This window comes from Anguilla rostrata, chromosome 2 (assembly GCF_018555375.3).
Source record: "Anguilla rostrata isolate EN2019 chromosome 2, ASM1855537v3, whole genome shotgun sequence".
NCBI classification, from domain to species: Eukaryota; Metazoa; Chordata; class Actinopteri; order Anguilliformes; family Anguillidae; genus Anguilla; species Anguilla rostrata.
In genome coordinates this window covers 11,673,633-11,734,580 of record NC_057934.1, presented here as the reverse complement: position 1 = coordinate 11,734,580, position 60,948 = coordinate 11,673,633, and the positions used below count along the sequence as shown (strand labels likewise).

The 60,948-nt window shown below is 37.1% G+C and overlaps 1 protein-coding gene and 1 long non-coding RNA gene across 7 annotated transcripts in view; both read left to right on the top strand.

Moving 5' to 3' along the window:
• The first annotated feature begins 436 nt into the window (after nucleotides 1-436).
• Nucleotides 437-44,316, top strand: LOC135246549 (uncharacterized). 5 transcript variants are annotated; one of them, XR_010327778.1, is made up of 3 exons: nucleotides 437-704; nucleotides 8,829-8,948; nucleotides 44,069-44,316. It is a non-coding gene; the product is annotated as an uncharacterized LOC135246549 (long non-coding RNA). The 5 variants fall into 5 exon arrangements; XR_010327775.1 differs by lacking the exon at nucleotides 44,069-44,316 and adding an exon at nucleotides 37,166-37,786; XR_010327764.1 differs by lacking the exon at nucleotides 44,069-44,316 and adding an exon at nucleotides 34,424-36,532.
• Nucleotides 44,317-60,580: 16,264 nt separating this feature from the next.
• Nucleotides 60,581-60,948, top strand: part of pcdh15b (protocadherin-related 15b) — a 202,743-nt gene continuing 202,375 nt past the window's right edge. For both annotated transcript variants that reach the window (XM_064319951.1, XM_064319943.1), the window contains exon 1: nucleotides 60,581-60,948. This exon is cut by the window's right edge and continues 71 nt beyond it. The gene's annotated coding sequence lies outside the window, so the exon portion shown is untranslated.

The following is a 60,948-nucleotide window of genomic DNA, read 5'->3' as shown; positions in this document are numbered from 1 at the left end:
TACTCATGAATGTCGGCAGTGACACTGAGTTTGGAAATCAATTTTCCTTCATTACTTGGTGGGAACGCTGCTGGGGGAACTGTAGTTCACTTAAGCTTAAGAGCTCCTTCGTGATCATTTTGGGGGCTTCGAAGCTGAGATCTCGCTGACGGTAAGATTTGGTGCATTAACCTTTACTTTAAAGATAAATGAACCTATCAAATGTTGCTTTTAACAAAGAAATCCTCGCAGAGCACTTCACAGAGTGCATTTCATAGAAAAAACTTTGAGTTGAGTTGAGTGTGTGCATGGATTCGGGTGGTTTGCAAACCTGGTCCTGGTCCTGGCGAGCTGCATAGTCAGCTGATACTCGTAGCCTAATTGAATCAATTAAAGCAATTGATTTCAAAGGTAACTCGACTCATCTGGTTTACTGAATTTGAACTGGTTTGCCGATTTTAATTTGAAAACAAAAACCAGCCGGGCCTGTGGCTCTCCAGGACCAGGACTGCAGACCCATGATATATAGAATGAAAAGCCGAGCCGTGAGGCTTTTATGGATTACTGGAATGATGGCAGAAGCAATGAGCTGTGTTTGAAGGAGGGGGTCCTCAATTCATTTCAACTGCAATCCCATTTCACAGAAGATGTGCAGCTGGGGGCCATATGAGAATTGTCAATTCAACCCTTTCCCCGGACACAGATGGGAATATCTAAGTATAATCGTAAGTATTTTACAAGTATCCTATTGTACTTTCGCATAGTATGGGACATTTCTGGCTTGTATGCATACAAATTTTTACCTCAGGTGAAATAAATGGGCATGGGAATCTATTAAAGAAAAAAAAGAAGATTTAGAACCTATTTACCCTTTACCGATAAATGAACGGACTAACTCAATATCTGAGTGGATAAAGCACTGTGTAAGAAGTCTTTGACTAATAAATCTTTCTCCAATCGTAATACATTTACTTCTCCCAGGGCTCTTGTGAAAGAGATTTCAATCTCTGCAATGATGCTTCCTGGTTAAACAAAATTAGAAGTTCATCACAGCTCAGCAAGATGTTCACACAAGCCTTTTTTCATTCCTGTGTAAAGCCTTGTGACCCCACTAATTCCACTGCACAAAATGTACTAAAAACATATATTTTACTACAGAAGAACAGAGAGAGAATAAAGAGCCTGGGAGGCTGTGCAGTTATTTTATATTCATTCAGAAGTGTTGATTTTTAAGGCTTTGTATTTCATCTCCTGTCTGAGAGATGATTTGCCTCTGTGCCATTCCCCACGTACTTCCAAACTGCTCTTGACAGAGGAACGGGTTTGCATGAAGGATGATGCAGTTGAATGAATATGTAATACCAAATCTAAACTTCAGATTCATTTTCATTCCTGAAAACACTCAAAAATATTGGATGATAACTCCATTTTATATTGGGGGATGAAAATGTAAAATTACTTCTCAACTTGCAAACCAACAACAGATGATTCAGTTTCACAATTAGCCAGGTTGTTAAAATAACTGAACAATTGTCAGCTTGCAAGAAAAGCAAGCGGGTATTCAAGGATGATTGCATATCCCGCTTTTAGAGAAATGCACTAGCTAAGTGTTTGTATGTAACAAAATGATAGAACAGACAGTCTGCAAATATAATGTAGCTAGGTTTTCAAATATAGTTCAGAGATGTCCTGATGGTGCACCATTATGCCTCGTTACAGTTTATCATAAGAAATGCTCTGAAGAATAAACAAAAAATGTATAAAGAAATTTGCATGTTAATGAACAAATAGAATATTTACCATTATGAAGGCCAAAGAAAGAAATAAAATAACCTGAAAGTAAATTATTCTGCAGAACACAAATTGCCAAAACTGTACAAATGGCATAACTGTCAGATAGTGAGGCATTGCAAAAACCCAGTCTGGAGGGGAAAGATTCATGCATGGTTGAGTAGTACAGTGTTTCTAATATGAAAATTGAATATTTTTTTTCTTTGCTAATATTGCACTGAGACCTTTGCCCTCTCTTTATATCCATGTAGGCTGTCTACACATAGTGTTTAAAGGATGGAGAAGTGGAGTAGATCTGTTTTATAAATTAGTTGAAGCTGACAATCAATATATAGAAAGTCCTACAAAGCACCAGGGAGTTTACGTGTTTGAGTCCATCAAGAAAGCCCAGGTACTGAAAAGTACGGTCCTCTCCACAGTACAGGGCTGAGACCAGGAGAACATCTTGAGAGACAGTGAGTTTGAGTGTTTATGAAACAAATGACATGAGAGAGATAAGAGAAATGTCGAAGCGGCGAGTTGAAAAGATGTTGCAGAGTTTAATTTGTTTTAGCTTGTTGTTTTCGTCCAGAGAATGTGAGGGGGAAGGGTGAAAATATTCGCTTATTTATTTTCATGTCTGTGTGTGTGCTTTCTTGCTCCTGTGGTAAATTACAGTGAAAACCCATAACTGCTGCATCTCCTTCCCAGGGGTGTCACATGATGTGTGACATGTACCTTGTCTGCTTTTTTCCACCTCCTCCTATAATTACTGCTACGCTTTTCAATATATGGCTCTACAGTATTCCAAATAATTAACCCAACCACCAGTAGGAACACACCCTCCAATCGTCACTATATTTCCGCTGTTGTTATCTTTCCAGTTCAATCAAGCCACCACTTTTCCCCTCTGATAGTTTCACCTTTACAGTCTGTCTCTGGAAATGCCAAACAAGCACTATGAAGGGCAGTTTAAACTGTGCCCATGCATTCTTGCTCTTCATTTCTTTCCAGTCTTTCTCAAATATGGATTACCCCAGGCAGTGTTGCTATTCTTGCTGCACTTTCAACTCTCCAGCTAGTTGCTTTCTCACTGCCCTCAACCCATTGATTGCGGTGGTGGGTGGTTGCACTGGCTTAATCATCTCTGAGCCATTTTCTTCGCCCTTTCTCATTTATTTTCCCCTTTTTTTAGTGTTATACTGTTATTTTCACTAAACAGACTAAAGGTAATATTCCTGTTCTCTAACATTCATTAAGCCTGTTGGCAAACTTCCATGATGAACTGAACTATCTTGAAATGAGATCTTTCCCAGAAGATAGCCACCCACTGATCACGCAGCTTCACTGCTCCACACGGCTCGGAGGCAATTTGATCCATCATGGGTTCACAAGAAAGTGCAGAACTTCAGATCTTTCTTCTTTCTGATACCTACATCTCTAAACTCTATAGCATTGCATCCAGGCTATCCTATCTGAAAATAATAATTAACAGAAAATAATTTGTGCTTTGAAGATGAAATAGACATGGCTAATCGTGTGAACAGACCATCTGCTCAAGAATAACCAAGAATGATCCCATTTTTAGAAAAGAACTCATTCACTTCATGCAGTTATTTTTTGGAAACTATGCCCTAAAACTGTAATCAAATTAACAGTTCAATTAATTGCAATTTCGGTGTGTTCTTTGGGAGCAGGAATGACTCCTATGGGAGCAACTGGCCTTTAGATCAGGAGGATGAGCCTGTTCTTTAGAGAATGAGGCTACTTTTTTCTAAGAAGAAGCACATAAGCTGTGGTGCGTGAAACCTGCTTTTCCTGGAACTGCACTAACTGCACTAACTAACATAGAGAAAATATGGCATTTGTAAATTCACTATGAGAGCGGCCTGCTTCACCATAACCCTCTCATTAACTGCATATCAGTATCGATGAGGACTGTTTCCTTTTCCTTATCCCTGGATCGATTCCCATTGTGATTTTTTTTCTGGACTTATCAATGACACTATACAGCACCTTTCCCTTCTCAGAGCATTATTTTAGTGACCCACAACAGGGTCCCAGAATGTTTTTCCTAAAATGTCATTGTCTCTGTTTCTTCACTGGCTTTTGGCCTGATAAACCAAAAAACATAACCATACATCCTCCTGAACTTAAGAGCATAATTACTGATCATTGTCTTACGCTGACTAAAAGCTCATCTGTTCAGACATCTGCTTGATTTCCAGAACTTAAGCATCCCCTTCACCTAGAATGCCCCACAGTCCATGTGGGTGGGGCTTTTTCTTATCAGATGGGGCAGACATGTATAAGAGAGATGTGTGATGGCTGTACAATTCTTGGCACCAGGAAAGATAATGATGAAAATCAGGCAGCCAGCTAGCTGCCTGTGTGAGCTATTGATTAATGCCAAACAAATGCATTAGAACCTTACTGGGTAGCAGGCCATTAAAAGAAAGATGGTTCTTTGCTTTAAACAAGAATGCACACGGACTGTGACTAGGTGGCTGGCTATGTGTGACCTCATGTGACATACAATATACATCTTGATAAATAATGTGCATAAAAATGTGCCCCATACTGGCTAGTAACAGAAGTCAATGCTGCAGGTATGCAACGTTTCCATCGTCTGAATGAGTCGACAGTGATATGCCAGTTACTCGTTTTTGAACACTGGGCATGTTAGGCCATCAGCAGGTTGCTACTGTGCTGTTATAATGTACTGTAAGTTTCTTTGATGGATTATCATGATTATAATTTGGCACACAGTGTTACAGCAAACATTGCTGTGTGCTTCAGCATTCCTGTTTTTTTTCTTCTTCAGCCTAACACTTATTTTCTGTTATTTGCTTCTCTATTTGCGTGTCCCTATAATTATTGAAGCTCGTGAGAATTGCGTTTCCGTGGTCTTTGAAGACACTTTGAATAACAGCCTCACCGTTAAAACAGCATAGCTCTTTCCCCTTCAGTTTAAAGCATATTATTCAGGGCACCTCTTACATAGACTGCATTTTAAATCAAAAGCCCATAAAATGCAATCATTTGAGAGATTTGTTGGAACAACAGTCAGCAAGCACATCACCATATGAGGAGCACCATGGTCAATACTGCTATAGAGTCATTTTTTCAGGGCTGTCCTGTTTCCGTGGTGTGTGTGTGTGTGTGTGTGTGTGTGCATGCAAGCTTGTGTATATGTCCCTTATGAAATATGGAAGCAGTTGGGAATGGGGGGTTGGGGCGGCGCAATATATAGATGAGTACTGCTGTATGCTGTATAATTTGGAATTAGAACAGCATATTAAGGTTTGTGCAATTTCATAGTGCATGAGTTCATAGTTTCATTGCTATGTAAAAGGTTTTCTTTTTTTTTCTTCATTTGTACTTATGTGAATTTAAAGTGGTAAGAAAATCGATTTTTTGTCATTGAGTGGATGCCTTTTAGCTGGGTAATTGTGTTAACTACAAAGCTATATTTATTATTTTCTTGCTGGATGATCACATTTAACGCCTATCAACAGTGTCCTAGTTTAGATTTTCACTTGTTTGGCCTTGCTTAATGGGCTAGTTCTAGGTCAGATACTGTACCTGTACAAGGGATGATTGTAAGGACACCCTGTGTAAGGTTTCAGTTGCATGTTCTACTGTTGCTGTGAACTGATTTTGATGCTTCCTTTTAAAGAGACTCTTAAGGACTCTGGTCCCTGACTTTACACACATATTCCCAGAGCTGCTAACTTTTAATGACCCCAAAAGGCTTTCGTAGGCATCACAGGATTTGAAAAAGATTTATCTTACATCAGTGAGCATTAATGTGTTTGAGTAACAAGTTTGTGCTGCGTTTGCAAAAGCATGGTGCCATATCAAAATGCAACATCTACTTTCCCTGGTTAATCACTATAGCGTAATTGCACAGGGAAACGGAAACTCTGATCAGTCGTTTGAGTATACTTCTTTGTAAGTATGGGAGCTTTTATGAACTGATATCATTATGAATTAGTGCAAATTATGAATGGGTACATTTAATTATTATTTTGATGTTTTCTCAAATGGTCAAAATCAACAGTATGCAGTTTAATGAAATATATACACCTGGTAAATTTCTGCTGGGAAACATGTAGTCTATCTTTTAAATGATCCCAAATTTGCTATGTTTTTTTATGTGGAAATGTATTTCCAAGATCATAGAGCAGTTTGCACACTGCAATTAATGATGTATTAGTTATTCATGAACACAAATATGAATGCAATATTGGCAAATACCCTCAACAAATATTGGAACTGCTAATTCTATTGGCACAGAGCAGAAAAGAATTAACACCTTAAGGCTATGAGATGTGAATCATGTTTTCATGTTTTCCTTCTATATTTTGAGCACAGGGCCTATTGAACTTGTTTCAGGCAGAAAGATGTGGAATGGTTTTAAATGCGATCTTTCAGTCACAGTAGGGTGCTAAAAGACTCTAAGCCTCAGATATCCACTATCTTCTGAACTTACAGATATGAGGACATGTCTCCTCTTAAAAATCATTGATATTATGTGCTGGAAATCAGGATTTCTAGAAACTCACCCTGGATGTATCTGTCACTTTGAATGGAACCCGATTTATTTGTAAAACAGAAGCATACATTTAGTACATGACTGCGATCATTTATACTTACAGTAATATACTGAAAATTCCTGAATCTGTATTATTTGAATATCATTGTGTGGTATTATTCTGAAAATGAAAGTCATATATATATTTATTTATTGTAATAAGATACAAATATATTCTGTTGCACCAGAGAAAAATGAAACGAATAACTGAGTCGCAGATATTTAATATTAGCTTTTGTACTTTTAACATCTTACAGTTTTAACTAAAAATAAAAAGCACCGCTGTACCCTAAAATCAAAGCTTTTTAGGCAATGCAATGGTGCAAGAACCTTTACCATGCCCATAATCTACAGTGGGTTCATATGGAAAAAAGTTGAGAACTAAATTCTAGCACCATTTAAAAATACAGAATTCAGTTTTATTTCATTCAGGAGATTTTTCACCAGCAGACTGCAAGGGAAAAGTTCAGGTCAGGGTTTTTAATGCAGTTTTGAAATCTAAATTTACTGATTCAGATACATTGTGACAATTCTGTCAGAACAAAGAAGTGTTCCTCTGGATGAAGCCCACAGGAATTAATGAGTTGAAAGCTTTCTGTGCTTTAGAGGCACGCCTGAGTTAAATGGAGAGGTACTGCTGTGCTTGGTGATTTAACATAATGATTAATAATCAAGGTTCTCGGTGCATAAATAGATGGATGTGCATTGTGGACATGAAGAATAATGCATTTAGGTTATTTTCTATAAAAAATGTTAAAAATTAAAATAACTTTTACCATTGCTGGAGAGAATGACATGGTCCAGTTTTCCATTTTTACACAGATGGTATCTGCCAAATAGATTCATTTTTGGTCACAGATTTTGTGAGTTGATACTCAGATATAATTAAAATGGCCCATATGTCATTTTGTCAGGTACCCTGAAGTAACCTTGATATACGTTCTGTATTACAGTTAGGTTAATGGAGGATTGTACCCAGACTACAAGAAGAAAAAAAAAAGAAGCTTTGTCAAACCAGAAGTAAGGTTCTGTAGCTTTACTCATTTTTACAGATAAAGAAGCTATTCGCTACCAGGCGGCACCACGGAAAGCTTAAAGAACCAAGCAAGCAACCTGCAGCGATTCCAAGCAAGCCAAAAAAAGAAAAAAAACTGCTAGTGGGGAAAACCTGAGAACGCCCTTTAAACCCCTCTAACGAGCTACCACCTGCAGGTGCTCTTGAAGCTCTGCTACTCGCAGGCGGGTTTTCTTCTCCCGTAGACTGTGGCTCTCCAAAGCGCCACATTACTGCGCATTGTTTGCAGATCCTCCAGCTACCAGACGTCTTTGAGCGAGGCACTTAACCTGAACGGCAAAGATACCTCGCTCCTTCAATGCCTTCCATTCTACGTAAGTCGGTCTGGATAGGAATGCCTGTGATTTGATGAAAAGACAGAAATTGATACCACTGATTGATCAATTGATATGGCTGCCCTGTGGTGCATCACAGTTGTACAGCAGACAGGATGTTCCCAGTCAGCAGCCTTGCATTTAATGAATAAATGATATTACCTTAAGACATACCATGATAACAATACTAATAATAATACTAAACCTATGAATGCCAATTGTATTTATAGGCTTATAAGCTTGTGTCTGTGCATCCAATTCTGCTGCACCTAAACAGCTCAAGTTCAAGTTTATTATTATCCACATGGCAGAGGTACACTGAATTGCACAGGCATCACAATAATAAAAAGAAAACAAGCAACAAGAAAATGAATATGTATGGCAATGTAGAATATCAACCTTTTATACCTCAAATACAAGTAGAAGCATATTATTTTTTTAATTGCTACTATACCTATGTATTTAAGCATACCTTTGTCAACATGCTCACTTGTACTGCATGTTACTTTTTAATAAAATTGAGTGAGTGATTTTATGTCAGAGAGGTGGAGCTGGCTTATGTGTTGAGTGATGTTTCTCCTTAAAGAATGCAGCTCTAGGAGGTATAAATAGAACTGCCAGGTAAGATAACCTGAACACATTTATTTTTTTATGTAGATCTCAGCTGTAGGACCTTTAAATTTTGCTGGGTAGCTACCTAAAATTTACATTTCTGTGAAATTTATTAGCTGTCTGCCATAAGACAGTCCGAAATAAAACATTTCCAAACAGTTTTGAATCAATGTGGAATTCTAAACAGGAAATAGGTTCTACACCTTAGAAATGTAAGAGGAAGTGGAATACAATAACTGTTATGCTTATTTTACAAAAATAAAATATGTTGACGATAAAACGTTTTGATATTGCACTGCAATATTATTTCATGGAACTTTATCCTCGTAATGACTCCACAGACAAAATAGAATCTGGTCAATTGTCAGAAATAATAAAATGTTCATTTTCTCCATTAAGTGTTTGCTTAAAATTGATACATTTTCCCCAGCAAATTTCTGTCAGATTTTATGGGTGATCAAAATTCTACTTCGTTTTCTAGGTTATCAAGACTCTACAATGGAGGCATGAATCCCAGACAGTGTACTGGTGTTTTGATTCCCCTGCATTCCAACCTCAACAGCACCTCAAGGAAGTTGAGGTCATTTCATTAGTAATTGAGGTATGGATCATCATTCATTTTCAATGGACAATTAAATGCACTGGTTAGAGAATAGTGTAAATGCAATTGATTCCTGATAGGGGTGTATTTCTCATACAATGTCATATCTAATTATGCTTTCTGAGTCCTACTTTCATAAGGCTGACAATGCAATACATTTTTGCAAGTAAGTGCATGCTCCAACAAATCATATTATTGGGAATTTATAATAATTTATAATCTCAATTTTATAATATACTGTATGTATTTGAAACTTTAAACAAATATTTTCATACTATGTCACACAATGTCACATTTCTGGTCTGTAAGGCTAATCAAACATCTGAAAAAGGTCATCTGTACAGTACAATAGGTAATTGGTGAATTTTCAGTGAAAGGGCTTTGCAGATTCCTGATGCACCCTTGTCGCTTGACCCAAAAAACTAGGCACTTCTCTGTGAAATATCTATCTGTAAAACAAAATGTTATTTGAGTGTGCAAACGAAAAAAGTGAAATTAATGAATTGATTAATTAATTGATTAACTGTAGGCCCCAACTGACCAGATGAGTCACTGTTGAGTAGCAAATGAAGTATCCCATTTATGTTATGTGTTCGCTTACAAGAAGCTTTTATTCAAAATAGCTTACATAATTTTTTTAAACATATAATCCATTTATACAGCTAAACTGAGGCAATTCTGGTTAATAATATTGCCAATGATGCACCAAAAGGAATTTGATCCTTCAACTTTTGTACTACAAGGCTAGTTCTCCAACCATTATGTTATGAGTACCATGATTCACTACCAGCTATGTGTTGCCTTCTGGGATTCCTTGTCACAGTTAACAATAGCATCGTCAAGAGACTCCAGATTCAATTTCAAACGTTGTGGAGTGGCACCACGAGGTCATGTATTTTGCTTGATGTGTGCTTTAGCTTGATGTGTTAACTGGAAACGTTATGCTGTTTATAGTAATCACAGTGGATTTAAAAGATCTTAATCATACAGGTCTGGAAAGTGTAAAGATCTCACATGATTAGAATGCCACTTCATCGGCTGCTGACTGCTTTCAGGGGCTTCCCGTTCTGAGAATTCTTTGACTGCAAAAATGTGAATTTGAGGAACGCACAAAATGTGAGATAATGGGACGGTGCCGTTTCGTGTCGGAAAAGGGCCAAGATTCTATAAGCGTACCTCTGATTGACAACAGACACCCGTGAGTATGCCCCTCAGAGGGGGTCTGTCAGGCAGTCTTCCCCGTTGCCCCCTCAAATAGCAGTCCCGTGGTTTTGTGCCTCAGGCTTGCCCTTGATGTTCAGAGTGTGGCTAAGAATGTAAATTTATTTTTATGGACGGCGAGATTTGCAAAGAGACACAGGCTGTGTTTCCCCCCCTGTTCCAATACTGTTGCCTTAGGCATTCATTTACACAGTTGTCAAACAAGCAACTCACCCAGCTGTCTAACTCGGGCAAAATATTTATTTCACGCTTCAGCCAGGAAGGGCAGCGCACCTGTTGACTACATTTTGAATATGTGGGCTTGGACCCTCATTGTATCATGGCGGACAGTATTAAGTGTTTAGAAGCTGGCGCATCCATTGTTATTTTTTCTCTATGTTGGCAAGCTACAGCTTATTTATTCAGATCTAGACTACTGTGTCCTAATCTGCCCTCTCCTCCTCTTTTTATCTCCTTGATGCAAAGCCCTCTTAATGCAATACATCACAACCCTGAGTGGGCCATTTGAATAGCTTAGGTGAATGGTAAGGAGAGAGTGGAAGGTGGGATATTTACAACTGTGTCTGGCATTATCATTGCACAGCTCAAATAGAGTTTTTTTTAGAGTGAGGGAAAAAGGAGGGGGGAGAGAAGGAGAGACAGAGAGAGAGAGACAGAAAGAGAGAGAGAGAGTGCCATCAATGACTGAATATCTTGTGCCTACTAGGTGTTAGCCGACATATCATGTTATTTGCCTATGTCTATCATCAGCCTATTCTTCTCCAAACTTAAGGTAGACAAAGTAAATATAAAATATTTTTATCACCAGTTACAGGGGAAGCAAAAAAGGCTTTGACAGTTAGAAATATTTATTCTGTGCTTTTGAAGACACAAAATGCTTTACAATAAAGCTCTCACTTTCAGCAACATTAAACGTTTGAAGAGTAATAAAAAACTGACAAGATAAAACCATTGAAAATAATGGTTACTTAAAATATAGAACCCATAATCTACTAAAAGACTTCTATTTTGCCTTTATTCTGTGTTCAAGCAATTATACAAGGGCCACGCATTTAAGATGAGGATTGAAGTCAGATGATGTCTGCATTAGGCCATTCTCAATCATTTCATTGAGCTGAAGTTATTGAGCATGAAATTTAAAATTATTCCTTAAATAAAAATGATCCTCCTTTGAGAAATTGTGTACTTCTCAATGACTCTCGTAGGATGGAAGAGTATTGGATTAAACATTTCCACAATCCTAGAAGTTTAAGGAATAACTCCAACAGGGCACAATATTCTCAATCTGGCACGCAAAATCCTTTTCTGCTGTTCAAGTTTAGAGCTGCAGACGGCATGTTTTCACTGTGAGCTATAGGGCAGACGGGGTGAGGTGACCTGCTGTGTCCACTAGGCTGGAAAGGATGTGGTGTGAAGTGTCACCGTCCTGCTCAGGGGTGGCATTAAATAAAGCAGTGTGGGCTTCCGCGGGTCGCAACCAGCATGGGGCACCGATACCTGTCAGCTTCACTAACAGAGCCACCAGTTTAATGACCTCCGAAAACAAAAACCTCTGGAGTTTTCAAGGTGTCGGTAAAATATTAATTTGTCTCACTTGTTAGGGAGTAGTGCTTCTTCAATGTATAGTATATTGTATAGGATCATCTGGTAAAGTTCTTTACTTTAGCTTCAGTACAGACTGATGAGCTATGTACTGGATATCCCATTTCAATGATTTTTAATTTAACAATTCTTCAAGGTGGAGTACTCCTCTTCATTCTGTTCAAGAGAACACCCATAAGACAGCTTTTCCAAAATACATTAATGGTATTTATTTCTGATTTCACAATTAATAAAAAATAGAAATTGGCGTCTCTAATTCGAGCTGAATTTTGGAATGTCCATTTTGCAAACTCTGCTCGAGCATGCTCATATATGCCCCCTGCTGCCGGCTCGGGAGAGTGAGTAGAACTCTCGCTTCTCCTAATCATGCAATGCCAGCCAGCTGTTTCTTTTCACACCCAAGGAGGAGACCCAATCATACACGTGCGCAGAGAGCACAGGCAACCGGATGGCCATCAGCATTTGAGCAATGAACACTACTATCCCCACCAACTGAATCCCTCCCATTTGTCCCTTTGGCGATGCAAAGCCTTTTGTGTTTTGCCAGCCACAGTGGGCACTGGCAGGATCCGAGACCGTGGTGCTCACTCATGCTACGCAAGCGGCGCTTTTACCGAGTGAACTACCCAGCAGCCCCGAGTAGACACATTTTTAATACAAATTTTTATTACATTTTCCGTAACAACTAACAGAACTTTCCAAAAACAGAATACCGAGTGACTCCACCCTTACACATTGTTACGTCCCGGTTCTAGTTCATCCCGACAGTCCTTGAAGTCATACTTATTAATATTTTTCCCCATTGCATTCATTGCCTGCGTTGGCCTTGACCTAATATTATCACCGGGTTACTGGGCTTATCTGCTTTTGAAAGGTCCCCGTCTAGCGTTGTGACATTAACTGGAGCGCGGTCGAGCCACTCAGCGACGGGAAGGCATTGATCAGTCTGGGTCTTTCCGTCAGAATAAGCCTTACGACGGGATCATGCCGAGCCCCAGGAGAGGTCACAGAGATGAGAAGGGTATTTTATTATGGACAAGGTCTGCCTTCTCTCGCCACTGCCATTCATCATCCTTATATGGATTATATGACTTGCTGCTCATCTCTGATTTTACTGTCACGGGGTAATTCAGAGTGAGAGCAGCGCTGTTTATTTCTCCCTGTTTGCTTGTGCGGGAGAGCGTGGTCCCCTGACATAGGCAGGCAGCTCTTGCTTCAGCGATGCAGGCAGTGCACCACCATAGCTTGCAAATTTGTGGGCAACTGTTTAATATTCTGTAATCCCAGAGGTTTGATCATTCATCGTTTTGCATCTGTGCATGCATTCTCATAAAGATAATTAAATTCTACTTGGGAGAATGCTTGGGAGTATTTTGAGTATTTTATAGCTTTTTTTTATTTTATACAATCCCATTTTTTGTATAGATTTTGGTAACTTGTGAAAGGGAGGTCAGTTTAGTGCTGGCAAGCGACTGAACCAAAAATACAGGGTTGAGGGCAATATGCAAAAAATATCCATTAACAAGAAATATATTTTTTTAACAGTGCTGGTGCATCTGAGGTATAGAGTACAGCAGCACTGTCTTATCTGTTTTTCATACAATTCCTTAAATCTAGAAAGAATGGAAATTCAGATATCCTCATACTTTATAAATTTATAAATGCTTCCTTTTGGTTCCAAACATTTTCTTTAAGAGTAGATTTTCCTCATTTGTTGTTTATTCAAATAGGAAGCTTGTGCAAAAAGAAACCATGCTTTAACAAATTCACTCAAGTAACAGGATTTACAGTCATAAACAGTATTGATATGGGAGAAAAAGCAACTGGTTGTGGATGAAAATCATGAGTTGCCTTGTGTTATTTGAGGAGAGCTTTAAGTGGATGTGGAATCTCAATGACATTTTGCAACAGTTGACATCCTGTCTGGATGAAGAATGTTAAGAAACTGTCTGTTAGTAGATATGATTGTTTCACAGTTATATTTCAGCCTGTACCAAAAGTGCATGTGTATGCACTTCAATAATGCCAGTGATCACAATGGAATTTCCTATGCCTCAATGGAAAATAATTCAAGATGTAACCCGGCAGCTGGTTTTCTATGAATGATACAGCACAAACAATGTCTTCTTGGCCATTAAACTTCTGATTGCACTTATTATTAATCTCACCACTTATATTTGGATCCAAATGGACTCACAGAGGTGTCCAAAAGCTGCAGTCATGAACTTAATTGCACTCAACATAATTTGAATGTAGCTCTATTTTTCATAATACTGACCTCCAAAAGTTTTATTTTTGAAACTATAATTGGGGCATTATTCACTATAGACACACAACATACTTCAATTATTAATATTTTAAATGGAATAAAAGTGTAGGTATTTATCCATGAATTGATATATTGCACAGTATTATAGACATAATTATATTTGCACGTATAAAAATAAATAAATATTTCTATTTTTTGTATGAAAAACAAGAAATTATACAATGTGATTATCTTTCGGCTTAGGACATCAATGTTTAAACATGAAGCATTTCATCCATTGTAATCAGATACAAGCATAAATAAATAATTTTCAGTTTAATTTTCCCTGGAGTGATGAAGTGTTTTGTAGAAATCAAGGGAAATTAAACAAATGGTACAAAGAAAACAACAAAAAAAACCTACTTGGGATTTGATTCTCAACCTGCTTTTATTATCATGCCCTGGAGTCATCACCCTTAGCCTGCTGTTCCGTGCTTGAAAGCTTGAAAGTTACCTTTGCCCACTTGGATTTTTCAGATCAGCTTCTAATTTATTTTTCAACTCTTCTATTGACTTAAAGCGCAGAGGCTATTAAAGTAGATCGGGGTGATTACTGCGATTGACTCTTCCAACTTATTTTGTGGTTAAACCTCAATTGTCTAAATCAGTAAAGCAGTCCAACTTCTAATTAGGTGAAAAGGTACTGGTTAATGAGAATGTTTTACTGACACCTACAAATGCTGTAAAGCAACCAAAAAATCCTGGAAGTATCTACATGTAAAATTCCCAGTCTGACTGAGAAAAAATACCACGAGAACATACACTTAGAACGCATTTGTCAACAGTCAGGAAGATATTGTGATTGCATTATGACCAGAATTCACTGGCCATTCCAAGTGTGATTGATATGTGCACAATCTGACTTTCTTGATGTTCTGGAAAATCTACATCACCTTTTGTGAGCTAACTTGTTCTGATCGGTCCAGATGGGTGAGACCTCTATGCCTGGTCATAGAAGGTTCAGGTGTGGGTTATACTGTAAGCCAATGAAGGAGAGGATTGCACTGAGAAAACAGGATTGACTTTTTACGGGCAGACGTATGATTGATTTATGTCAGCCAGCACACCTCCAGTTAGCACTACATTAGTGCTTCACAATAACACGCTAGGTGCCCATACGCTCTCGACTGTCAGCAATGATATATATGCCTCTTCTCTAACTCCTGCCCTCCTGTAGTGCTTTGTGCTCTGTTTTTAAAATGGTTACTGATTTGCACGTGAACACACTAAAGGTATGTGTATGCTTCGGGGACCATGCTCCTTAAATAGATATAGCTAGCACTGTGGTGACTCCACAGGCACAGTTAAAAATACCACATTAGGAAAGAAATAATAATTTTTAAAAGTAATAATAAATCAGTTGCACTCAAATGGCATGTTATTAATGGCTGCATACAAATTCAGCCTGAACTACATTACATATTTAACATTTACAATGAACTTTTAACATTAACATAAGCAGTCATGCAACAGGGGAGGGAATTAAATGTGCACCATTATGTGACCTAAACTGCTCTCATTCTGTTAAAAACTGGAAAAAAACTGTATGCTAATGTGTGTATATATGTGTATATATATACAGATTTTAACAATACTTCATGCTGAGTTCTACAAACTTTATACATGCCGAATTTGAGCAGAATATATTCAAACATTAAATGTATTGCGTACGGAGATGAATCGGCTTTATAGGCATAGGTTGTGGTGAGATCAGAAATTATGAAAACAAAATCCTCAAAAAAACTACTGTAGACAGGATGTGTAGCTTGAAATTAACTACGAATTGACAAAAGTACTGAAATTGAGCTTCTTTGCTGTTGTAACACAGAAGCTTTCAAAATGTTTAAGTGCTAAAGTAAAAATAAGAAATGACATTTTGTATCATATTTTCACAAAACCTATTCTGTAAGATCACCAACTGAACAGTGGCAAACATGTTGATCTACGCAGAAGTGTTTGAGTATCCAAATTTTAAAATGTATCAACCTCAAACATGCTCTTGCTGTAGTGTAATCAGATCAAGGGAAGTTCTCTAAGACTGCCAGAAAAATACCCATTTCAAATGTTCAGGCAACACGATTAATCTGAATTTTGTGGCAGATATTGATATAATGATAAAGCCTCTCAATTAACGCCTTCAGACAAAAATCTGTAGGCTGTTGATCAGATTTGCTGCGATGCTGAGATTATCTGTGGAGGAATCAGCCCTTTAGTCTGTCCTTATCTGGTTTCATTTTATGTTGTCATCCAAGGTGGTCTTATTCTGTTTCATGATAAGATTGCTGTTTAAGATTAATATGATCTAGTTAGCTCAAGCTTGTTCAATCAAGCTAAACAAGCATGTAAGTCGGACCTTTAAAAGAGTAAAGAGAGTAACAATGACTTCTTTCTGATAATGAGGTTAAAGAAATGGGTAAGCAGTGAATATATTTAAATGTTTTTACAATTAATTATAGGCCTGAGTACTTTCAGTTTGGAAGCACTGCCATCTGCCTTGCAGAATACAGAAGATAGCAAAAAAAGGGAAATATATAAATAACTAGTGAGACCGTTTGGTGAAATATGAACTTGCATTTGAATGTGCACTTGCCAAAAATGTATTATTTAAATGTCTACTTTATCACAAAATATGTGGTGATCTTGCATCATTAATACTGTACATAATAGAACCACTCTAAAACAACCCTGAAACATCTGGCAACACTTCCGGAACCTCTGGTAACATTCCTGAAAGTACTAGTCATGGAAATTGGAAGTTTCCTAGAAGTTCATTAGCTTCTCGTGGAATCTCACCTCACATTTGTTATGAAGAAAATAAATATTTTTATCTATTTTCTTCATAACAAATGTGTAAATGTGAAATTGCCCCTATTGTGTTAAGGACAGGGTTCTCTGTGCTTTTATTGCAACAGTTATATAGGTTATTATTCTGGAAAATCTTTTTTAAATTCTCTAAAAATTTAGCTCATCAATTAACATTGTAGAAAGAGTCCATTTGAATCCTTATCAAAATGATAGCTTCCAATGACAAATGCTTGGGTATATTGGGTAGCTACACACACACACACACGTTACAGGAATGGTCTGGTATCATGCAAGTCTCTAGAGGGTCTCCCTGTATGTGCCACCAGGCCCATCCAGCTCATACAGTGTCCTGCTGCTTTTCTTATCAATAACCAGCCCAAGTACCTCCATGTCATGGCCTCCCTCTCTTGTTTACCAGCCAAAATACAATGTAGGGCCCTAAGGGGAGCAAAAGCACTGCACCTCCAGTCTGTTGTGAAACCTTACTGTCTAGCCAGATCACTACACTATGCAACCAACAAACTGAAAATACGACAATATATGAAAGGATAGGTTATCAGGGTCACAAATGATATTGCAATGATATTGATATGGCATTCGCCCTCTACTTTGAAGGAAGAGTCATGACTGATTCAGACACTTTATACTTGCAGAGCACCTTCCGTAGAACTTGTCACTTTAAAAATATACAAATACTTTTTTGTAATGCCAAAACAGTTTGAGTTCAAAATTTCACATTGTCAAATACAATAGATACAAAGAAACCTAGGCAGAAATATTAACCAAAAAAATAAAAATTTCAATGCTTTATTCCCCCAGAGATGTCCAGAGACTCTCCATTGAATGACAAAAAAGTGTTTTATGTGCTTATGTTTATTATTCTCCAGTTTCTAAATCCCCATGTGTTTGAATAAATACAATTGTTGCAAACCTTCTTCTTACTCTAGACACTAATTTATGTTTGTGGATGTGTTCCTGTCACCACACATGTATAATTTCCTGCTTGCCTCAAAGAATTCTGACTGGTCTTTCAACATTCTTCAGACAATTTCTACTCTCAAAGGCACACTAAAGTGTCCAATCATATTTTTACTGAAAAAAAGAAGCATGTTTGTCATTCTACCCTATTTATTCTCACTATGAAGATGGCTGCCACCTAAATTCTATGATTTCAGTAAGATTTTTGTACTGATTTGTTTTCAAGCTGACACAAAATAGTGATTTTTTACCCTCTTCAGACTCCCTTAGGTTTGCTTGCTTCTCCACATTCCACTATTAACCATTCTGGTTTGCTGAAAATACACTCCCCAGCATTTGAACGAAAAAGAGTGCTCACAAAACATGTACTCTTACCCTACATGAAGAAAATATTAACATGGGTGAGCTCAAAGTAAATAGCATTGTGAATGCTATTGATTGACACTGCTACATAGATGATATTTTGACAGGGTTTAGTCATAGTTGCAAGTTGCATCCCTCCAAGGAGGGAATGTAATGACTGTCCATACATCAGTAGGTGTCTCTTTCTTCTTGCCATTACATAGTTCTGTAAAATATGTGTGGTATACATTAGGATGTCTTGAGCATTTTCATCAGAATCCTAAGCTGATAGGTCAACACTAATGATGCGAAACATAACATGGTTAAAGCTGACTGGGTGTTCTGTGTGTTGTCTTAAAAAACTTTTATTAATGTTAACTGATAAAAACATAGCTTTAATTTCACCTGTAGCACATACTTATTTTTCATTATTTACTTTTAATTACGATTTTATTTTCAACCTAGTGTCACATTTTTTTCACTTCTAGTAGTAAGACAACATTGCACAACATATGCACATTTGACAAAGAGAATGTGCACATTTGATAAAGAGAACCATAGTTTAAACTCAAGATTAATAGTGAAACGTTTTGGTGACTATGCAGACACTGTAGTTAAATGGCACAATCAGTCAGAACACCACATCTTAGTCAGCACTTGATGACATGGACACATGCAATATTTTCATTTAAGAAAACTCAAATACAAAATTCATTCATCAGCATGTGACAAATAACTGACTGTTGTGTCCTTGTTGATGAAGAAAACACTCTTGTGTATTTAATCATTCGAAAGGCTCATTGCACAGAGCGAGACACATTCATAAAACTCACTACTTTAAAGTAGTTTTGTGAGAGAGACTACAGGCATTGTTTAGACAATGACAATATGATGACATAGATAGATTGGCGGCCTGTCCAGGATGCATTCCTGCCTCCTGCCCAATGCACACTGGGATTGGCTCCAGCACCCCCCACGACCCTGCCCAGGATAAGCGGGTATAGATAATGGATGGATGAATATGTTGACAATGCCAGAAAACACTCCTCCTTTCTTGCCTCCAGGACACTCCCACCGACGGCATCCCACTTAAAGACAACTGAGGATGAGGCTAGAAATTCTAGTACAGAATTTAAGATTGAAATGGCTTGCCTCACTGTACACTGGAGTCCAGGGATTAATCACAGCTACACCCTTTAACATAAAGGGAGGAAGGTAGAGTTGCATGGAATGGTGTCAGTTTTCACATTTAATATTATAAGAAATGGCTTTGAAGGTGTTCTTTTTGATGGATTCCGGGGGGCCCTAATTAGAACATCAGTGCTGCTCTGTGCAGTTCATCACGTCTTTTCCCATGAGCCCAAGCGTGACAAATGCAGATGCGGCTCAGCCATAATCAATCATATTAATCACAATTAATTGCACTTCATTGTGAAAAGTGGAGTTCAAGGCTCAATAAAATGGTGTTCTAAGCAGCCTTCTAAATACATTTCAAATCAGGCTAATAAAATTGCCATTTGCTTCACATTGGGGTATTAGCACATAATGATATTCTCTCTGTAAGCTTGTTACTTACAGTAGATAGTTGTTTAAAGAAGCTATACTAAACTGTTCTTTATTCTGGAAATTTGATTATTTCTTCTTTATTGAGGTGAGTTGTCTGATTTACATTTTTACCTCATTGAATTCAAATGGCTTTTATCACAACGGAATGACTGGACATTAGCGGTGCAGTATGTATGTTTGGAGAAATGAGCAAGAGAAAGCTAGATTTTGGGGGGAAAAAAAGTTTAATTCTCCTTAGCTCTCCCTACAAAGACCCACCCATGTTTCAGTTATTCCCCCCAGTTGTCCGGTTTCCATTCAGGTGCTCGGGTGACCTTAGACCTTTGTGTTTCCCATTGGTATGTTTCTTGATGTGTCTCTTTGGAATTGTTTAAAGATTTACACATTTTTGGTGCATTTCTGTAGGTGCTTTTAAATGTTAGTGTGTAATAAATTAGGCCAGGCCAAAGACATACTGGGGAAAAAGAATTTATTTGCATAAAGGGTTATACATTAAAACAATCATTGGTCATTGATAGATGTTGATTCAGCATGAAGCTTTAAAACAAAGTGAATGCTACTTTAGAAGCAAAAAAGGTGAGAAAAAGCTAAATTAAATTCCAAAAAGTCTGATGAGTTTCTTTTTCAAGAATTTAAATACAGCTAATACAAGCCCACGTGGTAAAGGTTTGAAACAAAAGGTATGAAAAATGTCTAATTTTAATATTTCATGCTATACAGTGAATACAACTTCAGACACAAAAATACTTTTTTAGAAGAAGAATGAGTGAGATGTAAAATGCCTGCTAGTTTCAAGTTGCTCAGATTCTGCGAAGGCTTTTGTCCAGAGAAAATGGCCGCCGCTGTTGCTCCCTGCAGAAGCTAAAATGTTATGCTAGATGGGGACATCGAGAAAAGGCTAGCAAGGGGGCAGGCCACACCCCTGAATATCTCACAGCCCTTGTCATAGCTCTACTGCAACAAGGCAACAAGAAGCCTGCTATGCTAATAACAGTCATTTCTAGTGAGACCATTCAAGCCACAACAGTTGGGGGCTTTGTCAACCAGAAAACTGCAGAGCACGAGAGTTTCTGTGTTAGCAGCAGATACCCAGTTTTAAAATAAACATGGAAAGACCTTTCGTTAAAAAAAAATCACAAATAAAAAATACCAACCATCATGATAGTATTATGTTTCTTCAAATAAAGAAAAAATCCAAAATCCCTAAACTTGTATTGTGTTCTTTATATTATATTGAGGTGTCTATAGGGAGCTTTATTATTTATTTATTTATTTGGAATGTGCTCAATCTGCTTGCATTTTTTTTCCTGATGATGAGATTTTCAAAAAATGGAGAATTGGCCTGACCACAAGTCAAGCTTGTAAGGCCATATGGTTAATCAGATATTACAAAAACCTCCATAGACTATGGGACACCATTTAGGGAAAAAATAATCCATATTAATCCATTATGTTTTGGTTGCTTGGCATATATACTGGTTTTATTTGCGCATGTAGTGGTTTTTCATTGACTCATTTGTTGGTTTGTCATTTACGTCTATATTGGTTTATCACTGACGCATTTATTGGTTTTTCATTTATGCATATTGGTTTGATATACGATGATTGGTTTGTTAATTACATATATTTTGATTTGACGTAGATACTTGCATATTGGTTTGTTATTTACGCATTTATTGGTTTGTTTTGTGCAAATGTTTTGTCATTGTTGCTTTTATATTGGTTTATTATTTACACATCTGTTGGTTTGATTGTCATATATACTGGTTTGCTTTACATTTATATTGGTTTGCTATACACATGTATTTGTTAGTCATTCACACATAGACATATATTATATTGTTTGTTATGTTTATTGTTTGGCTTCACTTTCATATAGCATTAATATAGGCATGTATTGGTTAGTCATTTGTGCATATATTAGTTTTTTATTTATGCATCTATTGGTTTGATTATGATGTACATTGGTTTGATATAGGAATGTATTAGTTAGTCATTTGCACGATTATTGGTTTATTTATTGGTTTTATTTCCATTTAAATGTATTTGGTTAAGTTTAGGCAAAATGAAAATTTAAGGTTTACATAATGTCTAATGAACCATATGGCCTTATACACATGAAATATGGTCGGATCAATTATCACCCATTATTTGGAGATCTCATTATTAGGGAAAACATTTTGCTATACACATTTTTTCAATCTTTAATTTTAATCAAAGTAGAGGGAGCATTAAAAGATAAAAAGCTCCCAATAGACACCTAACCATCCTTTAAATGCTTAATGTATTTGCTATGACCTTGTAATTACTTTTTTCTAGTATATACAAATATGTATTGTACAGTATAGAAGAATTCAATTAAATTGATGCACTTTTTTTGAATAACAAACCCAAGTACTAGTATTCATTTTAATTTCTACCAACAATTCCACAAAAAGATAACTTACTAATATTACTAAATAATATTAAGTCATGACCTCAATATAGTCTTCTTTGTCTTTGATTACAATGAACAAATTATTTTACAATGTGGGAGGTGGAGGGATGGGAGAGAGATGGAGAGGTTGTTAAATTGACTGAAACCTTAACTAACTCATTATTTTTAAATCACCGGTAGCCTAGAACCTTTAGCCTGTAAAATAGGCTGTTGCAAGAAATATGACACAGTTAGGCTTAGATGTGTGGAACCAAATAAGCAGATTGTTGCAAGTTTGTTCCCATCAAGCAATTGCAAAGAAGCTTAAGATTTCCAGGTTCAGTGTTCAGTACACACTCTGAAGGGTCCAGGTGATGGGCAGTAGTAACAGGAGAAGACCAGGAAGATCAAGAGGCACAAGACATAACTTGTGTTGTCTAGCAAAAGAAAGCAACGTAAAACTGCACCACACCTACAGGAAGAACTCAATACAACTAGAGTTAAACCAGTTTCCCCGATACAGTGAAATGGCGACTATGATCTGCTAGTTTAAAAGGATGTGTATCTGTGAAAGAACCCTTTCTACGCGCTGTTAAGAAGAAGAAGAGACTTCGGTGAGTCAAGCACCATTAGCACTGGACCAAGAAAGATTGTGAAAAGGCAGATTTCACTGTTACACACTGGTTTCTCTCTAGTTGCATTAAGTTTTTAATATAGTGCAGTTTTATAATGGTTTATATTGCTACGTCACAAGATATTTGTTCACTTGGCCTCTACTAATGGTAAACAAACACTGAGCTCCGTTTACCCTGACCGGAATAGGGTTACCAGGACCCATCCCTGGAGCCAGGCCTGGTGGTGCTATCCGCAGGCAAGCACCTAGCGCCCGGGCAGCCCACATAGCTCAGCCAGGCCAAGCCCGAAAAGATTACATGGGGAAAACCGTGTGGGACCACCACCCGCAAAGTTCAGGGTAGGGATCGGGTGCAATACCTTTCCGGAAGGGGGCAGAAACTGGGTAGATCCAGGGTTTGGTTCCAGAGCCAACACTGTGAGTAGAGGTGAGCCCAACTAGTTGGCACCTCTCAGCCTCACACACCAGCTCCGGCTCCTTCTTTCTGTCGTCTGGGCAGATGACACCTGGATCGACCCCGTTCCTTCCACCTGCCTGATGGGCATTGCACTCGATCCCTTCCCTGAACCTTGCGGTTGGTGGGCCTACTCGGTTGTCCCACGTAATCTATTTGGGCTTGGCCCGGCTGAGATACGCGGGCTGCTCAGTCACCAGGCGCTAGCCTGCGGACACCACCCCAAGGCCTGGCTCCAGGGATATGTCCCAATAACTCTATTCTGGGCAGGGAAACTGAACTCTGTGTTTGTTTACCATTAGTAGGTGCCAGTTGCACAAATATCTTGAGGCGTAGCAAAATAAACCGTCATAAAACTGCACCGTAGTAAGAACTCATTGCAACTAGAGAGAAACCAGTTTCTCTGAAATGGCAACTACGATCTGCTAGTCAGAAAGGGTGTGTATCTGCCTTATCACAATCTTTCTTGGTCCAGTGTTGATGGTGCTTGACTCACCGGAGTATTTTCTACTTCTTAACAGCGCGTAGAAAGGGTTCTTTCACAGATACACATCCTTTTAGACTAGCAGATCATAGTCGCCATTTCACTGTATCGGGGAAACTGGTTTAACTCTAGTTGTATTGAGTTCTTCCTGTAGTTGTGGTGCAGTTTTATGATGGTTTCTTTCGTTTGACAACACAAGTTATGTCTTGAGTATTTTCATCTTCCTGGTGTTCTCCTGTTAACATTACTGCCCATCAGCTAACCCTTCTAAGTGTGTGCTGAACAATGCACCTTGAAACCATAGGCTTTCTCAATGCGAATATCCTTCTTGCCACAGTATGTTTACTGTAGATCTAGCCTAACTGCTTCTTCTTTGGCGTATTTATTACAATTTTAATTGCACTGAAGGTTTTGGGTTACCTATGGTTTAAAAAAAGCGTAAGGTAGATAATTTTTCACTCTATTGCATTACCCCTCCACCTCCAACTAAAACAATGCTGTTCAATTGTATTTGATGCCAAAAGTGGCTTTTTCAAGAAAACTCATGTCTTTATTAATTTTTTTAAGTAAAACTCATCTTTTTGTGTTATTGCTGGTAAAATTTGAAAATAAATGTGTATATATACTTTTATGGTTTGTTATTCAATAAATGCACATATATTAACTGAATTCTCAACATGTAGAAATTACAGCACATTTTTATACATTCATTCCCTCCATTTCTACATGTTGAAACCAAAATGTATTAAAATACCCAGTATGGAGCTCACTGTATATAATACGATCATGATTGTGGGTATTTTGAAAAAATGTCTTTCCTTGGCTGGGTATCTGCTGATGAAACACCAAAACTGACACAGCTTTTCAATTTGACGGTTGACAAAGACCTCAACTGTTATGGCCTGAATTGGCTCACCTGAAATGGCTGCTATTGGTCTCGCTGGCTTCCTGTTGACTTGTGGTAGAAGGGACGTAGGCTGTTCAGGAGGCGTGGCCTGCTCCCATGCTAGCATTTTTGAGGAGGACTTAGCATAACATCTCATCTTCTACAGGGACCAAGAGCTGCAACCCTTTCCTACAGACAGAAGCCAAGAAAAATGTATACAACTTTAGGACTAATAAGTAGTGTGCATTTCACTCACTCTCATTCTCAAAAAGTATATATTGTTTAAAAGGAGCCTTCACATTGCATTTCAATTGACTCAAGCGTCAATTCATTTAAGCATGGTCATGTTTTACACCTTTTATTTTAAACTTTGGTCCTTGTTTTGATTTTCATGTACTTTTTCTCAAAAGCATTTTTGTTTGTAAAGTAATATTCACTTTGTTTTAAAACCAATATCTTTAAAAACCAGAAACATTAGCATTTTTTATCTAAACCAGATTATATTTCACTCTTGAACTATATTTTTCCCTTATATTAATGCAGGATAATGATAATCACACTAACAAATATTCACTTTTTTAATCATTTTAATAAGAATATTTCTTATTCCCTCTACGGGCTCTGAAGGCTGGCTGTCTCTCTTGGCGGTGTTGATCCACTGCCTTTCAATTGTAGGAAAAGGAAGGGAAATTCATGTTAGTTTTTCATCAAATAAATCAACTAAAAATTGGAAATCAAACATTTCACAGATATTTAGTGTCAGACAAGGCTAATAACTAACTATTTCAAACATCCAAATCCATTCAAATAAATATGTTGGTTCAAATGATGACTGCACCTCCAGTTCTGATGCACCACCAATTATGATGAATTATATGAATTACTCACAGTTATAATCACAGATACAGTGTTAAAAAAATAAAAAAATTTTTAAAAAAAACTTACCGATCTTTCTGAATTATATTGACCACCTCCCTGAGCAGTGGCATCTGGAAGGGACAGATCATAAAATGACCAGGGAGGAGACAATAAATCTTAAATGACAATTTATTAAAGTATAAGGGAAAGACTTGAGGCCAGTATTAGACTGAAACTGTCTGATGAACTTGCATGCTTGCAATGACACCAGAATTATCTGACTGAAACTCTCCCTGGGTGACATTAAGCCCAGTTTGTTGCTGCTCTGTGGGCATCCCAGTACATGGGACACAACCACACAATGGAATCCTATATCGTAACAGGATGTACTATTCAACAGGGCCCAGAACTCACCTAGTGCCCAATAGGATGTCTGGGAACATCCAGCCAACTTTTCGTTAAGTGAATCCAGCCTGAAAACCAACAAATGCATTTCAGGCAAAACCCAGTATTTACTATGGGTGGGGGGAAAATTGATTCAGTAGTGTATCAAAACCATATTTCGGCTAATGTGATGTAAAGTTTTTTTTTCGCATGTTAACATTAGGCAATTGTTTGTTAGTGAGCTAAATTACATGAAGCAAATCTGCGTGTTTCAGCCTCAGATTCTTTATGTTCCTGTTGATTTCTGTCTCTAGTCTTTACCCTACAAAAACTTTCAGCAATTTGGAACCCAGTCCAGTGAATTCACACTCGCAGCACCTGACTGATTGTATTCAGCCTCTGATTAACAGATTGAATCATTTGTTATTTGTCTCAGTATTGGTCACTATCCAATTTCAGTGGAATTCTCTACTGAACCCACCTTCTCTGCAGATCAGCTGTCTTCCTTCTTTCCCTGGCTAGCTGTTTCTGAGTGTCTCGATAAGCCATCTAGAGGTATAGAGGGAGATGAATTAACATCTGGCTGTGGTCAGATGCATGAAGTAGCTAACGTACTCATAAAAATGTGAACGTGTCCGGATGTCTTACCAAATTATTCTCTGCTCTGTCCTGAAAATGTTTAATCTGAAAAGAGAGAACTCACCGGATTAATTCATTGATTGATTGAATGTAAGTCAGAGCATAAACCATGGAGATGAATATGGAAATACAAACTTCTGCACTTGGTTAATGTACACTATGTTCATGAAAATCCCTAATTATCATTATTATTATTTAATGTGAAAAAGTTAAGTAAACTGCTATTACACTGGAAAATATGAAGCAAATGTTATTACACTATCATACGGCTGTTAGTTCTGGGTAAATTTGGGTTAGTTCAGGGGCGACATAGCTCAGGAGGTAAGACCGATTGTCTGGCAGTCGGAGGGTTGCCGGTTCAAACCCCGCCCTGGGCGTGTTGAAGTGTCCTTGAGCAAGACACCTAACCCCTAACTGCTCTGGCAAATGAGAGGCATCAATTGTAAAGCGCTTTGGATAAAAGCACTATATAAATGCAGTCCATTTAAATTTGCTCACCTCATTCTTCAGAAAATGTTGACGATCTTTTGTCACTTTGATTAAGTCGTCTTTATATTTTATGAATTTCACATCCACTTGGGCTGTTCTGGCCTCTTCTTCAGCCAGTTTCCTGTGACATACAAGAGTCCAAGGGATTCAGCAAAGCACAAATTCCAACTTTCCACTGTACAATTCATTTTAAAGGAATCACATTTCCTTAAAATAGCACAATGCATTATACGTTTCTCCAACCAGACTTTTGTATTTTGACTATACCTCCAAACAGTTGGTGCTGTCTGTTATAGCTAGTGGTGCCAGTTTCTCAAAGAAACATTAGCAGCACTAAAATCTGAGATTTCTTTATACTATGTCAGTGCAGCAAACATTATTAAAACACCAAAATCATTTTTACGTCTTGTCACTTCAAAGTCCTTCTTGCGTATGGTATTTTTGCTTGATACTTACTGCAGTAAAGCGGTCTCCTTTTCCTCCATCTTGATGGTCATCATCTCAAGATTCTTCTGAACCTCATCCTGATGGATGCTACGCTCCTGCACGTTGTTCTCCTTCAGCCCAAGCATCTCCTCGGTCAAATCTTTTATCATTAGCTGGAAGGCCTTGCAAGACTCCTGTTTAAAATATGAAATCGCTTAGCCACTGCATTTTGAGCACTTTTTGATCTTTTCAGGCATCTCACATGATAACCACATTCATACGGCATTTTTGGAATTTTTGGCATGTGGGCCAGCTTCTTACCTTTAGTTCTTCATTTTCAGATTTGGTGGATGTGGCAAAATGTTGTGCGCTTGCCAGTCGCTCTAACAGTTCCTTGATCTAAATTGGACAAATAAAGGGTACATGGGGATTGCAGTTAGTTTCAAAACCAATAAATTAATAAATCAAATCCAAAACAACAAACAAGTGATTTTTGTAGTGGGAGAAGTATTACACTAGCATTCGCTGTCACCTGAGCCTTGTCTAATTCTTGTTTCTCTTCCCACTCCAAATTAGTTTCTCTTAATTCAGCCTTTGTCTCCTGGTAGAGGGCCTTCTCCTGAACAAGTTTGCTAAGAGACACAGACCACAGCAGAGCAGGGAGTGTTAAGTCCTTGAGTGCACAATTATTATCAATATTATATTGCTACTCCTGTACTCTCAAATACTTCTCATTATGTCCCATAGCTAGTTACATCCTCCATAAATTTTTGAACAAATTATCAATTTACAATACGAAGATCTAGTCTTTCCAATTTTGCCTGACAAATCTAGGATTAAGACTGTTTTAGCAGTTACATTTAATAAGGCCAATGTGTGTCGGCTGTTTAAATAATTATCATTACAACTATTATTATTACACCACCATTATCCTGGATTGATTTTTATGTCTGTCGCGTCAAAGCCCATTTTTCATGACAGTTTTACTTGATATTTACTTCTGTAAAGTGGTCTCTCTTTCCTGAGCCTGAATGGTGACCATGTTTAGCTGGGTCTTGAGGGCGTTAATCTCTTTGTGGTGTCCGCTACGCTCCTCGTCAATGATTGTCTTGACCCTGAGGATTTCTTTAGCCGAATTGACGGTCATTGCCTGGTAGGCCTTGCTGGATTCCTGTTTTAAATATTAAATTGTGGAAACAAGAAATTGCTACACTTTCAGACATGAGTCACATGATCACAAAGTTAGCAAAGTGCTATTGACAATGTTGGCTCGTGAATTATAGGCCCATTTCAGCTTCTCACCTTCAGCATCTCCTTTTCAAATTTGGCGGAGTGCAGCAGTGTTTTCATGTTAGTCGAAATTTTTGTGAGTTCCTCAATCTGGAATTGGAGAAGCAAAGGAAAGGAAACATGATGATTTGCATTGTTCCCAAATCGTATGCAGTGTGTATACAAAAACAAAAACTTAATAAACAAGTGATGCATGCAATGGGAAAAGTACTACAGTGATTTTGGATTAGCTGGACTTGTTCACCTGGTTCTTGTATAAACTCTCTCTTTTTTCGTGGCCCACGTTCGTTTTAGTTGTGGTCTGTTCAGAAGCTTTACGTTCCGAGTACAGTTTTGCTTCTGACTCCTGACGAAGCATCTTCTCCTGCACTAGTTTGCTAAGAAACACAGACCACAGCAGATAGAGACCACTGGGTGTTGAAACTATTTTTACAGATTATTCTTTAAATGCCTTTATTATGTCCAATAACTGTACATATATCTCAACACAAATAAAAATGTAAAAATTCAGTACGGACACAGTTTCTGCCATACTGCAGAGCTTAATCCAGAGTTTAAAGGCTTATCTTATCAGTTACATTTACATTTACCAATATCATTGCAACAACAATTATTATAAAACCATTTATTTATTATTTAATTTTATTTGTCACTTCAAAGCCTTTCTCCTCCAAGCTTGAAACTTACTGTTGTAGAAAGCCCTCGCGCCGTTGCAGTCGTTTGGCAGTCATCTTCAGGCTGGTTCTTAAGACTTCTGCCTCCGTTTCCAGGTCTTTCAACTGGTTCTCTAGATTGATCTTCGTCTTCTCTGAAGCCAAAGTTCTCGCTTCGTATGCCTTGCATGACTCCTTTTAGAATAGTAAATGATATAAATAGAAATGGTCATTAGATATTGTAATTTTTTGTTTCTTCAAATTTATATAATTGTATAAAAAATACACTGTATACAATAAATTCAACAAAATGTCTAATCGGTGAACACTATTATTTTTTGTCGTGAAGTACATGAATATGAAGGTATTTCTGATGTAAAAATGTTGCTGTAGCACAATGCTAAAATTTATTGGAAATCACAATGTTCACTCTTTACTTTGAGAAGGCAATAGTCCATCATGAGGGAGGTTATGGTGTTCCTCATCCTCTTGAACTGGTCTTCAAGGTCTTCTTTCTAAAATGCACAAGTGCGAGAAATTATTAGTAAAAGGTATTCCCAACAAATATAGGAAAAATCATAAAAAAGAGAGTCTGAAACTCACCTTTTTGTGCAGATCAAAAATTTCATTTATGGCAGCATTTCTTTCTGCAGAAAGTCTCGCTACCTTCTTTTTAGTCCCTAAACAAAATGAAAACCCAAGGTTAAAATCAAACCTTCTTATTCACTAAAATGCTGACACATGTGTAATCAATCCTGTAAGATGTTAAAAGACATACTAATGTGCTCAATAAACTGTTTTGAACTTACATTGGTATATCCTTTTTTTTACCTGAGGACAACAGAAGGGAGACAGAAGAGAAAAATATAGTCAATACCCTTGACATAAACTTCACTGTATTACAGTAGCTGAACAAGTTTTGATCATGTAATCATGGAGAAGGCCATAGGTAAGGGGCTCTGGGACTACTTGTAGGCAGCAGACACAGTGAAAGAAGAGCTTACAGCTGACCCGGTCCTCCATACTGCCAACACCCATAGCAGGAGTAGGATGGTATCTCCTATGCTAGGGCCTGGTCTCCAGCCCTCCGGTAGATGGGTGATGAGCTGAAAAAGATTCAAAAAAGCATCATCTTTAATGATTTTAGAAAGCCTTAGCTGGGTACATAATAGGCCAATCCCCATCAGTTAAAATGCACATTGGTACCCCTCATCAAGGTTATTCGAGGAAGAAAACCCATGGCAACGTGATATTTGTGATATCAATTTACCACATAATATACATGCTGTAATTAATAATAAATCCTTTAAAAACTAGCATAATGTACCGAGTCGGACAGCTGAAGAAATCCATCAGTAGAGAACGCAGGGATCACAGGGGAAATTTGCACTGTGGAAAAAATGAAAGAAAAACTGATTACAGACAAAATATTACTGAAATCAAAATTCACAGAACAGTACCTTCTCTTTAATACAAGCAAAACAAGGTACTGTACATTTCCTTAGAGGGAATCTTGCTATTCTGATTATTTTTGTAAAGGCAGGTTTCTTAAACCAGTATGGAGAGATGGCTAGTTATTTAACATAAAACCTATTTTTGTGTAATATACTTATGTCATTACATTATCAGTTATGACAGCTATACTGTATTTAAGATGAACAAAAGGTAAATTATATATCACAGAATAATCTTGATAGGAAAATAATTCTCTAAGTGTCTATTATAATAAATATATGCCTTCAATATCATCTAGTAGCATCATACAGATATCATTCAGCATTACTCTCTTGGTCAGTGTCAATATCTGGCAACTCAGGTTCTTCTTTCTGGCTTCATAAGGCATTTATGTTTCAAGAAATATACCCTGCTATATATAAACCCCCATTATTAAACTACGGTACTTTCTAGAAATGTACACCACAGTATTCATACAAACAAACAGGATCACAGGTTTCAAATTCAAATTCGCCCTCCTCAACTTACCGAAGTTGGAAATTCTCACAGGTGTTAGGAAAAGCACAAGGAAAAGGGAAAAGGGAAGGATAAGCAGCCGCCAGTGTGAAAACACATTGGATGGCATGCTCATATACTATGCAAAATATATATTTTTAACAGCAATTCCTGAAAAACAATACAAGTAAATTAATAAATTAAACCAATAATGTAACCAATACAATATTTCAAATAGTGTTAAGAACAGCAATTGTGTGTAATTGAATCAGAGAGTTGCATATATAGTGAAAGACATCCATTGTGATGTCATAATGATCATTTAAAACATAATATTTACTGGAATTCTACAAAGCAGAAATAATTTTTCAAATGGCATCTACTGGCATCTTCGTTGCCAAGGCAACAGTAGGCACTGTATTCCATTAGGCACTTGGAATTCTATACTTGGAATATCAGCAGTGCTCTCCATGGTGCTAAAGTTGAAAGACTGTAACAATACTGATATTTACTTTGATAATAACTTTATGTTTTTTTCCAGATAAATATACAGTGGAAAAAAAAACTTTAGAATGTCTTTTTTCTGCATGTTTGGAGCATATATAGTCCACATATCCCTGAAGATTCTTCCAGTTTGGAAAATACTGATATATCTCTGTCAATCTGACCTTTTCATCCTCTGTTCTTCATCAATGATATATTTGTTTTATTGCACACATACTGATCACATTTATTGTAATGTTGCATTGTTATTGGCTGAAGACTACGGCATAATCCAGCCCAAGACAAATTGGGACCAAAAACAGAAATTAAATATCATTTTGTGGAAAGAAATGTGGATTGTTTTTGAAGTATAGTATCTAAGAATACTGGTTGTACCATTTTTAACTGAACTGAAAGCCCTTGGTTTTAAATGGGTTTGGAAGAGTTAACAAGTGACTTCATACGTTACATTTCAATGGTGGGTTTCAAAAATGCAATGGATCATGTGTTTCACGTAGTCTTTAAAACAATATATGGCCATGATATCAATATAAACTCTGTTTAAAGTAAAAAAAAAAAAAAATGAAATAAACTGCAAATCAGTTTTATTGCTTTGTGAATATATGCAACTGTCATATAATATAATATAATGAATACATTCAGCTGCAATTTTGTACGCGGTCCTCAGCAATGAAAGGCCATTCCTGTGGGAGGGAAGTCCTCACTAGCTTTGCAAGTAGAAAAAAGGTGTTGACAAGTTCAGAAAGACTTCTCCAGAAATGTCTGGTGCCAGCGCATTCGCCTCTCTCATATTATCATCCGCGGATCCCAATTGAATTCAGTGAAGATGATTGTGATATCTTGCCAGGGGCTTTCTCAGCCGTCTCCTGGTCCTCACGGTGATTTACTGTCCACCTGTTGCTTAATAGGGTTTGCATTTCTATTCTGAAATCCATGTAGAGTCTCCATTTCATGAGCATGATCCACAACATTGAACTTTTGTCATAAAGACCATATTAGTAAGCTATGAAAAGTAACATCATGGCTACCAAATATTTGTAAATGTGTGAAGAGTTTTTCCAGAATGATGAGCCCATGATTATTTATTTTTTTAAAGTTCAATGATTTATATTCAGTGGCTAGCCATCATATTCTGATTTTCATTTTAATAAGACCATTGATTCCATTGTATTTTTCCTTAACTGTGAATGGATTATGGGGCTCTGCGTTCTTGCCGTTCTCATGACTAACTCTAATACAACTTTTCAGGAGTTTAATCTGGATGGAAGGTTTTGAACACCTGAAATAATCTTTCCTGCGATAATCTCCATAATCTACCATCTAAAAGTTTTTCCTTTCTATATGGTGTAATAAGAAATTGCAATTTTACAAGGTAGTATTGGTATATTTATACACAGTACACCTCTGAAACTGTGTACACTGTGCAAACTGATTTAGACCTTTTACCCTTTATAGTTTCCCACTTCTAATGTATCAGATATGTGAGCTGCTGATTCTGATTCTTTGCAGTACTGTGTAGTAGACAGGTGCTAAACTTCAGTTGAACAGTGGCTGAAGTCAGTCACCTCCTGCCTTCTGCTGAAAAGTGTGTTGAACTCTTTAGAAGTGATGGAAGGCCCTTCTAAATAAAATGCATGATCATAACCATCATGAACTGACCTACATTAGGTCTGCTGACTATCATTTTATGATGCTCTGCCCCTCCATGTATCTCTAAGAAGCAATGGCTTTGTATGGAAAATATATTTATTTTTGTGAAGTTCAATGTAATTTACAAAATATGATTGCTGTATTCACTAAATTAGTGTGCATATATTGCATTTGCATGTGCCATAATTGTACATAAACTATAATTGGGTTTTAATTTAATATTTCAACACTATATATAAGATTCTTTGTTAGGGTCCCCAACCTTCATGAAAGGCTGTCGGTGCATTTAATCAGTTACATTTCTATGCTTAGGTAAGACAAATAAAAATGAGACTTTTCAACCTTACACAGGATGACAAGTTCCTAGCTCAACTGATTGTCACATACCAGTTTCACATAATAGACATGTGGGAGGAGAACAAAGCACAGTAACAGGACTAAATATATACATATCATATTGCCAGCAATCCTACATAGTTTACGGTTTTTTAATAGATTTAAATGACTTCAGTCCTTGTGAATATAGGTGCATGCTTTAAGTAATCATCATGCAATTATAACGTAACGCAACTTGCCACAAACTAACATTTCTGCATAGACTTTGTTTTCAAAGACAGGACACAAATAAACACAGTGTAAAATATAATTAATCATCTGCTGATACCTTGGATTATGCAAGTAAATTCATAATTTATTTTACGCTTTTTTGAATTTATTATGAGTCAGAAAGTGACATTTTTTATAAAGATAGAAGTAGCAAGCTTTAAGAGTGACATAATTGAAGGTTCCCAAATAGCAAGAACAAAAAAGAAAAACAAACAAAAAAGAAAAGAAAAACCCCATTTCATTTCCTGTATCCCACCTCCATGGAAGTGGTTAGAATCCTAAAATAAACTGAAGGGTTGCTTTTCCATTGCTTATTTTTATTTCCCACAGGATGAGTATTATGTCTTGGAGGGAAAACATTTGCTCTGTTACACAAAGCAGAGTCAGGAATGGCATCAACTGCAAATTGTCCTTTGCTGAACAGGACAGCTTTTCCAGACAGAGATGCTTTTGTCAACATAAAATAAGATAGTTCTCCAAAAGGAAAATGGGCATATGCTGAAAGATTTATCTGTACTGTGTCTAAAGTTTGCATTCAATGTGCTGTGCTTTGTTTTTCATTCTGAGTGAGGAAACTGAGTATTTGATTTGATGACTTGGTTAATTATGTCTTCGAAAATGACCAGCATATTATGACCAATGCCATAATGCTGTTTTAAATTATGCTTGGTTCATTTGAATAAATTATTTTGAATCATTAAAAAAAAAAAATCAAAATTCCCTTTATCTCCCCTGACAATGTTATGATAGGGGATATGATAGGTGTTTTGTGCTGCTGACTGCATTATGTGGGCTCTATGGCATACAATTCAAGTAGAGTGCTCACATTTTCTTCATGCAATTTTGAACAGCTTTCAGAATAGGGAGCTTCAGAATGGACATAACGCAAGAAATGGACATAAGTCATAGTGAACTTTTCACAAAAACAACAAAAACAGTTTGTTTGGTGCTGAAAAACAGATGACAAAATGGTCAGAAAAATGGCCCGAAATAATGGCGGGGCACTTTTCTGTCTGTCAAATTGTCACAGGACTGCACTTAGTAAGGGGATTCAAAAATACTTTTGTGGCCCCAGGAAAGCTATGTCATAAGGCTGTTTCATGTGGATATTGATAACAGAAACTGCATGAAATCAAGAGGATGATCTCGTTGACAAGAAAGCCATCTGTTAACCATCAGTTGATCAGTCACATTTCAAATGTGATTACACAATAAAATATTCAGCGTTAAATAAAGTCTTACAGAGTACATATTGGGCTCATACTAGGTGCCCTGTTAGAGTTTAATTAACACTGGACATTTATCTTTTGTAATACATATATTGTGCCATTTCTGCCTGGTGAATGTGTTTACACAATGAAATTATCAGTGTTAAATAAAGTCTTACAGAGTGCATATTGGGCTCATACTAGGTGCTCTGTTGGAGTTTATTTACAGTGGACATTTTTCTTTTTTAATAAATACACTGTGCCATTTCTGACTGGTCACATGCCTTCTGTGTCACGATGGACAGACGTAAACGTATCAACATGAACGGCTCGGGACCTGGTTGCTTTCTTCACTTTCAGAGGTTTTCTAACCAGTGGCCCCCAAACCCCCATAAAATCATATATCAAACTCCACTTTGAGGGAAAATTGGACTGTAAAGGTCAGCTTTTACACAAAACTGTCACTTGTGAAGTTTAATGGTCAGCCATATTATAAACCCGGTCTCATACCCTTCATATCGATCAGTTCACAGCTCGCCATTGTAGCAGGAAGGGATGAGACCAGGTTGTGCACACAGTTATAATTGTGGAACCATGTGTACGTTGTATAATATTTACAGAAAAAATGCATATGTGAAATGAACAATAAAATAATATAATAATGTAACTGTAAAGGGGAAGAAAAGTATTTTTGTTTTGAACAATTCCTTAGTTTTCTAGCCTGTCCTCCTGTCCATGAAATATACATAATTGATTCAATTTCGGTTCTTTGGTGACTAAAGATTTCCTGCTTATATAAAGAGAGCCATGATTGGTTTCAATCTGTTTCATTAGCTAATTTATGACTATCTTTACTGCATAGTTGCTGAACATAATTAATTCCTAAGGAGAGTAGAGCAGATCAACTCCTCTAGGACTCTCTGCAACACACGGCTATTGGGATTTGGGATGATTATTACAAAAAAAGAGGGTTATAATAAACTGTCAGGAGATCTAGGGGCAATGTTTATTAACAACCTGAGATAAAAATTTATGCTCATGAAATTATGAGACCTCCAGCATATGGTGAACTGGCACCACCCCTCTTGCCCTTGAAACAGGCTTTGAATTCTATTTGGAGTTTTAGGACATGTTGTTGATTTCCACTCAATATATACATGCTGTAGTGCTTAAATGCATACTAAGCATTTTTGTGCAAATGTAAAAAATAAAATGTGTTAGTACTTTATAATGTTCTTATTATTCACATCAACTGTTGAAAAAAAACATTGACTCAGAAGTTACAGAGTATTTCAGTCATTTCTGCTTGCTTCCTTTATTGCCTATGGGTATGGTACTACAACAGAGCTGTTGTTGGTATTATAAAAAGCCAGTGTGTTTCCATCATCATTGTGTGCATGCTTTTCCAATATCTTTGTTGGTTTTGCGGACTTGCCAATAAATCAGCCAGAGAAGCAGCAGCCACTTGTTTCAGGTCAATAAACACGGATAATACTGCACTAGGAAATAAAATGCAGATAACTGACGAAAAATAAAGTCAGAGAACTATGGCTGTAGGAGGGAAAGGGAATATTCAAGCCTCCAAACTGATGAAAGGTTGTCAAGCTTCTTACTTCTCTGCTATGTGCAAATACAGAGTACATACACAAACTAGTGACTATTTTATCACCGCTTGACACAAATCAATGCAAAATAGAATGTTGGATTAACATAAAGATGACGCAGACAGCAAAAAAAGTGGTGTGTGTGTGTGTGTGTGCTTAACAATTAAATAAGCCACATTTTAAATATGGCTGGCAGCTAAGATGAGTACTGTTGAAGGCAAAGTTTATCCACTTGTTTATTATGTCTTGTTATATTTTAGGTAAAGCCATACCACAATTCATTGTTCCAGCCAACTATGAATCCTGCCATCCTCTATGGCCCACAAGATCTGAATGCACATGGAACCTCTGCAGTCAAATCACATCAGTAGCAGACCTTTGAAAAGATACCGCTGTGAGAAAACTACTGATAAGTCCATAACATTGTTTTTTTCCTCTCAGACTCAAGGCTTTGGATTGTCTTAATCATGAGCTTCTGAGGTGGAGTGGATGAAAAATATAAGAGGAGAGGAATCAAGCACTTAATCACAGGGATTTTAGTCTTTATCTTTCAAATTTAAGATGAGGATAAACTGAGCACATTAACAGCTAATACGGAAATGGCCAGGCTATGGCGCTGAGCTCCTACCAAAAGGTGAGATCTTATGTATTGAAAGTAACAATAGTATTTGACTTTACATGATGAAAGATGTGATTCACATCTTCACTGCAGATTCACAGTAAAATTGTGCGTAAAGTTTAAAATGCTTTCCAGGTGAGATCCACAACACAAATCTTTGCATTCCTGTGTGATGCTCTGGCTGTTCCAATAGCCAGTTGTAGCATGCTCTCTATCCTTTTTCATAATTCAGACACACAAAATGTAAAACAACCAAAGCAAAATAAATAAATAAATACCAGAATGTAATATTTTATTTGTGGTGTGAGTATACTAGAACATTAGATATCTGAGGAGTTTGTATTATCAGTATATTTAATGACAACACTAAAGTTCAATATGGTTATACTGTTTATTTGTTACATACGGCAACATACAAACATATTTGATCAAACTGAATGATCCCTTTTCCCTCCCCAATTTAGGGTCGTCCATTGTGCATCTCAAGTCACCTCAGTGTCTTGTGCTAAAGCTTGCTGATTGTAGCTTGACTTCGCTCACAAACACGAAAGATTATATACAGTATAGGCTACACAGATTGATACGTGAGCGCTAACAGGAGAGGTGCGTTTCCTACTTGGTGATAACTGTTGACAGCTGGAAATCCGGGTGCTCGGCATGATGCTCAGAGAGACTGATGTAGCGGGAAACCTGAGTAGCCCAAGCTAGCTTGGGACCACGTTACCCCCGGTGGGACGGGGCCAAACATGTCCCCCTGCTGTCAGCTCACAGTCAGTCGATGATATAGTTGCGTCTCAAGCTCATGATGATCGAGCCTCTTGGCCTATGCCTGTACTAACCGAGTCAATCTGAAAACATGATTTATTTAGTGCATGGCACCTTTTGAATCCCTGTGCAGTAAATACATGTGAGTTGTGTTCATTATAAAACAGTGGGGTGTATGAATATAGCCGTGCAATATTTAAATGGGAGTACTGTAGCACAACATATATTATGCTAAAAGTTTCAGGACTTTAACATCTTGCTTTTAACATAGTAGCATGAAATCCCTCACAGGATTTTACACCTTACGAAAACCCACCAGAAAAAAAAAACATCAGACATGCACTGGTACAACATACGGTTTACTAAATCATTTGTATTGTAACAAAGTAGCAGTTTAAATTTCACTTAAATTTGTTTCACTTAAAGTTAATTCCATCATATTTCGAGGTAATCACCACATGCAAACATCCAGGAAACTATACGCCTGTTAGAAGGCTTTATATTAAATATGACATACTCTTCTCTTTCTGCGAGAGTTTGTTTCTCTTACTGTAGTTTTAACTGACTTTATGTCTGGATTTACTCCTGGAATGACAGAAATAAGAACAAAAGACACTCGACTTTTGTGAGTCATGGAAATCCGACCACTTTCTGGTAATAGGAAGGATTATGGTGACAGCACCTGTGCCAACCCGCCTCTGAAGGAAAGAATAAATGCATGAAAGTAGTGTATAACAACTGCTAAATATAGCTGCCTGTGTATAATAGGCAGAGAAGAATCCCACAGAACACTATTTCAGAGAATCACTCCATTTCCTTCTTTGTGAAGTTGATCCCTCTAATTTGTTTTCCAGCAGGAGACACCAAAACACAGGAGTCCTTAACATTTTCGAAAAAGTAGTCCTATGATCCTAAGGATTTTTATTAAAGTTTTTATGAGAAGTTATCACTAAAGTAAAATCATAATATATTACACATATGTTGCTCATTTTTTCATTCAAGTAATCTGTGGAATTACAAGCCACATGCTTGCACGTTATGACCTACAGTTCAATTCGGAAACAAACAGACCGTGTTTATTATGTGCCAAACCAAGTTTGTTTCCCTTACACGTTTTCTCGCCAGCATGATACATCAGAAAGCAATAGGCTAGATTTCAAATGGAAAGTGTACAAGAGCAGTCAGCCAGAAAGATATGGGATGCTGGCGAGGAGGCAGATCAGCAAAACCTAATGGATACAAGAAATACCGAGACCTTGAAATATATGGAGCTAAGCAGAAAGTGAGAATAGGATGCTAAATTAACAGTTTGGCCTGTCATAGGCATTTGCATCTGCCCTCATATATATGAAAAAATAAACACAAACCTAAATCGGACTAACTTCCCACACAAAATGAAGACAGCATGTAGGAAGTAGATTTTGAAGAAGAGACACCACCCCAAAACCACCTGGTGTAAATATACTTCTCAAAGTTACTGTTACCACATAGAGAAGTGCAGTTGGGCATCACAAACGACAAATGCAAATGAAGGTCTGTTGCTTATTAGCTAATGATGCTCGGGATGTCATCTTACTCCTGAGGGGTTTGGAAAGGGCACTTTGTGGCTGCATAGGAGTTTATTTTTTTCATTTTGTGGAGATATGATTTAACCTGATGAGTGAACAGACTGTGTTCACAGCAGTCAACAATAATGAGGCACCTGATACATGCAGGCAACACTGTGCTGAGTACGTGCTGTGGGTCACGATCCGACAGAAACGCATTTCAGAGTCTTTATCTGTTGAAAAGTTATTTTCATCACCCGGTGAAATGACAGCCAATTCTTTCTTTTCACAGAAAGGGGGGTACGTGAACAACAGTCATTGAATTCATTATCTTTACAGACTCTAAGCAAATGTACTATTTTTAATGCCATTTATTTCTGTGTTGTGTCAAAGTACTGGCAAGCAAATGGAAGACCATACTCTTTCAAATTTTCCACTGATAACTATCTTGGCTATGTATAATTTAGTTTCCTAAAAAAAATGTCTTTGAGCATTGGATTTTATACATGATATCTATTCCATGATATCTAGTTAGTTTGATGCACTTCATTTCAAGGAGGAATTAAAAGCACATAGTGTGCTATCAATATTGTTGTTACTAAGGACAGACACAACCCAAGTACCCACAGTGAACTGTTTGTATGTCCAAAGAACAAGTCCATGATTTTACCACAGTTCACATACTCAGAATCAATTAATTTAATAATGTATTAATTTACCTATTTTGTGCGTATTAGCCAATGACACATCTACCAAAAGCATTCGTTTGCATTCCGCATCATTGTATGTCACTTTTGAATGTTTAAGGGGTAATCAACAATGATCACCCCAGACAGAAGTGCTAGTTTTAGTCTACAACACAGTGAATAGAGAAACAACTGGTGTTATCCCGGGAGATTCCTTAAGACTCCACTGTGCCAGTGCTCATGGGATTTGGAGATGATATTCTTTAGTTTGAGGTACAGCAGCATTACCATACATCCAACAACAAGGGGAGGACTCATACCTACCCATGACTATGATTTAATTTCAGTTTTTCTCTTCAGAGTTATATTGCCAGTCTGTTCTTTTTTTTCTTCTTCTTTTGTTACTGACCTGTTCAACCTGTGCAAAAGAAGGAAAGACACACACAAGCCTCACGTGTAATTCCCTGGTCTTGCACTGCATGTGTTGCTCTTAATCTCCTCTGACATCATATGGGTTCTTCTAGAATACGATTTTGTATTATATCCACTGGAAAAAATGTCTCATTACTGAAGACTGAGCCAGAGTGGATTATCCTGTTACCAGCAGAACAATAGTGCACTGTATTTTAATTTGAACCAATATCTCAATAACCATTCCTGCACCTGTTATTACGCTAAAAATAAACAATAGGATACTGAAAAACACAGCAATGTGAATAGCTGCACATTTGCTCGTTCTGTTTGTGAAGTCAACTGATCTCTCCACCCCAGTCCTTTTCATCTGAAAAGTAATTTTGTGGCAGCAGCAGGTGTTGCAAAGCAATGGGGGGAGTAGTTAAGGCACTCTTCCAACTTGGCATGGCTGAATATTATAGATACTGTAGGTGCATCTCTTTGCTTGAAGCCATCTATGACCAATTGTTTGTTTCTATGGCCAGATAAAACAGCTGGAGCAGGGGCCAGCACAGTTCCATAGCTTTGTCTTTTTTTCTCATGAACAGTGCTGACCTACAGCTAATTTCTCTGTGACAGCTGTATTTCTGCTATTGGTTTCCATACTTGAGGCAATACAGAGGAGAATCTGAAATGTCATTAGCTATAAGGTTATGCTTTTCTGTAAGGAGGATCTAATTCTGTTTGAAATGCTTCAACGCAATATTCTTAATTGTAATAAAACAATCAATGCAGGGTTTTATAAAGTCAGAAATATTTTGAAATCTCCTTGATAATAAAAGAGAACTCAGAAGAAGTTCTTTCCAGGCATTATAAATAAGCAAACACTGCCATTGCCAAACTTTTGAGGCTGACACTTTTTGTTAAGATTTACAGCTTTTCAGCTTGGTGACTGATTGAGCTTTCACTGTGTATTCCTTGCGTTGACACATCCCAGCATACACTGCATTTAAAAAGTGAAGAACTCAGCAACATGGTTATCTGCACGAAATGCAAGGTTGAATTTAAAGGTGCATTTTAAATGTTCTGGAGACGCTGGAACTGAATTTGTCACTACATAAAATGAATTAATGGTCTACTACTATCCCACTATTATTATTTAAATGCTATTATTTCCATTTCAGAATCTCTGCTCCAGTTATTTAAAAAGCATACATTTTCTAAATGATTGGATATTGAAGTGCACCTTTCTCAAGAGTTTGACAGTATCCTACCTGAGTTACAATCCAAGCTCCATAACAGCTACATTACATAGCCTTTAGTTTGGCCTTAGAGGTGACTCATATGTGTCCTAAAATCTCCTTTGGCTTTCTTGTCATTATTATTAAATGTTTTGTGGTATTCCTCTACTCCTTTATGTATTTGTATTCAGTAAGTATAAAATTCTTAAATATACAATAATGCAATGATTTCTTTATATGCCTTGACACAACACAAAGTGCTGTACCTGTGGCACTGTTTTATTGGTCGACATAATGCAGTTGTGTTTTTGTTATTTACTATTTTTTTAAAAAAAACAATAATCCTTGGGATCTGGAATCTGAAAACTCCCAGCCTTACAATCAATTATTTACAGCCTCTCAGAGCAAAATGTAAACTAATACATGTGAAATGTGCTAAATTCCAGAACGTACACCTTTTTATTTCATTTCAAGAGGCTCACACATACCTTTAATTTAATCATCTGTTAATCTGGTTTTAGTTTCACTGGTGTGATTTTTTTAAATAAGTAATCTTATTTTGTAATAAGTAATAAGTAAAACAATGACATTTCTACTGTCTTTCTATGTACTATTAATCTAATGTCTCATTTATTATTATGTTTCCATGGAAACAATAAGGTTGTATTCTTAAATGATGTTGTTATTCTCGTCCACGCTTTCCCGAGTGCTTGTGATGAGGGGATGTGACTGGATTTGATCAGCTGGCCGTGTGGAATGAATTAATGGCAGGCATGGCCCTGTATCAATTTAATGCAGAATCCATTGTGGATTTATCTTCAATGAACAGCCTTCATCCGTAATTAGGAATTCATAAGAAGAAACAATTGTATGGTCATATAATACAGCATTAATACTGCAAGTGTATAATGGACAGATATACATCAGAGTTGGCTGCAGGTCCTTCTCCAGGGTATAAATTCATCTTAAAAGTAATGTGTCAGTGGCCATTTCAGAATTATTATCAGGTATTTCACTGCTTACACCAGTGTAGATGCTGTTAGAATACCTAATACCTAACAAACACTGTTTGATCTTCACAAATCAAGTCATTGTATCTGATGGGCATCATCAAATGGGACCCATTGTTTAGAAATGTTTCAACAGTTCTGTAATGTTTTTGAATGTACCACGGTCAAAAAAACGAATAACACGTTTCCAGTTCTCAGCTTCCCTGTTGTGGTGGGAATTCAAAGAGAAACATCGCTGATTCCAAGATTATCTTGACACAAGTGCACAAGTACACAAAAAAAATCCTCTTTGGGGAAAAAAACTTATATAGAGGTGACCAAACCAAATTACCCTGGTGTACATTTCAGGTCTTAAAACATCAGTACTTACATAGTGAGGCAATAACACAGCCACTGCAGAGGATGTAAGCCCATAAATTGAGGTAACTACTTTGTGAAATATTACAAGGGAAATTATACCTGTTCAACAGTGAATGATTTAATGATTGATAACATTTGTGCAAATAAAAATAGGATGGCGCCTGTTTTGCTGTCATATCTCAGGCTGGAAGTAGGCAGACCTCATATTCACATTAGCTGCAATCTCTGTGTTATTGACACAGCTGTGATAGGGCGAATTCTGATCATGAAGGAAATGCTGGGCTAACCTAATTACGGAAATGGTGAGCTAAATTATAAACCTCAGATATACATGCATTGAATGCAAATTTGTTTCAGAAATCAGAAATATTGAAACTGAAAAATGCATGTGCATGTGCTCTGTTTGCACACACACTCACACATAAACACACACATGCACAAACACACACACACCACCACCACCACCACCACCACCACCACAAATAATGATTATATCTGCTCTTGTTCTGTGGTATATTATATGCGGAATTGTGGAATTCCAGAATTGCTGACGGACAGAGATGTTGTCAGCAAATCAGTCCAAGAGTGTGTACTTCAGATGGCTACCCAGTGGTCAGCAGATGGACAGATGGGCAATCCTCACATGGACATGTGACTCCACAGGACTCAGTGGAGCACAGTGAATGGCTCTTCCATCTGACAATAAACCTAACATAATTTGTTCTTGAAAGATGACAATTTTCATTTCATAGCTTAATTAACAGTGCAGCGTTATACAGAAATAAATTGAAATAAACGCAATCATTTCAGTTAACTTATTTCATTCTGAAATAATTGGCTACAGGAAGTGTTTCCTCGGAGGCATTAAAAATTAGTTCTATTATCTAACCGGTATGCATTTTATGTCATTCTTCCTACTGGCTGATTTCTGTCCAGCACTGTCAAACCTGGTCTGAAAACTCCAGTGGCCTTTATCTCTCAAACTTTGGTTTCCTTCAATTCAATTTTATTGGACACAGTAAATGCATGCTCTGAAGAGGGTGGTGCCATAAATATATTGAACAAACATGAATGTCCCATGTAGGCTTTGAAGCCTGAATCTATGAAATATGCAATAAGCCTATATGAATGAATAAAAATATTGATTATGCAATAGCTTGTGCAGGATAGGGGGCCAAGTAAGGCCAATTTAGGTCTTACTAAAGTCTAAAGTATAAAGCTATTCTTTAGAAATCAGAAACACTGCACAACCTTGCAATTAGTTGCTAATTAGAAAGAGATTATAAACAGAAAGACAAACACTGGAATTCAAGTGAAATGAAAGCTATATTGTGATGTCCAGCTTTCATTTCTGTCTGTAAATATTGAAGTGAATTCATTGAAAGCATTTTTTTCAAAGGCTCTAGAGTCACCTGACATTCTGAAACTGCTTATATTGAAAGGAGAATGAAGAGAAATTAATCAACCACACTGTCAATGTGCTTTTTTCTTGTGAATGAGATAATGCATTAGCTAGCAAGCAAGATAGAACATCCCATTCCCTTTTATTTGATTAATAAATTAAGTGAACGCAAAAATGAAATGCCAACCCGTTGTTTTGAAGCAAGGAAGTTGATACATTACGCACCACAGACTTGTTTATCCTAATGCATTAAAAATTAATAACATATTTGCTTTTTTAATGATTGAAAAATATCATTTCATTGAATGTACTACTAAGAATAACATTTCTATATGAAGCAGTGGGATATTACATTGTGCGGACATTTCTGCTTGTGTAAGGTAGGCTGTCATTAGTATGAACACGTTACATTAATCAATGGACAAATTCCATTGGTTTCTTAGCTGTAGCCATAATAAGCAGGTTTGCTGTTTACAGTAGTGTAACCAAAAAATAATGTGCACATTAAAATAAAATTAGCATTGGTATTCTCTCGATCATCACTGGCTGGATTTTTGAAGTTAAGTCTTCAGTGTGAATAACACAGGCACAGAAAAGTGCAGTATAATACAGTCTCATCTGAATGTCCCAGGGACCTTGCACAGTAAACATGGCACGAAGTATGAATTATCAATTAGCGTCAGACAAAATATTTAGAATGTACTTTTGCCTTATTAAATTCCACATTGCTTGGGTCAGCAGACGTTGACACGCTCTGAGGCACTCTGGGTGATGGGGTCAATTTAATGCTGTGTCAACATTGCTCGCTTAGCTTTTATGTGCTCGTGTGCAAAGGAGATAAAAAGCCTTGAGCTAATTATCATTAATATGATTACAGTGAAATTAATATATTGTTTCCCCTTTATGAAACCTGTCCTCTCTCTTTATGCCATTATAGTCATTATATCTAATGCGCATTAAATGTTGATAGCTTTTGATCTCAAGCATAGAAGATAATTTCATACTGTACCCTGCTAAGGTTAGATATAACCTTAAATTGCCTAATAAACCCTTTTTGAAAGTATTTAAGTTGGTGACAAAGGAATTCCACAAATGAATAGCACAGTTAATTTTTAAAAATAGAAATACCAAGCAACATTTTCCCTTGAGGCACAATGATTCTCAAGGCACAGCCAATAAATTATGAATGAAAACAATTTAAAATTCATAATTCGCATGCACTGCAAGCAAAAAAATACACTTAATTCATAATCAGCTACATTTATTACCTTTTTATATTTCCCCTTAATAAATCTAGCAGAACAGATTTATTGTAATCCAAATCAGAACTGGATAACAAAATACCAATCTTCTGCCAGTGGGTTCATTAAATATATAGTAAGCTTCAGACTTGGATTAGCATCATGATTCAATTCAATTTCATTTATTTTGTTTAGCGCTTTTTACCGAGAGCTGTCACAGAGACAGTTACAGAGAACAGAAGGGAGATTAGGCAGAAACCAGGCCTGAACCTCCAAAAAGTGAGTGAGATAAAAACTCCCCAGTGGGAACAAAAACACTGAAATGGTAGCAAGACAAACCTCCCCAAAGGGAAAAAAAAACCTCAGGGGGAACCCAGCTGCGGAGGTAGAGCCCATTCTCTGCTAGCCAGCTCGATTAATACGTGTCAATAATGTTTTATTATATTGGCGTCACTGCATTGCATGTTTAGTATTACTGAAGTCTCTGCACCCCTCTGGCCAAACTCCAAATGCAGAGACTTTCCAGGTGAGTAACAGCATATTTCTCATTACCAGAAAGCTGTGCATAAAATGCTCCCTGTTGGTTATAATTCCATTCTGTAGTATTAGCTTTCAGCGAGGCTGCATGTGCTACTCGAGCAGCAGGAGCTATTCTACTCACTTGTGCTATCTGTGGTTTTTTTTGTACTGTACAATTGCATGACATCAAAACAACTCTGAGGCACCCTTGAGATATGTACTGTAACATTCTGCTTAAATTAAATGGTGATACTGTTCTGAAAAGATGTATCTATTGTATGTTGCATAGTATTGTATTTACCCTGTTGTGCGTAAAAGAAGCAACGGTCACACGGCAAATGTTAGCTTAGTTATGGTTAATCTTTGGATGTCATTTTGGGTTATTTTTCTGCTATATTCAAAGAAATAATCTCACCTCCAAGGCAAATAGGGCAAGCAACACACAGGTCTAGGTTTAAAGGGCTTATTTTACAAAAACAGTTCTCCCATATCTTCATTCTGGACCTTTGTTGCCTTGTTAGATGTGGGTGTTGAGGAGTGGCAATAAGCAAGACTTTCTCTGTAATTACACAGTAATATTTTGCTTCAGTGTTATAGTAATGGTGAAGGACCTATGACTAAATGTCTGATTCCCATACAGGGCACCATTGCTGGGCCCGTGAGAGCTGTGTAACCAACCAGCTGAGAATACGTATGTGTAAAAACACAGGTGTGCATTGCTGCACATGCACCGCATGTCTTTCTTGGTCAGGTTGTCTTCCAGGCAATTGAATAATGTGTGATTCTATTAAAGGACATTCAGTATTGTGGAATAAATTTGACATGAGGATACAACCTTGAAGGCCTTCATTTTTAGACAATCTTCCCCAGTGCAATAATTTACCCTGATTTGGCAAGTACAAATTGCAGAATCCATTAACACTAAATTATGATTTAAAACCCACTTATCTGAATGATCTCATATTGAGCTTTACATTTTTGTACAGTCAGAACATGTGGTAATATACAGTAAGGGGTACTTTGACTTTTCATACAGAGAACAAAACAAGTACAAATGTACATAAATGTGCATTGTAGTGACTTTGCAGACAATTATTGATAAAAAAAACTGTTTTAGTTTTAATTGTAATTTTAGGCTCACTGCAAAGCCAGCTTTTGACTGTTACCATTTTACCATTAAAAGAATGCAGAACCATACAAAATCTTTCGGGTACCATTTGAACATGAGAATCCTTCATTCTGCATAAACAGATTTTTACCTGTCATGATACTATTTATAGAAATATAAATGAATATGAAATGTGCATCATTTTTCTGTCCCATGACAGCGGCTCTGTGTAGTTAATGATGAAGTATGACGTAAGCATTTACCGTGTACGCCAATATACAGCAGCAGTGTGTCTCGGACTATGTAAGAGAGCCTATCTACCTGAGATCTAAAGCATGATGGTTTTGGTGTGAGTGAATTGTCTATTCATTCAGGCAGGCATAAGGACATTCATTACTACCAACACTGATGGACTGAATAATAGAATATTCAAAACCTGAAGGTAAAGAGATAAATGTGCTTCCATCTCTTCACATGTATTTTTTTCAAAGCCAGATTCAGTTTTCTTTGAATTTGCTCCTCAGGGCATTCAGAAAATAGTACAAGATAGTTGCCTGTGATTTACCCACAGCACACACAGTAAGTGAGGTGTGGGTGGACGTCGAACAAGAGCCACTCTGATTACTGGTCGAGATTACAAAATACATGCTTGGAACCTGTTTTTCCAACGCCCCAAATTCTGTTCTTTATCAGGGCTCCTCTTCTTGCTGGTGGAGTTTTAAAAAATTCAATTAATTTTAAAATACAGATTTAAGAAGTCAAATTCAAAACGGTGGTTCCTAAGTTAAAGAGAAGGTTGGTAATTTACAGATGCTCTGCTATTGAAGATGCCGAGATTTAGTGCCGTGTCTTTGGTTATGAAATCTTTCCTTCATTACAAGATAACAAGATCAACAAGATGCATTTCATATATTCCATTTCTGCTAGAGAAAAACAGCAGAAGATAACTGTGCTGATTATTCTTCATTTTTTTGTATGCCATTCTGCATGAGTATTATTAGATTTGGCTTTATAAAGCCTTCTCTTTTGAAACAAATTAGAAGCAACCTTCAGTACTGGAAGAAACATTTAAGTTCTCTGTTTATACTTATCTAAATTATTCCATTACAGACCCCATTTATATATTTTGTGTTCCTTATCTATTGCAGAATTCAGTAGGGTCCACATAAGTATAGTCCTGAAATTCACCTTTCATTTATAATGATTTAATTGGTTTAGAGGGCAACTGAACTAATTATATGAAAAATACCATTAATTATACTGTATATTATAGGTCTGTTCAACTAGAGAGGCTGGCTTATCAGGAATTCTTTATTAAACAGAACAAGGTAGGGATGTGGAATGTATTACTTTGTAATCTACCAACTTGTTCATTCTGTCCTGTCTTCAATGTATATGCAGATGCCCCAGTGTTGTAGATGTAGAGTGTTAAATTAGGATTCAGTGTCTTTTTCATTTATTTATTTATGAAACATGCAGTTAAACTAACCTCATAATACACAGTATTATTCATCAATACTCAGTCACCAGCCCCTGTTCTGAACTTTAATATATTTGCACATAAAACAGTAACTGAAATGACTCCCTGGTTATATGATTTGAAATCAGCATTATGATTACAAATATGATCCCACTGTCAATATAAGATCAATATGTACTATGTACTTATGACTTTATCAGGTCAATCCATATTTCATAACCCACAAACAAGCCCAAATATGCAGATCTTTTTTTTTTCAAGTCTGTTCAGGTCATGATACCAAATGTTCACAGAGGAAAAATCTATCCATTTGATTGCTGTCAAACTGATGCTTATTGAGTGTTCAAAATGAATTTCAAGATCATGCAATGTACTGGTCAAATAATCAATACCAATTTGCAGTAAGAAAATGCCAGTGCAATTTTAGCACAATGAATTGGAGATCCCCTTTGTGAGGTAGCTTAAATTAGAAAGAGCAGAACTTGTTTTCTGTCATCTATCATATATAGATAATGTGGAGGGTTATTTATTCAGAAATATATAGTTGATTCTTTTGCCCCTGCAAATTCTTGCTTGGGAATATATACTCATTTAGAAATGTTCTCCACAGTAAACACAATCAGGAAATAGACAGATTAATAATTTGAATCTTCTGTTCATGCCATTCGAGCTGCTTTGACATTTTCCCTGGATAGTCACGCCCCCTTAATGCTGACTGGCAGATGCAAATTGTATGGAATTATTCTCTTGGTGAAGAATTTAGTGTATGAGCATTGGATAGGGATGGGAATGTTTTTTTTGCAGTGAATGGCTTAATGTTTTCCTTTTTTAAAAATTATCATTTTATGTTGGTTAATTATTCAGTTGTATATTTCTATCCCCAGTACTGGATACAACTTTATGCTACCTGGAACTGCTTTATAAAACATAGACCATGACCACCCACCACAGCTGTGGCCAGTAGCCATAAACTCCTAAACCGCACTTCACTGGACTCAGGAGGAAATAACTTGTGCTGCATTTTTCTGAGAAGGGAGGTATCAGCACAACCAATATTTTAATGTTTATAATTGTGAATGTATATCATACAATTAATGTCCTCATACGTACTGCCTCTTTAGGCCTAATAGTGTTATACGTGGTTCTCAGAAACTTCTGTAACTATCAAAAATATCCTTCATCACATGCAAAAACCGTCTGAGCTAATTGCAGATGCTAACTGCTACAGTAACTGCTCATTTTAATTACAGTAAAAATTGAAGTATTATCACAGACACCATAAAGTGAACTATCCCTTTAATTTACTTGCGTAAGTTTTACATTTCCCTGGTCGCTGGCAGAACTGGGCCATGGCAGTGTCCACCATAGAAAGAGCGAAGCCAGCTCATTTGGCTCATGCTCGTTGGCTACCACCTGTCAACTGCAGGAAGCTTGTTTAATTTCAAATTCATTCTCATTAAATGCCAAGTTTACCCATTTTGTTGAATACAAATACTCTTATTATTAGCATCCCACTCCACATACATACTATATGTGAATTATTTAAAGTATTATTGTCTGACAGATCCATGCTCTAATGGAGGCCCTTTGATATGCCATCCATTTATACAACTGGAAGTATGCTGAAGAAATTCAGGTTAAGTACCTCGATCAAGGGTTAAAACTTACTAACGTATTTTGCTAGCAGTATAAACAACACCAAAGGAGCTAGTTAATGTCAACTAAGGTCTCTTGCTAGCTTGCTCTCTGCATTTACGGTCTGCCTTTTCAGCTGCAATTAAAGGATTGTAAAACAATTTGCTCTTAACGGGATGAGAAGCATTTAATCATATTTTAAATGAATGTCTCAAATTTTACTGCCAAGGAAGGGTGCTTTAGATACGTTATTCATTGGGACTAAAAGAGAGGGAATGTACAGAGTTTCATTGAATGTCAGTGAACAGCAGATATTTTTGGAGGTTTTCTTGTGCTCAATTGCAAATTGCTCACAAAGAGCCACACAAATCATCTTAGCTGCAGAATCAGGTAAAACGGTGAATTTAAATCTGTTACTTAACTGACACTTACATGTGCTGGATGTTTACTCTTCATTAAAGAAATGGCATACTTCTTTAAGTGTAGTATAATGGGAAAGGAGCTGGTCTTGTAACCTATAGATCACAGGTTTAATACTTGGGTTGTACACTTGAGCAAGGTACTTGACCTGCATTGCATCAGTATATATCCAGCTGTATAAAAGGATGCTATGTACAGTAAATGCTATATAAAAAATTGTATAAGTCACACTGGATAAGAGCGTCTACTAAATACAATTAATCTGATGACTCATGCAGAGTGCAGACAATAGAAACTATCGTACACACATCATACACTGTACAAACTGGTCCCAACAGACCGGCTCTCGGTATGTGTATATTGCTGTGAGGGACACCAATGCAACATACATTCTCCAGAACAAATCCACAGGAAGAGATAAGCATTTTTTTCAAACAGCATGTCTATTATAGTTTGCCCCTGGATAAAGTCAAATGGAGTTATTCAATTTACACACAATGCTTCCATAGCTAAGTAGATAATAGGTAACTGTGCAGATAGTAAATGCTGCAGAGGTTCTGTAGGTAATGCACAAGAGGAGCAAAGCATTGTGGAGAGGATGTACCTTGCCCTCCAGAATTGTTGGCACCCTTGGTAAAGATGAGCAAAAAGGCTATGAAGAATGTCATTGTCATTTATCGGCTCAGTATTACACTCAAAATATGAGAGAAATCTGACCTCTAATTGAGGTAAAATTGCACTTTGAGGAATGCGACCTGAACGAGTGTGCAAATTGCTGAGGGCTGGAAGTGATTAGGGAGTGCATGGGGAAAGATCACGCCCACCCTGTGGGGAAAAGCAAAGACGTGGTGAGGAACAAGGCACGCGGAACAGAAATAACCGGAACACAAGGGAAACCATAAGGCAGTGGTGTCAAACTCGTTGCCATGGAGGGCCGTGTGTATGCAGGTTTTCATTCCAACCAATTAATGCTGCCTTAATTGAGTCCAATTACTCATTCAGCCATATGCGTTTAACTGCATTGAAGCACAGAATATAAGAAAATTTTTATTTAGACAATGCGGGTCACCATAGACGTCGGGTCACCATTGTGCACAAACCTGCATCCCTAATTCAGCAAATAATTTAACTAATTATATAATCAAGATCTGAGGCTGGAATGAAAACCTGCATACACACGGCCCTCCATGGCAACGAGTTTGACACCACTGCCATAAGACAACCGAAACACGGGGGCATGACAGGAAGTGTACTAAAAGGAAGTATGCATCACTAGTACAGGTGCAGAGAACCTGCCATACCTTAAAAAGTAGACACAGGCTGAGTTACAAGAGCTGGAATGCCCAACAAAGCATCAGTGCACCTCACTACTTACTGTATCATTTTATACCGACTGTCATGGGTAACCATTGGAAAGTAAAAATGCTTGGGCTCAGGTAACTTTCAGCAAAGATAATCAGCTGGCTGCAATGACAATCTCACCAGTGCCTAGCTACCCATATACCTTCTTTATTCCAATGGTGATAAAGGTTTACTAACATTTTGCTTGCTGTGTTTTCTTTTACAGTCTTTAAAATGTGTTCTTAAAAAATGTTTAAAAGACTTCATATTTTTGGGTATAAACCATTCATATAAATTTATGACAATTTTTTTTAATCATCTATCACACATCATAACCTTTATTCTCAGTTCTGTATTAGGAATGAATATGGATGCATACGCTACACAATAAATATCAGAAAAAAATTCCCAGCTGCACCCACTAATCCATTCTTATTATTATCAACACAATGTAGATTAATATATGTATGTGATAGCAATTTTCAATTTGTGGCAAATTATGAATTTTCATTATGTGTTCTGAATGGGTTTGACAATTATCTGATGCCTGACAGAATGTGTCAGAGAGAGAGGGGGGGGCTTGTGAATAAACACACCGATTTTACTGTGTGGAGAGGAGTTATTTCAAGCTGCTGGATATTAATATGTATTAACATATTGTGTTAAATCACTCAGAAAATGCTAGCTCCCATCACGGGACAAAGATTTTAGCTTTACATGGAAACTGAAATGTTTACATCAGTAAAGAAATAACCAATTGAAATTATCACTCTGGGGTTCACTGGTATTATCTACTTTTCTCATAGGCTGCCATGGAGACAACTTACACCACCCATTGACGCTCTCAGCACAGCTGGGTAAGGTAATAATCCTGTTCAAAGTAGCTTCACTGAAATAGTGTTCCTGCTACAAGATAAAATCTTAAAAAGAGCAACCACACCTCATTACCAATTGTATAACATAAGGTCACTTTATCCCTCTCTGTTATTCTCTGTAATTGCCCCCTTTGGCCATTGTTATTCTTCACTTGAGAATCGTAGTCATTTCCCATTCATAGCAATAGTATCAATACTTTAAAAGTTTAACGGTAACTTTAGAATAAATGTCTAATAGTGGAAAGTTTGCAAGCATTTGAGAGAACATTGTGTGTGTACAATTTTATCCTGACAATGAAGTTGTATTTTCAAAACTTTTAAAGCTTTTGACATCTATCCCCATCATTGTTTTTATTAAACCTTAGGAACGATATCTGATGATGCATTGTGTTCAATATAGCTTTCATGACAGATTGCTACATGAACACCTACCCAACCCTTGAGAGGTAGGATTGAATCCCGATTCAACCTTATATTTGCCAGCTCTGAAAGGTAAGTACGTGGCAAAATAGCAGCTATTTTTTGTATGGATTTGTATGGATGACATGGATTTGTTTTCTTTCAGAGGTAATTTCCAAGTAGAACATAATGTGTGTCTAAACTAATGTATAGTGTGTCAAAGAAACACAATCACAATCAAACAAGCAGGCATCTCAATGGAGTGATCAATCTGTAGCACTTTGATTTGAGCCAGTTGCAGTTAGTCATTTTGTGTATGTGTCTGTATTCTCTGTTCTGTTTTATTAATGCACTGTTTACACTTGTCAGTATGCATTAGTATGCATCATGCAGTCAGGGAATGACATCAGCCAAACTAAATGTATGCCAAATTGAAGAGAAAATGTAAATTGGGCAAACAAAAAATATTTTAACTCTTAATAACCTAGAAGTACAGGCCTGTGTCTTCAGTGTTCCCAATTTAAATTAACTGCACTTAGCATAGCAAACAGTATGAACAAAATGGTCATCACAGCCTGATAGTTGTGGCTTGCAGTGGTCTCAAAGTTCACCAATGGTAAACACCCATAGCTAACTTCTGCCACTTTGTTGCCAGGTATGCCAGGTTTTTTTTCTCCAACAGAAAAGAGGGCCTCTGTTCCACATTGAATGATATAACCTTCATATCTCTCCCATTCATCATTTGTCACCGAACGTATCCTTTATTGGATGGGGTCTCTCATACTTCCTGTTCGGATGGCTTCCACAGCCACAGCTGGTGATTGAAATTACAGCCTCTAAGATAAGGTTCAGTGGAAGAGTCTTCTTGGAACCCTTTGCCCAACTTTTTCCATGGCATCTGTAAGAAGTGAAAAGATCATTTTGTGGTAGATGCAACCCTTAATGAAAACACATAAACATTCTTCTCAGTACACACATTTATCTTTTGCACATCTTATGTTATTTTATGCACTTTAAAAATGTATTTTTAAAAAAACACCTACATTTGAATGCTTCCATATTTGGCCAATGCAAGAACAAAGCTTGCCTGAAAACAGCCTATTCCCAGGATTGTCCTTAATTTAATGCAAAAATGCAGCACCACTTCAGCCAGTACCTGTTCCAGATCTATACCACTCTCATAGCTGTGAGGCCATATATCATATTAGCAGACTGAAATAACTACCGGCATGGGATGAGCATCTTTAAACTTTCTCTCAGTAAACCCAAAGGCATGCCTCAACTAGAATGCCAGGAATTTCACTGACCTATTCCATAATACAGCAGAGTCCACCAGCGCTGACTGTGCCATATATTACAATATTCCAGCATAAAATATTATTAAATTCCCCTGTTGTTAAATGTTAAACTCCCATTTCTCAAAATTCTCATTGCATACTTTACCCACTTTGTTTAGAAGGACATACCCACCCCAAACTGATAATGCACTGCTTTAGTCAACATTTGCTCCCGCTTTGGCTTGCTCAGCTGTATTTGAAGGGAAATTCATCTAAACAAGGCAGCTTCCCCAAGGCAGCTGTAACATTTTAAGTGACATCTTGTCTGTCTTGAGGAAGAAAAAAAGCTTTGCGGTTGGGCACTAAAAAGGCTGTTTGGATTGCCTGACAGATGGCTATTTTTTAAAGACAGGGTCCTCACGAGGGTTTTCAAATGGGAAGGGTAGAGGAAATTCAATTCATGCTAAACAAATATGACACTGGGCTAACACGTGTACAGTAAGAGGCGGAACACACTGGAAAGCAGTCTGTTCGGTGGGGCAAGGGGGAGGGTAAGGAGAGGGAGAGAGAGCTGTCACCATCCAAAGAGACAGCCTCAGTGTCAACAGCAAATGGTAAGGGATTATGAGGAAGTTTGTCCATGTCATCTATGGTGAGAGGCACAGACTTTCATGTTTCAGGTCTGGAATAATCATTTTCCTTACCTCACAGGATTCCATCAACTTAACTTTGAATCCTAAACATTTATTTATTTATTTATTTATTTATTTATTTATTTATTTATTTATTTATTTATTTATTTAGTTATTTATTTATTTAGTTATTTAGTTATTTAGTTAGTTATTTAGTTATTTATCTATCTATCAGACTGTGTTACACAGGCACCCTCTGGAACTTAAAATATGATTGAAATAGGTTCGTGGAAGGATAGTAGTGGTGCCTGTATTTCTTAATTGCTCCTAAGGGGATAAAGTTTTATTGAATTTAATTAAGCAGAAATGAATTGAACTGAAGGTATATTTTCTTGTTTATATTGTGTGTAGGCCTATGTGTATTAGTGTGTGTGCGCTGCTGCAAAACCAAAAGCAATTTCCCAGGAATGAGACAATTACAATTCACTTTGATTGTGTGCAGACAGATTTGAGTGAATCTAAATTATCATTTGGCACTTTAAATGTTCATGTATAGTAAGTGCAGGTTCAATTGTGTTTTTTTCTATGAGAAGATGCCTTAAAGAATGTTTAACCAGAACAAGTCAAATGTACTCTTCATTTCTTTAAAACAGAACTCTAGAAAAAACATGATACATAGTTATTTATCAATGGAAGCCATAGTAATCAAGTCATTCATATCTGAAAGTCACAAAAAAAAAGTCACATTGTATTATCCTTGACCAAGGCATATCCTAACACTACCACCTAGAAATATCTCATCCTAAAACAGCCACCTGGAAACAAAGGGTTTCTACAATACCCTGTGTTGTGGTGAACACAGAATTTTAGACATCAACAACAATCATTTCAAACCAATATTTTTGTACTCAGGAACTCAGATAATAAAAAGTACCTTTTCATTTGTGCAGTTAGTAACTGGGTTCATTTGTGACCAGCAATCAGTCACTTTAAACTACTAAATCAAAACTACGGGTTCTACCCTACAATGAAATTCATGACATAGGAATGTCTTTTTGGCATCTAGTTCTCCGTTTTTAAGATATTCTTCTGCACACAGGTGAGTTGTCTTGCAAAGACAGCCCTTTAATAAGAGCTTTGCATAGATAATAATGCTTCAAGGACCTTCACAAATTAAACAAATCAGAGTGACCATGCACAACACTCATTATTTTCCCCACTGAAGTCAGAGAGAAAAGATAAAAACATTCCTCATTTATGCCATCATTGCCAATTCATATAGTAACTGAGGATACGCAGCTTTAATGATAATAGTACTTTAAATGTACTGTTACAAATAATCTTGTAACCATGTCACAAAATGAATAAGACACTATTCATGAAGGGAAGCAAGCCTAACTCCATTTCCAAGTTAGCCATCAATCAGAACAATGGACAGATAAGGTGAAAGAGGACTGAGGACTGTTGGGTCAAGCTAGAGCAGAGCTAGAGCAGATGTAAATGGTGTTTACAGAGCTTATAAAAGCATTCATGCAGAACAATTTCTGTCTGCCAAAATGAAAATCCATAAAAGTTGTTAGAAAGGTTTCTGAAAACTCTATCACAGAAGAGCTGTAATCTTGACAAAATGATAAAGTATATGTGCATTTCCGTCAAAAGTGGTCGGCACACATATCCTAAAACCGAGAATACACAAAGCACAAAATACTATCATGTTCTCTACTATTTACCCCCATCAGTGGGATGTTGCTTTCAATGGAATAGACTTCATGGGATTATGCATGATGGTGCTTTGTCAAAGTGGGCTCTGATACATTGCATGTGCTTCTATGAGTATATGACACAATTTGGTTTCTTTGGCTCAAGAACAAGTTACTAGTTCCTGAACCTTGAAAGCAAATGACAAAGGATAAAGGAGAAAAGGACCAGAGCTCTAAGCGAAATGAAGTGATGCTATCTGCCATGATCATTTCCTCAGGATCATGGCAAAAGGAAAATACTTTAACTTCTAACTCATGGAGCCTGGATGATTCCAATTGGCACCACTTTATACTACTTACTGTAGATCTCTGCTCATTTTCTCACCAAGAGTTGGTTACTTGGTCATGACCTGATACTCCACACTGCAATAAGCCAGAGGACATCATGTGAATGCCAATAGGAGAAGCATTCTTTAAAAACTGTGTGGTGGTCCACACAACCATACCACAGCCATTGACATGTTTAGATCGATGTTCATAGACCCTTATTACAACTGGATGTCTCATTTATTTATGTTAAGTCATTACTAATTAAAAAGCAGGGGTTAATACTTTACTTTGTTCTACAGAAGACATTTGTTTTAAGTATTTTGAGTGGTAAACTGAATAAGAATGAAATTCTGAATCCAAAATCAAATCCACCTGCGAAGCTTAAAATAAAAATGCCAGTCAAAGAAACTTTCAGTGTGCTTTTGTTTTTCCATAGAATACATTCAAATTTTGCAAATAGGTTCTAAATGTTACCGCCTCTGTGTTATTGGCAATGAATGTTGTTTGCCAGAATATACACTGCTGGGGCAAAAAGCTGTCCGTCCCATAGCACTGCTCATATGCCAAACCTGGCAAACACACTGCAAACACTTTTCAGGCATAAAGTCAAACATGCTTTCCCGAGTGTGTTGGGAAGCTTTTTGTTGAGGGAGACTTAGAGGCCTACATGGATGCCTGTTGGGTCTATTCAGCATGGTCCCTGCTTCAGTATATTTATTTTATTTTAATTGGGAAGCATTTTACAAAGCACTTGAAAATGAGACAATGCGCTGCAGTAACCAAGGAGTTGTAATGAGTGTGTTCTTGCTCCAGTGAAGCAATATGACACTGGATAGTCAACCATACCAGTATGTTAACCATACCAGTAAATTAATTAATTGTGTGCTTTGCATGTTCCTGCAGTTGTCAGTGAGTTAATGGGAACTTTTTATGACTGCGTATTCAGAATAATTGAACTTATAAATTCATATTTACATATTCATTTTTTTTTTTTTTTTATCGACCTTGACAATCAAGTCATGTTATGCTGTCATGTTTTTGGAGCAGAATAATTTATGATAATTATAATTTAAACTTCCATATCCATGTTAAATTACATAAATTCTGTTCATTTACTTCAATACTGTAAAACAATTATTTCACGGAGGTTGCAAAATAACACCCATCAGTTCAAATAATATTCAAATATAATATCCCACCCGGCTTGTTAAAAGCATCATAAGTTTTCAAATGAATGCAGCTCACCCAAAATATTCAAAATTAATTAAACTTATTAATACACTACAGTAAACTTACAACAGATTAGAGTAAAATGATTATCATCTCAAATTTGATAACCTTAGAGTCCCACATACAGACCAATATATGATCAATGCTCACTTCGCATAACACAAGACACAGTGAAAGAGACTAAGAAACGTGGGATGTACAAAGCTTTTGTGCAGCCGTTTTGCAGAGCTAGGCCTATGACAATATTTTATTTTATTTAATCTCCTTGGTTCCTTGTTAAATCCTTCATTTTGAATTTAGTTTGCCATGGGATTATATATTTTTTAAATAATAGAATCATATGCTATTCGCATGGCTGAAACCGTGGCATAGGCTCCAATACGATTAAATGAAACCGCAACATAGCAGGCAAATTCGTTTACTCCTTTAATGATTTGGACAGTAATTCCTAAATGAAAAAGTGCTTCTGAAGAGAATTGCCAAAACAGAGCTTAACATGTTAACTGATTAAAAGTCACAGCGACTTCGTTACTTTACTGTTCTACACGGGCACCTTTCACCTACTATTTGATCTGCGCACTCAAGCACTGCTCTGGTGCGCTGTCTCCCTCGTCACCTGACGACGTGCCCGCTAATGCGCGACAGATGGGATGGCTCAGAAATAAGTTTACCTTGCACTCTGCTGACAACAAAAGCGGGGATAGCAAATGGGAAGTTACGCCGTTTTGTCAGGCTTCAACAGAACGCAGGGCTTCACTTTAATATCCGAATACTCAAGTGGAGCGGAATAATTAACCCTGCTTTTTTCTGAATTGTGTTCCAAGGTGAATGAAGGCGAGGTCGATTCACTTTAATTGCATTGCAAGGCTACATATTGTGGTTTACATACTGTATGAAAAAAATAATTTGTTACCCGATTCAATAAAATGATATGAAATCAAAACTGTGTTGTTCTGATTATCGGCTTCGGATCGAATCAAACCTTCGAACGGTTTACAGTTGATATTGACAGCTGTGTTTGGCAAGCCATGGACTGTTAGCGCATAGACGATGGATTGGAATTTATTTCGGGGAACGTAGTGCAAGCAGTAGCCACTCATAAAGATTTGTTAGATATCTACGGTTCTTAAATTTGAATTCGATAACTAATTTTGAAATACACCGGTTGTATTTTGCCTACATCTTGGCAGTGCAAACAGGCTGAGTATCATATAGCCTACCTTTTACAGTTCATTTTGTAGGCTAATTGGCCAATATAATATGAAAACAAATGTATCAAGCCATAAGTAGTGTAACACAGCCAGTGTATTAAACGTATTCGAATGCGGGTAAATAATAAAACCTCTTAACATTTTTTCGATGACAACGAATTGCTAAACAGTGCCGAATAAATGCCGCTGAAGGTGGCGCTGGAGTTCAAGCTAAGTCCTATCAAGGGTTAAGGTATCCGCTCTTGGTTTTCCTCTCCTTTCGTGCATGGGTTTATAGAACGCGTATTGTAAGTAGCCCTTCTTACTTGTCAGGAATAGTAAACTACATCTGCGGAACGTTCTCAACAAATCCCTTATTTGACCGCGATCTCAGAGTCCTGAACCGGGAATATCACCATTGGCCATGAATCGTAGATGAAAAACTTTACAAGTGCTTCTGAGATTTTGAGAGTAGCATATCGATGGGTTTGTGCAAACATGAACTGGCTACATTATAACAAGTGGATGGGCGCATGCATTCGACTCAAACCTGTTCTCCTGTTATAATTAAGAGAATGACGTCTGAGAGACAGAAGTAAAGGATTGTACATCAAGTCTGCCTTCATTTATTTTCTTTGAAACC